Genomic DNA, 69,056 nt, shown 5'->3' with positions numbered 1-69,056 from the left:
TTAAGTGAGCTACTTTCTGGTCATGTGCTGGGTGGACCTCATCATCTCATCTTCTTCAGCCCTGCTGTGGATGCGTAACCCAGTAACCCAGTCATCCTGAGTGTGCAGAACCTTGTGGGCAATGTCTATGCCACTGTTGTTCCACTGGAACAAATCAGCTCTGATAAAAAGATAGTTGACATTCTCCAAAATATGCGAAGTGCTATAAAGCTTTAACAAGTTGGCGATGTAAAACATTTCTTAAAAATAGTCTTCTCCTGGGGGGAGGAGCCAAGATGGCCGAATAGGAACAGCTCCTGTCTACAGTTCCCAGCGTGAGCGACGCAGAAGACGGGTGATTTCTGCATTTCCATCTGAGGTACTGTGTTCATCTCACTAGGGAGGGCCAGACAGTGGGCGCAGGTCAGTGGGTGAGCACACAATGCGCCACCTGAAGCAGGGTGAGGCATTGCCTCACTCGGGAAGCGCAAGGGGTCAGGGAGTTCCCTTTCCAGGGGTGACAGAGGGCACCTGGAAAATCGGGCCACTCCCACCCGAATACTGTGCTTTTCCGACGGGCTTAGGAAACGGTGCCCCAGGAGAGTACAGCCCGCACCTGGCTCAGAGGGTCCTACGCCCACGGAGTCTCACTGATTGCTAGCACAGCAGTCTGAGACCAAACAGCAAGGCGGCAGCCAGGCTGGGGGAGGGGTGCCCGCCATTGCCCAGGCTCGCTTAGGTAAACAAAGCAGCCTGGAAGCTCGAACTCGGTGGAGCCCACCACAGCTCAAGGAGGCCTGCCTGCTGCTGTAGGCTCCACCTCTGGGGGCAGGGCACAGACAAACAAAAAGACAGCAGTAACCTCTGCAGACTTAAATGTCCCTGTCTGACAGCTTTGAGCAGAGCAGTGCTTCTCCCAGCACACAGCTGGAGATCTGAGAACGGGCAGACTGCCTCCTCAAGTGGGTCCCTGACCCCTGACCCCTGAGCAGCCTAACTGGGAGGCACCCCCCAGCAGGGGCAGACTGATACCTCACACAGCCGGCCGGGTACTCCAACAGACCTGCAGCTGAGGGTTCTGTCTGTTAGAAGGAAAACTAACAAACAGAAAGGACATCCACACCAAAAACCCATCTGTACATCACCATCATCAAAGACCAAAAGTAGATAAAACCACAAAGATGGGGAAAACACAGAGCAGAAAAACTGGAAACTCTAAAAAGCAGAGTGCCTCTCCTTCTCCAAAGGAACGCAGTTCCTCATCAGCAACAGAACAAAGCTGGATGGAGAATGACTTTGACGAGCTGAGAGAAGAAGGCTTCAGACGATCAAATTACTCTGAGCTATGGGAGGATATTCAAACCAAAGGCAAAGAAGTTGAAAACTTTGAAAAAAATGTAGAAGAATGTATAACTAGAATAACCAACACAGAGAAGTGCTTAAAGGAGCTGATGGAGCTGAAAACCAAGGCTCGAGAACTACGTGAAGAATGCAGAAGCCTCAGGAGCTGATGCAATCAAATGGAAGAAAGGGTATCAGCGTTGGAAGATGAAATGAATGAAATGAAGCGAGAAGGGAAGTTTAGAGAAAAAAGAATAAAAAGAAACGAGCAAAGCCTCCAAGAAATGTGGGACTGTGTGAAAAGACGAAATCTATGTCTGATTGGTGTACCTGAAAGTGATGGGGAGAATGGAACCAAGGTGGAAAACACTCTGCAGGATATTATCCAGGAGAACCTCCCCAATCTAGCAAGGCAGGCCAACATTCAGATTCAGGAAATACAGAGAACGCCACAAAGATTCTCCTCGAGAAGAGCAACTCCAAGACACATAATTGTCAGATTCACCAAAGTTGAAATGAAGGAAAAAATGTTAAGGACAGAGAGAAAGGTCGGGTTACCCTCAAAGACTAACAGCTGATCTCTCGACAGAAACCCTACAAGCCAGAAGAGAGTGGGGGCCAATATTCAACATTCTTAAAGAAAAGAATTTTCAACCCAGAATTTCATATCCAGCCAAACTAAGCTTCATAAGTGAAGGAGAAATAAAATCCTTTACAGACAAGCAAATGCTGAGAGATTCTGTCACCACCAGGCCTGCCCTAAAAGAGCTCCTGAAGGAAGCACTAAACATGGAAAGGCACAACCGGTACCAGCCGCTGCAAAATCATGCTAAAATGTAAAGACCATTGAGACTAGGAAGAGATTGCATCAACTAACGAGCAAAATAACCAGCTAATATCATAATGACAGGATCAAATTCACACATAACAATATTAACTTTAAATGTAAATGTACTAAATGCTCCAATTAAAAGACACAGACTGGCAAATTGGATAAAGACTCATGACCCATCAGTGTGCTCTATTAAGGAAACCCATCTCACGTGCAGAGACACACATAGGCTCAAAATAAAAGGATGGAGGAAGATCTACCAAGCAAACGGAAAACAAAAAAAGGCAGGGGTTGCAATCCTAGTCTCTGATAAAACAGACTTTAAACCAACAAAGATCAAAAGAGACAAAGAAGGCCATTACATAATGGTATAGGGATCAATTCAACAAGAAGGGCTAACTATCCTAAATATATATGCACCAATACAGGAGCACCCAGATTCATAAAGCAAGTCCTGAGTGACCTACAAAGAGACTTAGACTCCCACACATTAGTAATAGGAGACTTTAACACCCCACTGTCAACATTAGACAGATCAACGAGACAGAAAGTCAACAAGGATACCCAGGAATTGAACTCAGCTCTGCACCAAGCGGACCTAATAGACATCTACAGAACTCTCCACCCCAAATCAACAGAATATACATTTTTTTCAGCACCACACCACACCTATTCCAAAATTGACCACATACTTGGAAGTAAAGCTCTCCTCAGTAAATGTACAAGAACAGAAATTATAACAAACTATCTCTCAGATCACAGTGCAATCAAGCTAGAACTCAGGATTAAGAATCTCACTCAAAACCACTCAACTACATGGAAACTGAACAACCTGCTCCTGAATGACTACTGGGTACATAATGAAATGAAGGCAGAAATAAAGATGTTCTTTGAAACCAACGAGAACAAAGACCCAACATACCAGAATCTCTGCGATGCATTCAAAGCAGTGTATAGACGGAAATTTATAGCACTAAATGCCCACAAGAGAAAGCAGGAAAGATCCAAAATTGACACCCTAACATCGCAATTAAAAGAACTAGAAAAGCAAGAGCAAACACATTCAAAAGCTAGCAGAAGGCAAGAAATAACTAAAATCAGAGCAGAACTGAAGGAAATAGAGACACAAAAAACCCTTCAAAAAATTAATGAATCCAGGAGCTGGTTTTTTGAAAGGATCAACAAAATTGATAGATCGCTAGCAAGATTAATAAAGAAAAAAAGAGAGAAGAATCAAATAGATGCAATAAAAAATGATAAAGGGGATATCACCACTGATCCCACAGAAATACAAACTACCATCAGAGAATAATACAAACACCTCTATGCAAATAAACTAGAAAATCTAGAAGAAATGGATAAATTCCTCGACACATACACCCTCCCAAGACTAAACCAGGAAGAAGTTGAATCTCTGAATAGACCAATAACAGGAGCTGAAATTGCGGCAATAATCAATAGCTTACCAACCAAAAAGAGTCCAGGACCAGATAGATTCACAGCCAAATTCTACCAGAGGTACAAGGAGGAACTGGTACCATTCCTTCTGAAACTATTCCAATCAATAGAAAAAGAGGCAATCCTCCCTAACTCATTTTATGAGGCCAGCATCATCCTGATACCAAAGCCAGGCAGAGACACAACCAAAAAAGAGAATTTTAGACCAATATCCTTGATGAACATTGATGCAAAAATCCTCAATAAAATACTGGCAAACGGAATCCAGCAGCACATCAAAAAGCTTATCCACCATGATCAAGTGGGCTTCATCCCTGGGATGCAAGGCTGGTTCAATATACGCAAATCAATAAATGTAATCCAGCATATAAACAGAACCAAAGACAAAAACCACATGATTATCTCAATAGATGCAGAAAAGGCCTTTGACAAAATTCAACAACCCTTCATGCTAAAAATTCTCAAGAAATTAGGTATTGATGGGACGTGTCTCAAAATAATAAGAGCTATCTATGACAAACCCACAGCCAATATCATATTGAATGGGCAAAAACTGGAAGCATTCCCTTTGAAAACTGGCACAAGACAGGGATGCACTCTCTCACCACTTCTATTCCACATAGTGTTGGAAGTTCTGGCCAGGGCAATTAGGCAGGAGAAGGAAATAAAGGGTATTCAGTTAGGAAAAGAGGAAGTCAAATTGTCCCTGTTTGCAGATGACATGATTGTATATCTAGAAAACCCCATTGTCTCAGCCCAAATCTCCTTAAGCTGATAAGCAACTTCAGCAAAGTCTCAGGATACAAAATCAATGTACAAAAATCACAAGCATTCTTATATACCAATAACAGACAAACAGAGAGCCAAATCATGAGTGAACTCCCATTCACAATTGCTTCAAAGAGAATAAAATACCTAGGAATCCAACTTACAAGGGATGTGAAGGACCTCTTCAAGGAGAACTACAAACCACTGCTCAATGAAATAAAAGAGGATACAAACAAATGGAAGAACATTCCATGCTCATGGGTAGGAAGAATCAATATCATGAAAATGGCCATACTGCCCAAGGTAATTTACAGATTCAATGCCATCCCCATCAAGCTACCAATGACTTTCTTCACAGAATTGGAAAAAACTACTTTAAAGTTCATATGGAATCAAAAAAGAGCCCACATCGCCAAGTCAATCCTAAGCCAAAAGAACAAAGCTGGAGGCATCACACTACCTGACTTCAAACTATACTACAAGGCTACAGTAACCAAAACAGCATGGTACTGGTACCAAAATAGAGATATAGATCAATGGAACAGAACAGAGCCCTCAGAAATAACGCTGCATATCTACAACTATCTGATCTTTGACAAACCTGAGAAAAACAAACAATGGGGAAAGGATTCCCTATTTAATAAATGGTGCTGGGAAAACTGGCTAGCCATATGTAGAAAGCTGAAACTGGATCCCTTCCTTACACCTTATACAAAAATCAATTCAAGATGGATTAAAGACTTAAGCGTTAGACCTAAAACCATAAAAACCCTAGAAGAAAACCTAGGCATTACCATTCAGGACATAGGCATGGGCAAGGACTTCATGTCTAAAACACCAAAAGCAATGGCAACAAAAGCCAAAATTGACAAATGGGATCTAATTAAATAAAGAGCTTCTGCACAGCAAAAAAAAACTACCATCAGAGTGAACAGGCAACCTACAAAATGGGAGAAAATTTTCACAACCTACTCATCTGACAAAGGGCTAATATCCAGAATCTACAATGAACTCCAACAAATTTACAAGAAAAAAACAAACAACCCCATCAAAAAGTGGGCGAAGGACATGAACAGACACTTCTCAAAAGAAGACATTTATGCAGCCAAAAAACACATGAAAAAATGCTCACCATCACTGGCCATCAGAGAAATGCAAATCAAAACCACAATGAGATACCATCTCACACCAGTTAGAATGGCAATCACTAAAAAGTCAGGAAACAACAGGTGCTGGAGAGGATGTGGAGAAATAGGAACACTTTTACACTGTTGGTGGGACTGTAAACTAGTTCAACCCTTGTGGAAGTCAGTGTGGCGATTCCTCAGGGATCTAGAACTAGAAATTCCATTTGACCCAGCCATCCCATTACTGGGTATATACCCAAAGGACTATAAATCATGCTGCTATAAAGACACATGCACACATATGTTTATTGCGGCATTATTCACAATAGCAAAGACTTGGAACAAACCCAAATGTCCAACAACGATAGACTGGATTAAGAAAATGTGGCACATATACACCATGGAATACTATGCAGCCATAAAAAAAGGATGAGTTCATGTCCTTTGTAGGGACATGGATGAAATTGGAAATCATCATTCTCAGTAAACTATCGCAAGAACAAAAAACCAAATACCGCATATTCTCACTCATAGGTGGGAATTGAACAATGAGAACACATGGACACAGGAAGGGGAACATCACACTTCGGGGACTGTTGTGCGGTGGGGGGAGGGGGGAGGGATCGCACTGGGAGATATACCTAATGCTAGATGACGAGTTAGTGGGTGCAGCGCACCAGCATGGCACATGTATACATATGTAACTAACCTGCACATTGCGCACATGTACCATAAAACCTAAAGTATAATAATAAAAAAAAATAGTCTTCTCCTATAGTTAAATTGTTCAAGTAGCCCTGGAGTTCTTTTTATCTTATTTAATAAAATGCATGGAATCATAATTTTATTATATTTATATGCTTTCAAAACTGATGCATCCAAGGACCATGTAATTTCTTTAATTCCAACGTCTACCATGGGTTGACATTTCTGTATCAAGTTTCCTACATTTTTATTTTCATTTTGTCTTGGTAGCAGAAAATGTTTCTCTCAAAGTATACTCTTCATTTTTTTTTTGAGACAAGAGTTTCGCTCTGTAGCTGAGGCTGGAAGGCAGTGGTGTAATCTCAGCTCACTGCAACCTCCACCTCCTGAGTTCAAGCATTTCTCATGCCTCAGCTTCCTGAAGAGCTGGGATTACAGGCACGCACCACCACGCCCAGCTAATTTTTGTATTTTTAGTAGGGATGGGATTTCACCATGTTCGTCAGGCTGGTCTCGAACTCCTGACCTCGTGATCCGCCCACCTCAGCCTCCCAAAGTGCTGGGATTATAGACGTGAGCCACCGCACCCTGCCTTGAAGTATACTCTTAACAATCTTCTATTGGTAATCAAATTTCTCAATGTTTTTACTTTTGTAAATATTTTAATTTACTCTTATTTATGAAAGGTACTTCAGCTAAATATCCAATTTTAGCTTTTATACTCTACTTGTTCATTAGAACCTCCCTGACTGGAAATATGTCAATTTGGATTTTACATTTAACTTAGAATTTATTTTAAAGGGTTTTAAATGAAATTTACATGTAATTAGATACTATACGGTTACACAACATTTTCCCACATGTGCTATAATTGACAAATAAAAATTGTATATATTTAAGGTATACAATGTGATGTTTATGTATATGTAAATATATATAATAAAATTATTACCACAATCAAGCTAAATAACATATTCATCACTTCCCATAGTTACTGTTGGTGTGATAAGAATATTTGAGATCTTCTTTATTAATAAAATTTACCTATACATTAACTGTAGCCTGCATGCTGTGCATTAGGTCTCCAGTACTTATTCATCTTATAAAACACGTTTGTACCATTTGACCAATATCTCATTCCCCCAAGCCACAGCCCTTGGTCACTACCATTCTACTCTCTCTAAGTATAATTCAAGCCCTTTTTTAGATTCCACATATAATTGAGATAACGCAGTGTTCATCTTTCTGTGTCTGGCTTATTTCACTTAGCATAGCGCCCTCAAGATGATCCGTGTGGTTGCAAATGTCAAGATTTTTTTCAAGGCCCAAATTGTGTCTCACACACACACACACGCACATACATACAATACATATATGTAACATTTCCTTTTTCTTGTTGTTGTTAGATATAACAACAGGCTGGAGTGCAATGGCATGATTACAGCTCACTGTAACCTCTAAATTTTGGGTATAAATTATTCTCTCACCTCAGCTTCCAAAGTAGCAAGGACCACAACAATACACCACCATGCCTAGCTAATTTGTAGGGACATGGTCTTGCTATGTTACCCAGCCTATGGAGTTTCACTCTGTTGCCCAGGCTGGAGTGCAGTGGCATGTTTGAGGCTCACTGCAACCTCCACCTCTGAGGTTCAGGCAATTCTCCTGCCTCAGCCTCCCAAGTAGCTGGGACTATAGGTGCCCGCTATCACCCAGCTAATTTTCGTATTTTGAGTAGAGACGGGGTTTCACCATATTGGCCAGGCTGGTCTCAAACTCCTGACCTTGTGATCCACACACCTTGGCCTCCCAAAGTGCTAGGATTACAGGCGTGAACCACTGCCTGTAATCTATAGTTAATAATGCTTATCTATAGTTAATAATGCTTCAATAAACATAGGAGTGAAAATATCTCTTCAAGATAGTGAATTTATATTCTTTGGATATTTACTTGGACGTGAGATTGCTGAATTACATGATAGTTTTATTTTTAATTATTTGATGAATCTCCTTGCTGTCTTCCATAACGGCTTTACCAATTTACTTTCCCGGTGATAGTGTACAAGGGTCCCTTTTCTCTATATTCTTGGTAACACTTGCTTTCTTTTGAATTTTTGATAAATATCACCTTAATATGTGTTTGAATGCTAACTCATTGTGGTTTTGATTTGCATTTTTCTCAGAATTACTAATGGCTTCTTTTTTAAAAAAAAACTAGTTTTTTGGCCACTTTTTAAAAGAATGTGTTACTTTTCGTTGTTATTTTTATTTTGGGGGCTTAATTTTTATGAGTTTCTTGCAGATTTTGAACATTAATCCTTTATCTGATATTTGGCATACAGGTATTTTTCTCCAATTCTGTAGATAGCGTTTTAATGTCACTGACGGTCTTTTGCTATGCAGTGAAACTTTTTAGTTTGATGTAGTCCCACTTTTTTTTCCTGTGCTTTTGGTGTCAAATACAAAAAAAAAATTATTGCTAAGATCAATGCCAAAGAATTTTGCTCAGTGTTGTCTTCTAGAAGATTTATGGTTTTAAGTCCGATGTTTAAGTCTTTAATATATTTTAAATTAATTATGTATGCTGTAAAGGTTGGGTGCAATTTGTTTTGGCATATGGATATCCCATTTTCCCATCACCATTTATTGAAGAGTTTATTCTTTCACCATTATGTGTTTATATGCCTTTGTTGAAAATTTGTTGACTGTACACAGATGGATATATTTTATACATATCTGAGCTCTCTATTCTGTTCCACTGGCTTATGTGTTTGTGTTTACGCCAGTATTTTGCAGTTTTGATGACTACAGCTTTGCTATATAGCTTGAAATTAGGCAGCATACTGCTTCTAGCTTTGTCGCTCTTGCTCAAAATTGCTTTGAGGTCTTTTATAATTCCATACAAACTGTGGATTTTTTTAAATTTTTGTTGAAAACACTATTGAAATTCTGATAGAAATTGCTTTAAATATATACACCAATTTCAGTAGAATGAATGGGTTTTTTTTTTCGGTTTTGCTTTTTTGAGATGGAGTCTCACTCTGTCACCAGGCTGGAGTGCAATGGTGCAATCTCGGCTCACTGCAACCTCCGCCTCCTGGGCTCAAGCGATTCTCATGCCTCAGCCTCCCAAGTAGCTGGTATTACAGGCATGTGCCACCACACCCAGCTAATTCTTGTATTTTTAGCAGAGACAGGCTTTCGCCATTTTGGCCAGGATGGTCTCGATCTCCTGACCTCATGATCCACCTGCCTCAGCCTCCCAAAGTGCTGAGATTAGAGGCGTGAGCCACCATGCCTGGCCAGTATCAATGTTTTAATACTGATTTTTCTAATCCACGAACACTAAGTATTTTTAAATTTGTCTTTTCTATAATTGCCTCTACTAATATTTTACAGTTTTTGTTGTACAAATCTTTTACCTTCTTTATTATATTTATTTCTAAGTATTAGATTGGTGCAAATGTAATTGTGGTTTTTGCCATTACCAACCTAATACTTTATTATTTTAGATGTTACAGTATATGTAACTGTCTTCTTGATTTTTCCCAGATATTTGTTGTTGGGGTATAAAAATGCAATTGATTTTTTGTACATTGATATAGTATCCTGCAAACCTACTGACTTTGTTCACTAGTTCTAAAATTTTTTCATGTAATGATGAGCACACTGGCCGGTGTTTACACATTAATTGATCATTTTTATTAACATATCACAGTGCCTAAAAGTGTGCTCTGTTGTATTCTTGCTGTGCCAAATTCTATGGCATCTTTTAGTCCTAATCTTTTTTTAAATGCTTTTGTTTGGTATTTGATAATAATGTGTCTATGGTTACTTTTCAATTGTGCAACACATTTATCTCCATGCCAAGTCAAACTTTCTAATGAAGTTAATAGTTTTGTGTATATTTAGTTATTGTAAATCAAAACAGTAAATTTTTATGATAGTTTTAAAGTTACTAAGATTGAGAATATGTCAACTTTTCACCACTCATGAATCTGTAGGTTCCTTATTTTAAACAATTATATATAAGGTCTGTTTATGTGTGTGTGTTTGTGTGTGTGTGTGTGTGTGTGTGTAATGGCTTAGAATCTTGCCTAACATACTGTATGCACTAAGCAAGTAGTAGCAAAATTATTCATCAAATTATCATCTTCATACCATTCTTCAATTGGCATATTGTTTGTTCCAATTAAAAACTATGTTTCTGTCTTGTGTTAAGTAGCAACAAAAATTAGAAGGTCTACTTGGTCTGCCCTCTTGAGAAAATCCAAAGTTAAATGGTAGTTTTACTAATTTCCTTTAGATTCAGTACCTTATTTTCCTCACACAAAAATGTAAACATTAAGGATAACATCATATTTAAATGATCCATCCTACAATAGACAGACTTTTGATCATTCATTGACTGGGCTGAAGTCTCACTCTCTATTATTTCTGATATTTTCATGTTAACAGCCTAGAAAATCTATTACACATGGAATATTATGAATTAGAAATTAATATCTTAGATGTGCAAATTATAAAAGTAAACTGAAAAGTATAATATAAAATAAATATTTATATATTATGAATTGTTACTCAAGTAAAGTGAAAGCATTCATTTAAAATACTTTCACAGAGAAAATCCAGGGCAAAATAACCTATATAAAACATTCTACCAATATTCAATAAATAATTAATACTAATTCTTCAGCAGAAAATACTTCCAAAAAATGAAGAAGAGGGAACATTTTCCAATTCATTCTAGAGGCCAGTATTATACTAAGGCCAGACACAAGTATAAACAGAAGGTCTGTGGGCAAATATGCCATATTCATGTAGACACATACAGCCTCAGAAAACTTTAGCACTCTAAATCCAGGCACATAAAATATGAATATACACCAAGAACAAATGTGATTGTTTTGTAAATGTCGTTGTGACTTAGTATCTAAAATTCAATCAAGATAATGCCAAATATTAGTAAAGAACAAAAAGTGATCCTTTAAATAGGTACAGAGAAAGTTACAAATATCAAGCATCATTCCTGACAAAACCCCCAACAAACTACTAATAGAAAAAGATTTTGAGACCCACTAAGAGGTATCCATAAAAAACCTACGGCTAACATCCATTATACTTAATGGCGACAGACTTGTGCTTCTTTACCTGAAAGTTTGAGAAGACAAGAATTTCCACTTTAACCACTCTATTCAGCATTGTACCGGAGGTATTAGCCAGGGAAATTCTACAACAGAAAAAAAAAATTGTCCAGATTATAAAATAAAAGTAGAACTGTCATTATTGCAAATGAAATAATTTTCTGTAAAAAAAAAAAAAAGATTCACTAAAACATCATTAGAATTAATACACAATTTTATCAGGGGTTTTTAAGAACTGTGCAGGGTGGGACTCTACGTGCATAGGTTCAGTGCATAAACATACATCTATAGGAGGCCAAGGAGGGTGGATTACCTAAGGTGAGGAGTTCGAGACCAGCCTGGCCAACATGGTGAAACCTGGTCTCTACTAAAAAAAAATACAAAAAAAAAAAAAATTAGCTGGGCGAGGTGGTACACACCTGTAATCCCAGCTACTTGGGAGGCTGAGGAGGAGACTCACTTGAACCTGGGAGTCAGAGGTTGCAGTGAGCCAAGATGGTGTCCCTGCACCCAAGCCTGAGTGACAGAGTAAGACTCTGTCTTCAAAAAAAAATTGATCTAAAAGCAACTAGGGGTCACCTGTTCAAGTCTGTGCTGGTTGGGGATCTTACCTCCTTCTGATATCTGGTCGGGGTGGAGAAGCTCTGGTGCTGTTGGGCCATCTGGTTTCTTTATGCAGTTGTGCCTACAAATAAAGAAACTAAAGAAACACAGTAAGAAAAATAACTTTCACAGTTATTTCTTCAGGGTGGCCCTCATAATATTTTTATTAATTTTTCATTTATTTATTTATTTATTTTTTGAAATGGTGTCTTGCTCTGTCACCCAGGCTGGAGTTCAGTGGCTCGATCTCAACTCACTGCAACCTCCACTTCCCCCCATGTTCAGGCAATTCTCCTGCCTCAGCCTCACACCCGGCTAATATTTTGTATTTTTAGTAGAAACAAGGTTTTGCCATGTTGGCCAGGCTGCTCTTGATCTACTGACCTCAAGTGATCCTCCTACCTCGGCCTCCCAAAGTGCTGGGATTACAGTCACAAGCCACTGCGTCTGACCTAATTTTTCTTAAATGTATATAGTGCTCACATTTATTTCAGTGTTTAATACTGTAAGTGTTTTGGGCCTAAGTTTGTTGATGTTTTTGTGACTAGAAATATGCCATAGAAACTTAACTATTTCTATCAATTAGGCTATGGTAAAATTGGTTTAATTACAGGTCACAGTTTTCAAGAACATATTAAATCCTCACATTAAGTAAGAACTTACTGTATTCAGTAGGCAATGGAGAGTCAGAAAAGCTTAAGCAAAAATGTGTAATTGTTTTACCAGAACATAGTTGATAAGACATAATTATATGAAACATCAGGTTTATGACAAAGTTATTAAATTATGTAGATATTATTAGGGCTGTCTACATAGGCCAATTTATCTGCAAGTCAGCACATAAACAGAGAAGGATGATTAACAATATAAGCTTCTAGCTTATGCTAAATGTTGGTGGGAACAATCAATTATGGAGAACTTCAGAGGACAGTAAGCTTGGATGGGATGTTAGAAGTTTTACAGGTCAATGTCACTCCATCTATTGGCTGATTTTCACTAGATTAATAAATGAACAACGAAGCTAACATATATCAGAAGTTAAAATCATTTCATTGAGTATCTGCCACATCTGTGCCATTGTAGTGTACTAGGTGCCTCACAGGACTTATGAGTCCTCCACTTACAAAATGCTTTTCACAAAATGTGAAACTCCAGGCAAAGGTTCAGATATATTATGCTTGTTTTTAAAATCTTTTTTTTTTTTTTTTTTGAGACGGAGTCTCGCTCTGTCGCCCAGGCTAGCGTGCAGTGGCGCAATCTCGGCTCACTGCAAGCTCTGCCTCTCAGGCTCAAGCGATTCTCCTGCCTCAGCCTCCTGAGTAGCTGGAACTAAAGGTGCACACCACCACGCCCAGCTAATTTTTGTACTTAGAGACAGGGTTTCATCATATTAGCCAGGATGAGTCGCGATCTCCTGACCTCGTGATCCGCCCGCCTCGGCCTCCCAAGGTGTTGAAATTAGAAGCGTGAGCCACCGGACCCTGCCTGCTTTTAAAATCTTTATACAGCCTGGTATCCTTTTTCCTTTCCTTCCTTTTACCCTTTTATGAGATTTATCTTAGACTAACCTCTGTAATGTTGCTATATGCCAGTATTCAGTTGCTGTGTTTGATGAATCATAAAATGGTGTAAAACTTCAATTAATGTTCTTTTTAAATAAAATATTTATGAACGCATCCAGCAAAATGCTTATGATTTGGATATTCACAAAGTATTAGTTTTCAGTGGATCTCTCTAACAATAATGTGAAAACCCAAAATGAATATAAAATATTAGCTAATATATATTTCAAAGTATTCTATAAGTATAAAAACTACTATGACATTATTACTTTCATATATGTGAAACAATAATTTTTAGTCAACATAAACAAAACCTTTACATCTAAACTTGTATTAATTCAATTAAGAGTTAATATAGTATCCTAAAGTCATCAAATATTCAAAAATAGAATGTATTCTGACTTGGAATGTGCATAAAATTAATTATTTTCAGCTGAGTGCAGTGGCCCATGCTTGTAATTCCAGCACTTTGGGAGGCCGAGGCAGGTGGATTGCTTGAGGTCAGGAGATTGAGACCAGCCTGGCCAATATGGTGAAACCCTGTCTCTAATAAAAATACAAAAATTAGCCAGGCATGGTGGAGCATGCCTGTAATCCCAACTACTCTGGAAGCTGAGGCAGGAGAATCACTTGAACCCGAGAGGCGGAGGTTGCAGTGAGCCAAGATCGCACCACTGCACTCCAGCCTGGGTGACAGAGATTCCATATCAAAACAATAATAATAATAATAACCATTTCCTGTGACTGTCAAGATAAAACAGCATTACAGAATACCGAATAATCCTGAATTTGGTTTTCTTGGTTTTATTTTGCTTTTTATTTCGTTTTCTTTCCCTTGACCCGTGGGCTGGTGGTTCTTAGGTACACCTGAGTTTTCCTTGTTAGGTTCAACATTTTGAAACTTTAATGTGGTAATTTCTCTAATTTTGTTGAGAGTTTTTTCTCAGGTTGCAAGTTAAAATAAAATTTCCATTTCACTGAAGTCTTTGGTTTATTAATGATTTTATAGGGGGGTGGAGCCAAGATGGGTGAATAGGAACAGCTCCAGTCTACAGCTCCCAGTGTGAGCAACACAGAAGATGAATGATTTCTGCATTTCCAACTGAGCTCTGAAGAGAGTAGTGGTTCTCCCAGCATGCAGCTTGAGATCTGAGAACAGACAGACTGCCTCCTCAAGTGGGTCCCTGACCCCCGAGTAGCCTAACTGGGAGGCACCCCCCAGTAGGGGCAGACTGACACCTCACATGGCTGGGTACTCCTCTGAGACAAAACTTCCAGAGGAGTAATCAGGCAGCAACATTTGCTGTTCACCAATATCTGCTGTTCTGCAGCCTCCGCTGCTGATACCCAGGCAAACAGGGTCTGGAGTGGACCTCCGGCAAACTCCAACAGACATGCAGCTGAGGATCCTGACTGTTAGAAGGAAAACTAACAAACAGAAAGGACATCCACACCAAAACCCCATCTGTACGCCACCATCATCAAAGACCAAAGGTAGATAAAACCACAAAGATGGGGAAAAAACAGAGCAGAAAAACTGAAAATTCTAAAAATCAGAGTGCTTCTCCTCCTCCAAAGGAACGCAGCTCTTCACCAGCAATGGAACAAAGCTGGATGGACAATGACTTTGACGAGTTGAGAGAAGAAGGCTTCAGACGATCAAACTACTCTGAGCTAAAGGAGGAAATTTGAACCCATGGCAAAGAAGTTAAAAACCTTGAAAAAAGATTAGATGAATGACTAACTAGAATAACCTATACAGAGAAGTCCTTAAAGGACCTGATGGAGCTGAAAACCAAGGCAGGAGAACTACGTGGTGAATGCACAAGCCTCAGTAGCTGATTCGATCAACTGAAAGAAAGGGTATCAGTGATGGGAGATCAAACAAATGAAATGAAGTGAGAAGTTTAGAGAAAAAAGAATAAAAAGAAACGAAGAAAGCCTCTGAGAAATATGGGACTATGCGAAAAGACCAAATCTACATCTGATTGGTGTAACTGAAAGTGACGGGGAGAATGAAAGCAAGTTGGAAAACACTATGCAGGATATTATCCAGGAGAACTTCCCCAACTTAGCAAGACAGGCCAACATTCAAATTCAGGAAATACAGAGAACATCATAAAGATATACCTCAAGAAGAGCAACCCCAAGACACATAATCATCAAATTCACCAAGGTTGAAATAAAGGAAAAAATATTAAGGGCAGCCAAAGAGAAAGGTCGGGTTACCCACAAAGGGAAGCCCATCAGACTAACAGCGGATCTCTTGGCAGAAACCCTGCAAGCCAGATGAGAGTGGAGGCCAATATTCAACATTCTTATAGAAAATAATTTTCAACCCAGAATTTCATATCCAGCCAAATTAAGCTTCATAAGCAAAGGAGAAACAAAATCCTTTACAGACAAGCAAATGCTGAGAGATTTTGTCACCACCAGGCCTGCCTTACAAGAGCTCCTGAAGAAGCACTAAACATGGAAAGGAACAGTCGGTACCAACCACTGCAAAACACACCAAAAACATACCAAGTTCTAAAGAACATTGACAATATGAAGAAACTGCATCAACTAATGGGCAAAACAATCAACTAGCATTATAATGACAGGATCAAATTCACACACAACAATATTAATCTTAAATGTAAATGGGCTAAATGCCCTGATTAAAAGACACAGACTGGCAAATTGGGTAAAGATCCAAGACCCATCAGTGTGCTGTATTCAGGAGACCCATCTCACAAGCAAAGACACACATAGGCTCAAAATAAAAGGATGGAGGAATATTTACCAAACAAATGGATAGCAAAAAAAAAAAAAAAAGCAGGAGCTGCAATCCTAATCTCTGATAAAACAGACTTTAAACCAACAAGGATCAAAAGAGACAGAGAAGGGCATTACATAATGGTAAAGGAATCAATGCAGCAGGAAGAGTTAACTATCCTAAATATATATGCACCCAATACAGGAGCACCCTGATTCATAATGCAAGTTCTTAGAGATCTACAAAGGGACTTAGACTCTCCCACAATAATAGTGGGAGACTTTAACACCCCATTGTCAATATTAGACATATCAAAGAGACAGAAAATTAACAAGGATATGCAGGACTTGAACTCAGCTCTGGACCAAGCAGACCTAATAGACATCTACAGAACTCTCCACCCCAAATCAACAGAATACAGATTCTTTTCAGCACCTCAGCTCACTTATTCTAAAATTGACCACATAACTGGAAGTAAAACACTCCTCAGCAAATGCAAAGGAACAGAAATCATGACAAACAGTCTCTCAGACCACAGTGCAATCAAAATAAAACTCAGGATTAAGAAACTTACTCAAAACCACACAATTACATGGAAACTGAACAACCTGCTCCTGAATGACTACTGGGCAAATAACGAAAAGAAGGCAGAAGAAAAGATGTTCTTTGAAACCAATGAGAACGAAGACACAACGTACCAGAATCCCTGGGACACATTTAAAGCAGTGTGTAGAAGGAAATTTATAGCACTAAATGCCTATAAGAGAAAGCAGGAAGGATCTAAAATGGACAGCCTAATACCTAAATTAAAAGAACTAGTGAAGCAACAGCAAATAAATTCAAAAGCAAGCAGAAGACCAGAAATAACTGAGATCAGAGCAGAACTGAAGGAGATAGAGACACGAAAAAACCCTTCAAAAAATCAGTGAATCCAGGAGCTGGTTTTTTAAAAAGATCAACAAAATAGACCGCTAGACAGACTAATAAAGAAAAAAAGAGAGAAGAATCAAATAGACACAATAAAAATGATATAGAGGATATGACCACTGATCCCACAGAAATACAAACTACCATCAGAGAATACTATAAACACCTCTCCACAAAGAAACTAGAAAATCTAGAAGAAATGGATAAATTCCTAGACATATACACCCTCCAAAGACTAAACCAGAAAGAAGTAGAATCCCTGAATACACCAATAACTAGTTTTGAAATTGAGGCAATAATAAATAGCGTACCACCCAAAAAAAGTCCAGGACCAGACGGATTCACAGCTGAATTCTACCAGAGTTACAAAAAGAAGCCAGCACCATTTCTTCTGAAACTATTCCAAAAAATAGAAAAAGAGGGACTCCTCCCTAACTCATTTTATGAGGCCAGCATCATCCTGATACCAAAACCTGGAAGAGACACAACAAAAAAGGAAAATTTCAGGCCAATATCCCTGATGAACATCTGTGTGAAAATCCTCAATTAAATACTGGCAAACCAAATCCAGCAGCACATTAAAAAGCTTACCCACAAGATCAATTCGGCTTCATACCTGGGATGCAAGGCTGGTTCAACATACACAAATCAATAAATGCAATTCATCACATAAACAGAACCAGTGACAAAAACCACATGATTATCTCAATAGATGCAGAAAAGGCCTTCAAAAAAATTCAACAGGCCTTCATGCTAAAAACTCAATAAACTAGGTATTGATGAAGCATATCTCAAAATAATAACAGCCATTTATGACAAACCCACAGCCAATATCATACTGAATGGGAAAAAACTGGAAGCATGCCCTTCGAAAACGGGCACAAGACAGGGATGTCCTCTCTCACCACTCCCATTCAACATAGTATGGGAAGTTCTGGTTAGGGCAGTCAGGCAAAAGAAAGAAATAAAGGATATTCAAATAGGAAAAGGGGAAGTCAAATTGTTTCTGTTTGCAGATGACATGATTGTATATTTTAAAAACCCCATCATCTCAGCCCCAAATCTCCTTAAGCTGATAAGCAACTTGTGCAAAGTCTCAGGATACAAAATCAATGTGAAAAAATCACAAGCATTCCTATATACCAATAACAGACAAGCAGAGAGCCAAATCATGAGTGAACTTCCATTCACAATTGCTACAAGGAGAATAAAATACCTAGGAATACAACTTACAAGGGATGTGAAGGACCTCTTCAAGGAGAACTGCAAACCACTGCTCAAAGAAATAGAGGACACAAATAAATGGAAAAACATTCCATGCTCATGGATAGGACGAATTAATATCATGAAAATAGCCATACTGCCCAAAGTAATTTATAGATTCAATGCTATCCCCATCAAGCTACTACTGACTTTCTTCACAGAATTGGAAAAACTATTTTAAACTTCATATGGAATCAAAAAAGAGCCCGCATAAAAAGAGTCGCAAAGACAATCCTAAGCAAAAAGAACAAAGCTGGAGGCATCACAGTACCTGACTTCAAACTATACTACAATGCTACAGTAACCAAAACAGCATGGTACTGGTACCAAAACAGATATATAGACCAATGGAACAGAACAGAGGCCTCAGAAATTACACCACACATCTACAACCATCTGATTGTTGATGAACCTGACAAAAACAAGCAATGAGGAAAAGATTCCCTATTTAAATGGTGTTGGGAAAACTGGCTAGCCATATGCAGAAAACTGAAACCGGGCCCCTTCCTTACACCTTATACAAAAATCATCTCAACGTGGATTAAAGACTTCAATGTAAGACCTAAAACCATAAAAATCCAAGAAGAAAACCTGGGCAATACTATTTAGGACACAGGCACGGGCAAAGACTTTATGTCTGAAACACCAAAAGCAATGGCAACAAAAGCCAGAATTGACAAATGGGATTTAATTAAACTAAAGAGCTTCTGTGCAGCAAAAGAAACCATTACCAGAGTGAACAGGCAACACACAGAATGTGAGAAAATGTTTGCAATCTATCCATCTGACAAAGGGCTAACATCCAGAATCTACAAAGAACTTAAACAAATTTACAAGAAAAATACAAATAATCCCATCAAAAAGTGGACAAAGGATATGAACAGACACTTCTCAAAAGAAGACATTTATGGAACCAATAAACATATGAAAAAAAGCTCATCATCACTGGTCATTAGAGAAATGCAAATCAAAACCACAATGAGATACCATCTCACGCCAGTTAGAATTGCGATCATTAAAATGTAAGGAAATAACGGATGCTGGAGAGGATGTGGAGAAATATGAATGCTTTTACACTGTTGGTGGGAATGTAAGTTAGTTCAACCATTATGGAAGACAGTTTGGCAATTCCTCAAGGATCTAGAACTAGAAACACCATTTGACCCAGCAATCCCATTACTGGCTGTATACCCAAAGGATGATAACTTATTCTACTATAAAGACACATGCACGCGTATGTTTATTCAGGCACTATTCACAATAGCAAAGACTTGGAACCAACCAAAATATCCATCAATGATAGACTGGATAAAGAAAATGTGGCACATATACACCATGGCATACTCTGCAGCCGTAAAAAAAGGATAAGTTCATGTCCTTTGCAGGGACATGGATGAAGCTGGAAAACATCATTCTCAGCAAACTAACACAAGAACAGAAAACCAAACACTGCATGTTCTCACTCATAAGTGGGAGTTAAACAAGGAGAACACATGGACACAGGGAGGGGAACATCACACACCAGGGCCTTTCGGGGGATTGGGGGCTAGGGGAGGGACAGCATTAGGAGAAATACCTAATGTAGGTGATGGGTTAATGGGTGCAGCAAACCACCATGGCACATGTATACCTATGTAACAGACCTGCACATTCTGCACACGTACCCCAGAACTTAAAAGTGTAATAGAGAGAGAGAGAGAGAAGCATCTTCTATTTCCTGTCCCTTGGAAGACTTGCTTTTAGGATACTGCCATTATGCCATGGAGAACATAAGATGTTCTGTAGAGATTCTCATTTGGAGAGGAAGTGAGGCTCCTGAATGACGGTTATGGCTGAGTTACCAAGTCACCGCATCCATCAACCACATCTGTGAGCTGTCTTGAAAATTATACCTGTAGCCACAGTTGAATTTCCTCAGCTGACCTGACTGACATAGACAGAGATGAGACCTTTACACTGGGCCCTGCCCAAAGTTCAGTTTCAGGAACAAGATATACTATTTTGTTTTAAGCCATGAAAGTTTAATAGGGCAGTTTGTAATGAAGAAACAAATAATAACAAACGATCTATCAAGCTAGAGAAAGATCCCATGCTCATTTCATTTTTCCTTACTTCACTAGTATTGCAAAGGGAAAGTGAGAAAGAAAAAGAAAGACAGAGAGAGAGGGACAGAAAGAGAAAATCGAGAGAAAAAGAGAGACTCTCCAAACAAAATGATTATGTCTCAAAAGAAAATAAAATTTTTCATCTATTTGTCTAACACACACACACACACAGACAGACACACACACCTCTATTGCTTGGTATCACACCCTATTTTGTATCCCTGAGGATTTATTTGAGTCCTTGAGAAAGCCCCTTATGAACATTAGAGCTCCTCTTAGGGTTAGTGGGGAACAGGTATAACTGAGCTTTCCGTTATAGACTGGAGTAAATGTGCTAAGCCAGAATGTCTTCTTCCTCCTCCTCCTCCTCTTCCTCATCTTTCTCCTCTCCTCTTCTTCTAAATTTAAATAGTCTATATATGACTTTTATTTCTTATGTAATTGAGTTCCTAAATGTGTCCCAGGCTTAGTTTCTTCACACTCTTGAAAACTTATGCTTTTAGAAATTCTTAGGTTCTGGAGTCCCCTAGTCTTGGTTGGATATCTTCTTGTGCTATTTGCTATTTTTATGCCATTTGTCATTTACTAGCTGAATTAGTTCATTTCCTCACTGCTATGAAGAAAAATCGAAGACTGGTAATTTATAGGGAAAATAGATTTAATTGACTCATAATTCCATCAGCTGTTAAGGAAGCATGATGCTGACATCTGCTCAGCTTTTGGGGAGGCCTCAGGTAATTTACAATCATGGCAGAAGGCAAAGGGGGAACAGCCCTTCACCTGGCTGCAGGAAGAGCGAGAGAGAGAGATGGGAAAGGTGCCACAAACTTTTAAACAACCAAATGTCATGAAAACTCAATCACAAGACAGCACCAAGGGAATGGTGCTATTCCATTTATGAGAACTCCACCTCCATAATTTAATCACCTCCCACTAGGCCCCACTTCCAGCACTGGGGATTACAATTCAACATGAGATTTGATGGGGTCAAAGATCCAAACCATATCATTAATCTTTTCTATGAATCAGGTTTTTAAAAAAATGTCTGTTAATAATGGCACCTATAATTTGCTGTGAGGATTTGATAAATTAAAATTATTTGTCAATAACAAAAATGTCCATGAAAAACTTGATTGAAAGTTAAATAAGAAAATCCTTCTAAAGCTTCCAGTAAGCATCAGTTAATAAATGGTAGTTTCTGTTTCTCTTATTGTTTTTGTTAAAAACTGTATCTTCTACATGTGAGTAATGGTAAAATGGGACAACAATGTGATTTGTTTCAAATAATTTATTTTTATGCTGGTATTTCCTACTTTAGAATAAATGAAAATATAAATTATTGAATCTGACAATAAATCATATTATTTATAAATAAAAGCAGAATGGAAGACTAATTTGGATTCAGATATTAAGAAGACTGAATAACTGATATGAAATATTCCTACACACTAGTTTTAAAATGATGTCCTACAAGGCAACTTTGAGGGTTTTTTGAAATGACATGTTTGTGGCAGACAAATGTATCATATGCCCTTACGAATATTCAATATGTCAGCAAAAGATCCAACTCTAAATTTTCATGTTAAAGTCAGCTTCCTAAGACCACTCTATGCATAACTGTGTTACACAGGTTTCCTGGAACAGACCTTGAAGTGGTGGATTGCAGGCAGAATCTTTGTTGTGGAGTGCTCTTGAGATACACACCTGTAAAGAAGTGAGAAATGCAGGATTAGACAGAGGGGGAAGCTGCCAAACAATTAGGTGACAATGGAGGATTCTGCTGATTCTATAAACAGCTCTGGACTTAAAATGAGCCTTCACATTGTTCCAAATTGAGTTGTAACAGTTCAACTTTGATATCCCCACCATAGGACAACAATGGACCTCAGGATGCATTGCCACAATGGGCATACTCTTGACTATGCAGTTTCCTGTGGTTGAGGGCAATTCCTAATTGAGTGATGAAGCTGTAAATGGTTTTCCTCATAAACTAGGAAATGGTTTTCTTGGAGGCCCCGAAGAGGAAAACTGACAGAGTATCACAATAACAGCTACAATATCCTAGATCTAAAACAATTTTAAAGTATTTATTAGAATAGAATAGAATAGATCATTTATTTCTTTCAAAACATGTTTACAAAAACATGTTTTGAAAACATTAAATATCTTTGATATAGTTTAGTAGGAAAATACTCAACATCAAAATTGTAAAAACAATGTGTTTCTTATACAATTAAACTGCATTTGAAGTAGATGGCAATGTAATACAAATCTTGAAAAGTTTTTCTTTTCTAAAACAAGGTCCTAATGATGTTCTACACTGTAATTAACACTGAAATTCTGGGAACTACTTTATCATTTCCAGTCACTATAGTTGCAAAGCTGGGAAGTAAACACTGTACATCAGATGATTGTTTTCCCATGGAATACAACAGGCTGAAGTTCCCTTCATTATACAAATTAATAAAATTCAAACTATATAAAATATATATTAGTCACTGATGATTAATTCATCTATATCTGGGTACCAAAGGTCTGGACTACTTAAACCATGTTGATTCAAAATTCTAGATTGGGAAAAATTGTAAGGAAAACCTGAAGCTTTCATATAGTGTGAAAATTATTCAGCACATATGGATAATTTTTGACGTTTGAAATAAGCAGAAAGATCTCCAATGGAGATGACTTTACATTGTTTAGGAACAGCATTAAAATAAACATTTTAAAGTGCCGTTATATAAAAATAAAACAACAGTTATTTCTCTATGTTTTGAAAGCTAAAACTAAATAAATGATAGTAGGAGCAGAGGTGCTTTGTTACAAGTGCTTCTCAAGCACTTAAAATTAATACCTTTAATGGCGGAGGGAAAAAAACTGCTTCAACAATATAAAGATATAGCAGTTCAAAGTGGCAACCAAACAAGATATTACTTTGAAATGCCCCGCTTTAACAGTACACATGGGGACTTTGCATTCTCCTCTAAACTAGGTTTAATATAAAGCAAATCCCACCACAGCTGTCTTCAAGCTTTCTAGTAAAATGGCCCTCCAGAAAGATGATCTTTGGTGTTAACCCCTGTCAAAATTCGCCAAATGGAGAAGTCAAATCCCAGAAAAAAACAATAAAAAGTTTCGTAGAAGTTAGTGAAAAAAATAAAATTTTGAGTGTTAAATGATTCTCACATATTGAATACCATTTTACTTATTTTCTCCAACAAATCCCTTCACCAGTATCATTATAACTTATGACCTTTATTGTGGTACAATGCTATCCTTTCATAAATGTACTTCAGTGAAGTAGGATCACTCCTGTATATTATTACTATGGATACTACAGTCATGCTTTCTTTGTGCTCAAGTTGCCATGAGCTAAAGCCTCATTAAAAAAGGTAGTTCTATTTCTAGGTATGTCTACTCCTATATTTTATCAAATATATATGTATGTATCTATCTATCACAATATCTAAATATTAGCAAGCTTATGAGACAGTGATATTGATAACAATATCTTCAGTAGAATTAAGATTTATCTTCTTTGAGATCAGAAAATAAAACCATGTTAGATTTAGCTTAGAACATGCATACCTAAAAAAGATTGCTTAAATTAGCTTATAAGTGAGAACTGTGGTAAGTGTGTTAAGCAAACAACTTACTGGATGTTATTTCTTCCATTCTGTATACTCTTAACTACCACACATCATAAAGTCCTAAGAATCTCGTTTGGGAAAATATAATAGAAGACTGAAGCAATTATTTAGATCATTCAACTAAAAAAATCCCATCATTGTGCCAATTCTTTGGTATTTCAAGGATAATAAGATCAATGTTTTCCATGATTATTGTTAGTATTATTTTATCATTAATTTTCATTAATTTATCATTTATTTAATACTTTTTGACAACATCGCTATATCTTAAAATCCTGCTAAATTTCACACGTGTAAATTCTGAATATTACTAAGCTGACCTAAACTACATATCTCCAAAAAGAAAAACTAAGGTGACAATACAGTTAAAACCAAATTTTAGTTTCAGATTCTAAGGAAATAATGTATAAATTTGAAAAATAGCTATGTTCTTATATAATTATAAAATAAAAATGTTATTTCTATCTAAATTAAATATACAATGTATTAATCTAGATTAATGAACATGCTCTAAATACTTTGAACCAAATTACTATTTCCCATCTATTACAACATACGATTCCCATCTGTTACAACATACGATTTTTACTACTTTGTACATACATGTATTATTGAAATGTAACTATTATGTCTCCTTATATTTTCTTTGTAACATTTAAAACATTCTCATTATTTTTTAAAAAGTATATGCTAATACTTATGAAAAGGCGTTTTTTGTGCCTGAGATTTCTATGACTGTGAAAAGCATCAGGGAGAATTTCCTTTCCAAAAACATAGACATTAATGAAGTTGTTTTTTGTTTTCTTTCACAGATGAGGCCTGTTCTTTGTAACTGTTTTCTAGGTGATGGACTATTTATCAACTTGCTCCATAATCCGTTTAGAGTTAAAGAGGACCACAGAAACTGCACCTCCAGGTGTCGCAGGTTACAAAACTAATAATTAAAAAAAATTTAAAAACTTATCTCAGATTCCCTCCTAGAGTCTACCGCCTTGTTTATATAGTTGGAGGACAAAGTCAGCCAATGCCTGAATTCATATTCTGCACTACGTGATTCAGGAAACAGTGAGTCCAAGCATTTCTTACTCCTAAAATTGTGTTCAATGTTTGCAGTCACTTTCCTATCCCTAATATTATCAGGAAAGGGGCTGCAATTTCCTTTCTACTTCTCTGAGTCAACTGCAAAGTCTAAGATGTTTTCACAGTTGAGACAAGAGAACAAGCAGCACCAATGAAAACCACGGAGTTCTATGGAGGCATCATGGTGTAGTGAGTAGAAGCATGCTGCTCTAGCTGTATCTCCTGGGTTCAAATCCTGACTACACGGCATATGGTGCATTAACGGACAGGTGACCACAAGAATTTCTATGCTGGTAAAATAGGTTTATAATAATGCCAGTTAATCTAAAGATGATTTAAGTGAAGACTATTTGGTATTTTTCAAGGGCTCAATAATTAACTGTGATCATGATCTTCCCCTTACCTACTTTCAATAAGTAAATAATTTACATTTATTAAACAAAAGAAATTTAATCTTGCTTTTCTGAAACAACACAATTCTATTTCAATTTTCTTTACATAGGAGGAGCATCTCACTGCAGATAAAGATATATGTATATCTTTTCTCCACTCAAAATTATGCTGAAACTCAAAAACAGAAATATCTAATATGGTATCAATTTATGTATCAGTTATGTTTAGAGGGAGTTAGGCTAAACATACAGCATTCATTTAAAATGAAGGCCTCCCATCATACTTTGCTGATGGTATTTAAGTATTGAAAGCCAACTTTTTCTAAATGTTTACTATTATGTCATAGTAGCATGATTTCCCAAATGGCAGAAACTTTGTCTTTTTGTACATAGCTAGGCATTTGATGCTTATAACAGTGATTTCTCAATAATTATGCATTGCCAGGAAAGATAATTACTTTAAAAATTTATTTAGGAAATTATTTAGCAAATAGTAAATAAATAGTATTAGTTGATTGTTATTATTTCTGAATATCTGCAGTTTCCCTCAATTTTCTCATCTGAAAAATGGAGATATGTATTTCACAGCAGCATTGTGAGAGACAATAGTCAATATAGATAAAATTCTCCAAAGACCAAAACTTTATCTAGCTCATATGTTCTGCATGAGTATTCATTTTTTTAATTACTGTATCTTTTTAACTCATTACGACTAAAATTAAATATTTTTTTCTCTTTCAAGACCTTATGCTTCTCCTATGTTCTCAATAGGCTGGACATCAGGTGTGGGTAATAATAGTACCATGATTTTCCTTTGAAGACTCCAAATCCTCAGTCCAAATGACTTTATTCCACCTGTAACTCAACAGATGCCATGAAATCTAGACCTCAGTACAGACAGTGACTTCCATGAACTTAGCTAAAATTTTTGGACAAAGTTTACTCCCTCTGGATTCTAAATGGATAGGGTAATGTTGCTGTCTCAGTGAAGCACCTTCTGAGCCTTCTGAAGCAGGAGCCGATGCTGAGGCAGAACTGAAAGCTGCAGAGGCAGAGTCCGGGTAACACTGTCTAAACACCTGAAAACCCACTGAACACTGATGAATTTTACTGTTCTGTTTTAGACCAAGGTCAGTAAGCATCTTCTGTAAAGGGCTAGATTGCAAATATTTTAGGTTTTATGAAACATAAGGTTTGGGTGCAACTATTAAGCCCCAATGATGGATATGGCTGTGTTGCAATTAAACTTGATTTACAAAAACAGATGGCAAGATCAATTTGGCCGTGGATCATAGCTCATTGACTCCTGCCTTTTCCTGAAAAGTAGAGTTTCTTTACCTGGCAACCAAAGCAGTTAGTGTTAACTAATATCCCCTGTATCAGGCACTGGATTAACAAATTTTTAAGCCAAAAATTTGAAAAATAATCATTTATACCTTTTCTCTGTTCCCTTGCAGCATAAATACAACATCAGAAAGTATGTTTCTCTCAAATGTTTCCTTAGTCTATTTACTCTTTCCATTCCCACCTATAACCTGTTATTTCAAATCACAATCATTTGCTGCTTAACATTCTATAAAAACTTTTTACATATTCGTTTGAGCCCAGGATTCCTTTCAATTCTTCTTCACACGGAAGGTCTTATTGTGATATCCTACCTTGTTTTAACCTGAATTGACTCTCCCTTAGCTGAGAGAGCCAGACAAACTCCATTTCGGCTCCTTCACTTGCAGCCTCTTACCCACCCCCCTTCCTCAAGGACTTAACTTGTGCAAGCTGACTCCCAGCACATCAAAGAACACAATTAACTGATAAGATACTGTGGCAAGCTACATCCGCAGTTCCCAGGAATTCGCCCAGTTGATAGTACCCAAAGCCCCCACATTTGTGTCCGGTTGATAGCACCCAAAGGCCCCACGTAGTCTATCACCTTGTGATAGATTTAAAGCCCCTGCACCTGGAACTGTTTGTTTTCCCGTAACCATTTGTCCTTTTAACTTTTTTGCCTGTTTTACTTCTGTAAGATGGCTTCAGCTAAGCTCCCCCTCCCCTTTCTAAACCAAAGTATTAAAGAAAATCTAGCCCCCTTCTCCAGGGCCAAGAGAATTTTGAGCACTAGCAGTCTCTCGGTTGCCGGCTAATAAAGGACTCCTGAATTGGTCTCATAGTGTGGCGTTTCTCTACAACTCGCTCGGTTACGACATTATATTTCCACAATTCATATATTGGCATGCCATGGTCATATCCAGGGGATTGTTTATGAACCTTTGACATGGATAATTTCGCCTGTCATAAAGTGCATATTATCTGACTTGTTTATTAAATTGTATCTTTTGTTTCTAGAATATAAATTATGTGAGGATCAGAGCAATTTTTTTTTTGTTTATAGCTTTCTTCAATTGTCTATACATGTGGTTGATATAATGTGAATAACCCATATACATTTCTAAAAAGAAGGCCAAATGACTCAGCAGGGAAAGTAAATATAAAAATAATGCATTTTTTTCTGAATCAATACAGACTTAAACCATATAATAAACTTTTGCATTTAGAAAACCATTAAGGTCTATAGCACATATTTACTATTCTATGGTAATCTCTTAGATTTATCTTGCACCAACATACTAAAATTTTAACAGAATAAAAACAGAAAAGAGGTTTTCAAAAAATATTATTTTCATATACCTAATTTTCCAATTGTCTTTCTATTCCTGTTGGCGCTTAAAATTTACTTATTATTCAACGTCATTTGACTGGGGGCACAAAAACAAATGCTTAAATATTTCAGCATAATACAGCATTTACATCTGTGTGGTATAAATAATATTGAATAATATCATTGATTTGAAAGACCAAATTTGGCCAGGTGCAGTGGCTCACGCCTGTAATCCCAGCACTTTGGGAGCCCAAGGCAGGTGGATCATGAGGTCAGGAGTTCGAGACCATCCTGGCTAACACCATGAAACCTCATCTCTACTAAAAATACAAAAAATTAGCCAGGCGTGGTGGCGGGCACCTGTAGTCCCAGCTGCTTGGGAGGCTGAGGTAGGAGAATGGCGTGAACCCAGGGGGTGGAGCTTGCAGTGAGCCAAGATCGCACCACTGTACCTTACCCTGGGCGACACAGTGAGACTCCGTCTCAAAAAAAAAAAGAGAGAAAAAAAAAAAAGAAAGACCAAATTTAACAAAATCTGAACTATAGTACGTATATTTAGTCTTCCTCTTTCATTATTTAATTTTGCTATTCCATCATTATTGTCTGGTTTGAATTAACATGGTTATCATATGTTTAGATAAATATCATATTTTTATAAGTATAGGCAGGGATCCTTAAATTGGTAAAACATTTTACTGTTTTTAAATGTTTCTTTGTAATTCCCACTTCCACCCATCTAGTCTTCCATATAAGCTTTAGAAAGAAATTATTAGGTTTCAAAAAATATCCTAGATGGAACAGACTGATATTGCTGTGAATTAATAGTAAAGGCCAGGCATGGAGGCTCATGCCTATGATCCCAGCAATTTGGGAGGCTGAGGCAGGTGGATCACCACTTGAGGTCAGAAGTTTGAAACAGTCCTGGCCAAATGGTAGAACCCTGTCTCTACTAAAAATACAAAAATTAGCTGGGTGTGGTGGCACGTGCCTGTAGTCCCAGCTACTTGGGAGGATGAGGCAGGAGAATGGCTTGAACCCGGGAGGCAGAGGTTGCAGTGAGCTGAGATCACGCCACTGCATGCTAGCCTGGCGATAAGAGACCCCGTCTCAAAAAAAAAAAGAAAAGACAGAGAGACTGGAAAAAACTGAGGTCTTTAAATATTGACTTATGCCACGTATTAAAAGCATTTCTCTAATTTTTTTTCTTTTACATAGTTCAGTAAATTTTAATAGATTATATTCCAATGTATTTATTGCTCATTTCTTCCTAGGCAATTTGCATGTAAACATAAATTTCCTCTGTAAAATGAATTTCTTATATAACTTTCATTTTTCTTTTGATAATGTATAAGAAAGATGTTATTTGTTTTATGCTGACCTTACAATTAACCATGTTTTATACATTCTTATTAGTTTTTGTTTTTTTTGTTTTTTTTTTTTGAGACAGAGTCTGGCTCCATCACCCAGGCTGGAGTGCAGTGGCGCCATTTCGGCTCACTGCAACCTCTGCCTCCCGGGTCCAAGCAGTTCTCTGCCTCAGCCTCCTGAGTAGCTGGGATTACAAGCACCCAAAATCATGCCCGGCTAATTTTTGTATTTTTAGTAGAGACAATGTTTCACCATCTTGGCCAGACTGGTCTTGAACTCATGACCTCATGATCCACCAGCCTCAGCCTCCCAAAGTGCTGGGATTACAGGCTTGAGCCACCGCGCCCGGCCTAGTTCTTTTTATCTTAAGCATATCATTATGACTTCTGCAATACATAAGAATCTAGATTCCTTCTGCTTGATAGTCACTCTTTTATATATTTTCTAATTTTATTGCTCTTATTTTATTGAAAAATCATCTCAAATTTTGCATATAAAATTAATTATAACAGGCATCCTAGTTTCCCAAATAAAAGATACCTTTCTAATGTTTTGCTTTAAACATAATATACAATATATTTCTCATAGATGTGCTCTATCCAAACAAGAACTTTCAATCTTATGGTTTCTAAGAATTATTATTAAAATTTGGAGTAAATATTTATTTTTTAGTGTATTTTTCTAAAACTGTGGAGGTAACTGTATAATCTTCCTTCTTTAATCTTTTAATATGACATGTTTACAGAAGTTTTTTAAAGTTGTATTATCCTTGAGTTCCTGATATAAGTGTTTTTGTAATAGAGTAAAAGCCTTACTTAATTTAAAATTTTCATTTTGGCATAATTTCTGATTTACAGAAAAGTTGACTTAATAATACCAATAATTACTATGTATCAAAAGTCCCCAACTGTAACATTATCTTTTTCCTTAAAAGACGCAGACGTTGTGTTCCTTCAAGGCACTCTCTTAAAGTTGTACTTGAATCAAAGAAAAAATTCACAGGGAAGTTGGAAAACCTTTCATACTGAAAAATAATGATACTACTATATATCACAATTTGTGGGATGCAAACATAGTAGTATTTAAAAACATTTATAGTCTTGTGTATTGATCCTAAAAAAGATAATGCAAAATCAATTATCTAAACACCCACAATAAGCTACAAAAGCAGATTACATCAAAACTAAAGGAAGAAGAAGAATGGCAACAGCAAATATAAAAGTAGAAATTAAGGACGGAGAAAAATACAAAGAAAAATTTGTTCTGTGAAAGATTGATATATTGTTTGACATATGGTAAGTCTAATAACAGAACACACACACACACACACACACACACACACACACACATACACACCCCCAATATAAGGAATTTTTAAAACGACATTAGTTACAGAATGTACCGAGCTGTATGGTTTGTTTCCCAGATAGCTTGTGTTTTTCTAAGTATCTGATTTTCATTTATTTCTAACAGTATGCTTGTGATCAGAGAATGTACTTTCTATGATATAAAAAGTTCAAATATATTGAGACGATGTATAACTCATCATATATTCTATCTTGTTAAATGTTTGGTAACATTTACCGATTGGAAAATATATATATTTTGTCAATTGGTTATAAATGTCAAATATTTATTTGTTTTATTTTTTAACTCTTTTTTTCATACTGATATCTTATTCATTTGATCAAGTAGTGATGGAAAGGTGTTAAATTGTCTTTATTTTAATAGTTTTTAGGGGAAGAGGTGGTTTTTAGTTACATGGTAAGTTATTTAGTAATGGTTTCTGAGATTTTGATGCACCCATCACCCAAGCAGTGAACACTGTATACAATGTGTGGTCTCCTTCACCCTCCTACCACCCTTCCCTTCAAGTCCCCAAAGTCCATTACATCATTATTAGGATTTTGTGTCCCCATAGCTTAGCTCCCATTTATAAGTAAGAATATGCAATGTTTGATTTTCTACTCCGGAGTTACCTCACTTAGAATAATAATCTCCAACTCCATTCAGGTTGCTGCAAATGCCATTATTTCATATTTTTTTTTCTTTTCTTTTCTTTTCTTTTTTGGAGACAAAGTTTCACTCTTGTTGCCCAAGCTGGAGCACAATGGCACGATCTCGGCTCACTGCAACCTCCGCCTCCCAGGTTCAAGTGATTCTCCTGCCTCAGCCTCCCGAGTAGCTGGTCTCACACGTGACTGCCACCACGCCCAGCTAATTTTTGTATGTTTAGTAGAGACGGGGTTTCACCATGTTGACTGGGCTGGTCTTGAACTCCGGACCTCAGATGATCCACTTGCTTCGGTCTCCCAAAGTGCTGGGATTACAGGCATGAGCTACTGTGCCTGGCCTATTATTTTATTTCTTTCTATGGCTGGGTAGTACCATGCCACATTTTCTTTATCTATTCGTTGGTTGATGGATATTGAGATTGGTTCCGTATTTTTACAATTGCAAACTGTGCTGCTGTAAACATGCATGTGCATGTCTTCTTCATATAATGACATCTTTTCCTCTAGGTAGATACCCAGTAGTGGGATTGCTGGATCAAATGGAGGTTCTACTTTTAGTTCTCTAAGAAATCTCCACATTGTTCTCCACAGTGGTTATACTAGTTTACATTCCCACCATTAATGCAAAAGTGTTCCCTTTTCACCACATCCATGTCAATATCTATTATATTTTGATTTTTAAAGTATGGCCATTCTTGCAAGAATAAGGTGATATCTCATTGTGTTTTTAATTTGCATTTCCCTGTTAATTAGTGCTGCTGAGCGTTTTTTCACATATTTGTTGACCATTTGTATATCTTCTTTCAAGAATTTTCTATTCATGTCCTTACCCCACCTTTTGATGGAATTTTTTTTTGTCTTGCTGATTTGTTTGAGTTACTTGTAGATTCCGGATACGAGTTTTTGTCGGATGTATAGATTGCAAAGATTTTCTCCTACTCTACGTGTTGTCTGTTTGCTGATTATTTCTTTTGCTGGGCAGAAGCTTTTTAGTCTAATTATGTTCAATCTATTTATCTTTTTTTTTGTTGTGTTTGATTTTGGTTTCTTGGTCATGAAGAACCAAGCCGATGTTTTCAATGTTTTTTCCAATGTTATCTTGTAGAATTTTTATGGTTTATGATCTTAGATTTAAGTCTTTGATCCATCTTGAGTTGATTTTTGTATAACATGAGAGATGAGAATTCAGTTTCATTCTTCTTCGTATGGCTTTCCAAATATTCCATTACCATTTGTTGAATAGGGTGTGTTTTCCAAACTTTTTTTATTTGCTTTGTTGAAGATCAGTTCGCTGCTAAGTGTTTGATTTCATTTCTGGGTTCTCTATTCTGTTTCATTGGTCTATGTACCTATTTTCATATCAGTACCATGTTGTTTTGGTAAGGACAGCCTTGTAAAATTGTTTGAAGTTGGGTAATGTGATACATCCAGATATATTATTTTTGTTTGGTCTTGCTTTGGCTAGGCAGGCTCTTTTTTTGGTTCTATATGAATTTTAGGATTGTTTTTTCTAATTTTGTGAAGAATGATGATGGTATTTTGATGAGAATTGCATTGAATCTGTATATTGCTTTGGACAGTATGGTCATTTTCACAATACTGATTCTACCCATCCATTAGCATGAGATGTATTATCTATTTGTTTCTGTTGTGGTATCTTTCAGCAGTGTTTTGTAGTTTTCCTTGAAGAGATCTTTCACCTCCTTGGGTTTGTATGTTCCTAAGAGATACAGTTGCAGTTTGCAGTTGTTGTAAAAGGGATTAAGTTCTTGATTTGATTCTCAGCGTGGTTGTTGTTGGTGTATAGCAGTACTAATGATTTGTGTATATTGATTTTTTGTGTCCTGAAACTTAACTGAATTTATCAGATCTAGGAGCTCTTTAGATGAGTCTTTAGAATTATCTAGATATACAATTACATCATTGGAAATCGGTGACAGTTTGACCTCCTCTTTACTGACTTGGATGCCCTTTCTTTCTTTCTTTTGTCTGACTACTCTGGCTAGGACTTCCAGAACTATGGTTAATAGATGTGGTGAGTGGGCATCATATTCTCAGGGGGAATGCTTTTAAACTTTGCCCTGTTCAGTATGATGTTGGCTGTGTGTTTGTTATGGATGGTTTGTATCACCTTGAGGTATGCCCCTTCTACGCCAATTTTGCTGAGAATTTTAACCATAAAGGGATTCTGAATTTTGCCAAATGCTTTTTCTGTGTCTATTGAGATGATCATATAATTTTTGTTTTTAATTATGTTTATGTGGTGTATCACATTTATGACTTGTGTATGTTAAACCATCCCAGCATCCCTGGTATAAACCCCACTTGAAATCTGTAGATTATGAATTTGGCTGTTCTTTTTTAGCTATATAAAATTTTACTTTACATAATTTGAAGTTATATTATTAAGAGCATATGCATTTCATATTGTTTTGTCTTTTAAATGAATCAATTATTTTATCATTATAAAATGTTTCTCTTTCTCTTTTGTACTGTTTTTCCTGTGAAATCCACTTTGGCTGGTATTCACATTAGAATTCATGTGTTTTTATAACACTGGAACTTATTCCAGACACATGGCATAATAACGACTAGGTTTGTACTCTTGCCTTAAATAAACTAAGAAATTTTTGATAAAATATACATATCAATGGTCTTCAGACAGTGAACATCAGATAGTATAGGACAGTGACCTCGAAACAGGGAAAACGAAGGTATGAACTAAATCATCCATCCATCTTATTGCCTTTATTGAACACAGAATAATTTTTCTGAGATTGGATCAATAGAAGTATAATCACAAATACAAGCAAATGGATTAGCAAATTGAAGAGGTATTAAATTTTTTATGCACAAGAAACAATATCAAACTGAGTTAAATTTACATTTAAATCTTTAATTCATCTTGAGTCAATTTTTTGTATATGAGGTAAAGAAGGCATCAGTTTCAATTTTCTATGTGGCTATCCTCTTATCCCAGCATCGATTATTTAATAGGGAGACCTTTCCCCATTGCTTGGTTTCGTCTGGTTTGTCAAAGATCAGATGTTTGTAGATGTATGGTCTTAGTACCGAGTTCTCTATTCTGTTCCACTGGTTTATGTGTCTGTTCTTGTACAAATACCATGCTGTCTGGCTTACTGTAGTCCTGTAGTATAGTTTGAAGTTGGGTACTGTGATGCCTCCAGCTTTGTTCTTTTTGCTTAGGATTGCCTTGGCTATTTGGGTTCTTTCATGGTTCCATATGAATTTTAAAACAGATTTTTCTAGTTCTGAGAAGAATGTCAGTAGTAGTATAATGGGAATAGCATTGAGTGTATAAATTGTTTTAGGCTGTATGGCCATTTTAACAATATTGATTCTTCTTATCTGTGAATATGGAATGTTTTTCATATTTGTTTATGTCATCTCTGATTTCCTTGGGCAGTGGTTTGTGGACTGTAAAAATCTTGGAAGACCACCTCAGCTATACCATTCAGAACATAGGCATGGGCAAAGATTTCTAGATGAAAACACCAAAAGCAATTGCGACAAAAGCAAAAATTGACAAATGGGATCTAACTAAATTAAAGAGCTTCTGCACAGCAAAAGGAAAAAATAAACTATCATCAGAACAAACAGACACCTACAGAATGGGATAAAATTTTGGCAAAATATGCATTTGACAAAAGTCTAACATCCAGCATCTACAAGGGACTTAACCAAATTTACAAGAAAAAACAAGGCCATTAAAAAGTGGGCAAAGCACATGAACAGACACTTCTCAAAAGATGACATACATGTGTCAACAAGCATATTAAAAAAGTTCAACATCGCTGATCATTACAGAAATGCAAATCAAAACAATAAGACACCAACTCATGCCAGTAAGAATGGCTATTACTAAACAGTGAAAAAGCAGATGCTGGTGAGATTGTGGGGAAAAGGGAACACTTTACAAGGTTGGTGGGAGTGTAAATTAGTTCAGCCATTGTGGAAGACAGTGTGGTAATTCCTCAAAGACCTAAAGACAGAATTACCATTCAACACAGCAATCCCATTAATGGGTATATGCCTAAAGGATTATAAACTGTTCTATTGCAGGCTGGGCATGGTGGCTCACACCTGTAATCCTAGCACTTTGGGAGGCTGGGGTGGGCAGATCACAAGGTCAGGAGATTGAGACCACGGTGAAACCCCGTCTCTACTAAAAATACAAAAAATTAGCTGGGCGTGGTGGCAGGCACCTGTAGTCCCAGCTACTCGGGAGGCTGAGGCAGGAGAATGGTGTGAACCCAGGAAGCAGAGCTTGCAGTGAGCTGAGATCGCACCACTGCACTCCAGCCTGGGTGACAGAGTGAGACTCCATCGCAAAAAAATAAGTAAATAAATAAATAAATAAATAAATAAATTGTTCTATTGCAAAGACACATGCGTATGTTCCTCGCAGCACTATTCACAATAGCAAATACATGGAATTAATCCAAATGCCCATCAATGATAGACTGGATAAAGAAAATGTGGTACATATACATCATGGAATATCATGCAGCCACAAAAAAATGAGATAATGTCCTTTGCAGGGACATGGATGGAGTTGGAGGTCATTATTCTAAGCAAACTAAAGCAGGAACAGAAAACCAAATACTGCATGTTCTCACTTTTAAGTGGAAGCTAATTGATGAGAACACGGACACATAGAGAGGAACAACACACACTGGGGCCTATCAGAGAATGGAGGGTTGGGGGAGGGAGAGAAGCAGGAAACATAACTAACGGATACTAGGCTTAATACCTGGGTGATGAAATAATCTGTACAATCAACCCCCATAATGCATGTTTACTTATGTAACAAACCTGCATATCTTACACATGTACCCCAATCTAAAAATAGAAGTTTAAAAAAGAACAAAATGAGTTAAATTATTGGAAAATTATTTCAAATCAAATTACATATAGCAATGTGCTAAGATCTACTCACTGTAAAGAGCTCTTTTACTCATCTGACAAGCATTTAGTGTAAGTGTTCTATTCGCTAGGCAATAGGAACTAGAGGCTGGAAAAAGAATGGTGAAGAAAATGCCCATGCCATTAAACCAAACACCGCATATTCTCACTCATAGGTGGGAATTGAACAATGAGAACACATGGACACAGGAAGGGGAACATCACACTTCGGGGACTGTTGTGGGGTGGGGGAAGGGGGGAGGGATAGCATTGGGAGATATACCTAATGCTAGATGACGAGTTAGTGGGTGCAGCGCACCAGCATGGCACATGTATACATATGTAACTTACCTGCACATTGCGCACATGTACCATAAAACCTAAAGTATAATAATAATAATAAAACAAAATAAAATAAAATAAAGAAATTTGTGTGTGTATATATATATTTATTATAACAAATTAAGACATTATTGAACAATGGTGCAAATAGCAATTAACAATAACAAAAGGCTGAAATACAAAATTATTAAAATAATAATAACCCAACAATTTTTAAATTGTGAGGCAATATAAAAAGATATTTAAGAGATCCAAATGTCAAAATGTATGTGTGTGTTGCGGGGGATAGAGTTACGGGGTAAATGTTTATAGCTTTTTGTTTCTCTCTTTTTTGTTCTTTGCAATCAAAGTTAAGTTTTCTTCAGTTTAAAATCACTTGTTACAACGATATTCTTTAGACTCATGGTAACCAGGAAACAAAATTCGGTAATAGACACCCTACAAATAATAGACACCTAAAAAGCAAGGAATTAAATCACACTCCCAGAGAAAATTATCTCACTATAAATACAGACAGGAAGAAAAGGAAGGAGGGAGGAAAGGAAGAAAGAAGGAGAGAGAGAAGAGAAACAGGAAGAAATGAAGAGACAAATAACAAAAGAAAAAAGAGAGTAGCAAAACGACCAGAAAACAAGTAAAAGTGGCAGTAGTATGTTTTTACCTGTTAGTAATAACCTTGAATATAAATGAATTAAATTCTCCAATAAAGACAGAGTGGCTGAATGGATTTAAAGACAAGATCTAACTATATACTGCCTACAAGAAACTCAGTTCACCTATAAAGACATACATAGACTGAAAATGAAGGGATGGTAAAAGATATCCCACACAAATGGAAACAAAAGAGCAAGACTAGCTAGACTTATATTAGATAAAATAGAAAGATAATTATATAATGAGAAAGAAATCAATACAGCAGTATCACAATTATAAGTGCAAATGCAACCAACACTCAAGCACCTAAACACAGAAGCAAATATTAACAGACCTTAAAGGGCAGATGGACTGCAATACAATAATAGAGTACCTCACCACTCAACTATAATCAACACCCCACTATCATCAATGAACAGATCATCCAGACGACAAAAAATCATCAGTTAAACTGTAATCTCTACTGAATGGACCTAACATTTACACAGCTTTCCACTCTGCAACTGCACAATGCACATTCTACTGAGTAGTACATGGATTATTCTCCAGGACAGACTATGTGTTAGGCCAAATAACAAGTCACAGCACATTTTTAAAAACTGAATTCATATCAAGCATCTTTTCTGATCATAGTGGAATAGTACGAGAAATCAATAACAGGAGGAACTTTAAAAACTGTACAAACATATGGAAATTAAAATACATGTTCATGAACAATGAATAAAGAAATAAAAAATTAAAAATGTATTGAAATAAATAAAAATAGAAACACAACATAACAAAACCTGTGGGATGCAGCAAAAGCAGTTGTAAGAGGAAAAGTGCATAGCTATAAATGCCTACATCAGAGAAGTAAAAAGATCTCAAATAGCCAACCTGACAGTACACCTAAAGTAATGAGAAAAACAAAAAAACAAATGTTAAAATTAGTAGAAAGAATATCCAAAAGATTAGAACAGAAATTTTACAAATAGAAACAAAAAAATACAAAATACAAAAAAAATACAAACAGTCAATGGAACAAAGAGCTGGGGGATTTGAAAAAAAAATCAAAATTGACAAGCTTTAACTAGACTAAGGGAAAGAGAAAGAAAGTCGAAATAAAATCATAGATAAGGCTAGGCATGGTGGCTCACACCTGGGATCCTAGCACTTTGGGAGGCCGAGGCTGTTTGGATCACTTGAGGTCAGGAGATTGAAACGAGCCTGGCCAACATGGTGAACTCTCTCTACTAAAAACACAAAAAATTACCTGGGCGTAGTGGCAGATACCTGTAATCCAGCTACTGAGGAGGCTGAGGGAAGAGAATGGCTTGAACCTGGGAGGTGGAGGTTGCAGCGAGTCAAGATCATGCCACCGCACTCCAACATGGATGACAGAGGGAGACTCTCTATGACATGCTTGAACTTTCTGACTTGTCCTGTCTTTCCCTATTTCCTAAATAATTAGTCATTCTACTTTAGGACAAGAATTTGCCATACAAGATCCTCTCTCATGTAACATTTCTTCATAACATTTCTAACCATAAACACATCTTCACATGCACAATTTTCTTTGTATCTCTCCTCACTACTAATTTCTTATGCCCACCCAAATAGAAAAAGATCAGGTAATGCAAGGCAAAACAGTAGAGCCTTAGATTTCAGAGGGACCTGTCTGCTTACATTTCTTGGGATTCCACGAGGAAAAGAGAGGTTTCTCCTAAAAGGGGGTCTGCAGCACCTTCTGTTTTTCCCATGGAGTCTCAGGCTGTCAGAAATTATCTCAGGTCCTCTCATGTGGGCATCGAGAGTGGCAACAAGACAGACAAGAAAAGTAATTCAGACAACTAAGAAGAAAAAGAAAAACATAGTACTATCTTTATTGTAAAGATAGATAAACTGAGGCACCATGCAGTTTAAAATTTTATGTTCTCATGGTATTAGACTCCACAGCTCTCTCTTTTAACCATCCTGTAATTCTGCTGACTCTATGCCCAGTCACTGATGCACTTGTATGGTAGCTCATGGCCCCCTTAGAACTTGGAACCTGGGTTTCATTTCCTGCTCTACAGCTATATAATTTAACAATTTTCCTCTGGATTTTTTGGATTCTAACGCTATATATCCCAAATTTTATTAATATTACTCAATATTAATGGAGGCTGTGATAGCTTCAGTCTGTAGAAATATTAAACAACCTACAAAGAACTATATGAAGTTAAATAGTATTAATATTTCTATATCCTTTAAAACATTGAGGCAATGTATTGAGAAACACACCTAAGAAACTGCAACCAATCCACTCTGGACAAAAATTTAGACACTATCTCTTCAATATAAGCTATCTAGTGACATTTTTACATATCCTTACACATATCAACAGTATTTTACATGCTCATAACCTTAAAAATAAAAGGTGTCAAAATTATAGACCTTATGCATTTCTGTGGGCTTGAAAAATGATACAATATAGATTGTTTCTTTAAAGTAGTCAATAAAATGCATAAACTTCCAGAGTAATCACTAAAAAAAAGATTTCATACCAAAGGTAATAATACCAGAAATAAAAAAGCGCTCAACACTGCAGGTTCTTGAAGGCAAAAGCTAATAGAGACTTTGTTTTGGTTGTGAATCTTGGCCTTAAAACGTTATACACATGATCCTCCCTTCCTTTTCCCGTTGCAAAGATGTGATGGACCAGATTTGCTCATGCAGGTGACAATACTCTTGAAAATGGTGGCAGAGAAATAAAATGAAAGGAATACAGTTCACTTAATCTCATAAATTGGAACTAATTACCCCCCTGACTCTTGCATACCTCCAGACTATGTGAGAGAGATGAAATGGCTGTTTGCTAGCAATATTTTATTTGATGTTTCATTTTTGATTCCTTGAATAACTACTTACAACACATTAACAGGATCATGAAAGCATAGCTATTCAAGTAACCAAATAATTATGCAATCAATGTTTTTCCTCATCTCTAAAGCATAGTAATGGACTGATTATTTTAAAAATACAACTCGGCGACAGCCAGTTTATGTTTAACTCAGTTTTGGTTTGTTGGTTGTTAAGGCCATTGCTTAGGATAATGAAAACAAGAGAAGGAGAAACAAGAATATAAACAAGACATAGAAGCAGCAGCATAAGAAAATGAAGAGGAACAAGAAGATGATGATTAGAAGAAGAAAAAACAGACTGAAAGAAAGGAAGAACAGGTGTGGGAATTAGAAAGCCTATTATGATACCTTATTTCCCCTCCTGATTTATGAAATTTGAAAAAATTTCAAGACTTTTCACAACAAAATCAAGCTAAAAGATACACCAATAGTCACCCCCTGAATTTTGTTAAGAATAAGACAATGTTGCCACTCACACCTGGCCCAGGCACCAGCAGGAGGAGGGCACCTCCAGATTCTGCCGGAGAAGGAGGACTCCTCCTTGCCCTGGCTGGGCCTCCACTGCTGCCACCTAAGACTGCGGTACAGCACCCGCAGCTGCCTCCCCACTTCAGGCCAGGCTGGGCCCGGTAGACTCCACAGCATTCCCACTCCCACTTTCCAGATCCCAGTCTTGCTGCTGCTGCCCCACTAACGCCAACACCAACATGACCACGGCTGCTGTTGCCCTCAATGCACCAGCCCACCCTACAAGCCTCCTACCACCTGGCCCCTGCAGACACTCTTCCTACCTCTCCACCACTCCAGTCAAGCTGCAGTCTCTGTCTCTGCCATCAACTGCAGCGAGGCGAGCCACAGAACCATGCCATCTGCAGGCTCCAGCCTCCAGTGTGCAACAGATGAATCCTCCATCTCCTGGCTCAAAGCATCTGGGTGGTAAAAGCCAGATGTGCCTAGAACAGGATGCAGGGAGTGGTAGTGTTAGAGGCTCACCTTGTCATGCTGGCCACTGGGTGGCAGGGGCTGGTTTCAGCAAAGACACAACTGGGACCTGGGGTCGGTGTGACTGCCTTTGCTGAAACCAGCCCCTGGTTAGGTCCAGCTGGCCAGGAACTGCTGGGCCCACCCTGGCTGCACTCCTTGGTGAGCAGGAGAAGCAGAAACTCAGACCCAGCCAGCTCTCTCCAACCAAGTGCCAGTTCGTGTTTCTGATGCCTCCACCCACAGGGCCCTGTTCCCCCATGGTGCCCGCTACTCCACGCCCAGAGGTCCCACATTGTCTCTGCAACACAGTGAGAGGGTGCAGGCCCGGCAACCATGGCAGGTGTGGGGGCCTTACCTTGCTCAGGATTCCCAAAGAAACATTGTGCGTCTGCCATGCTCCAGGACGAGCAAACAGAGGTTGCCCTCTAGAATCTAGAGTCTGGGAAGAGGAGGACGGCCCCTTCCTTGGAGGCCACAGCTATCGCTGCCACCTCCGTAGCCCGTTGCCAGAAGCAGCAGGGCAGTGAAACCCCCAATTGTGCCCCCCCACTGGCATACCACAGGGCATGTAAACCTGATAGTGCCCCCAAACTGCCCCACTGCCCCCAGCAGTGCAGCCAGGGATAGTGCCCCCAACCAGCCCTTGCTGGGGGTAGTGACAGCCCAGATAGTGCCCCCAACCTGCCCCCCTGCCATGACAGTGCAGTAACTGATAGCACCCCAACCCTCCCCCCAGCTGGCGGTCAGCCCCCTGTAGCACACACAACCACCCCCACCACCAGGCAGTATAGCCCCCGCCAACTCCACCAACCCATGCCCCCGATACCCCCACTGGCAATGTGACCTTGATAGTGCTCCTATCCAGGGTAGTGCATCCCTGGATAGCTCACATACCCTGCCACCTTTCTACCATGCTGGCCAAGCTGCAACCTCCATCACCTCCACCAACCGCAGCGAGGCGAGCCTACGTGCCACAGGCTCAAGCCTCCAGCTCGGGGTATGTGGCTCCCACTTCTTGTTCTCTAAGCTGAGCTCCCAGCTTCGATTCTGATTGGATGAGAGCAAGTCTTAGGACAACCAATCACAGCATGAAAATAAAATCCAATCAGAATAGGCCTAGAGGTTTGTTTCATCCAATCAGAATATGTAGTCCAGGAACCTCATTTGCATAACCTCATATATAAAGCATGCAGAGGGGGCATCAGGCCATTCCAGGCTCTTGTGTGGCTGCTTGCGCAGCTGATCTGTGCCAGGCTTAGAGGACCAGGAGAAGGGGTAGTCACTTGCCACAACTGGAGGCTGGAGCGTGTGGCACCATGGCTCGCCTCGCTGTGGTGGGTGCTGGCGACAGAGACGGCAGCTCGGCTGGAGTGGTAGGAGGGGGTAAATAGTTTTTGGGTAGATGGAGGGATAAAGAGGGTGGTTAGCGGCAAAGGGAAAAGAGGATGATGGCGAGCAGGAGAAGGCATCGCAAAAAGACGGTGGGGAAAAGATGGTTGAAAAAAAGTTTTTGGGTAGCTGGGGGGTAAAAAAGGGTGGCATGTAGGAGGAGAAAAGAAGAAAGAGAGGGTGGTGAGGAGGGAAAATGGGGGCAAGTAGGAAGGAAAGAAGGTTTGCAAAAAGACGGTGGGGAGAAACACGGTGAGGAGAACAGAAAGACAGTGGGGAAAGAAAAGATGTGTAAAAAGATTTTGGGTAGATGGAAGTGGAAAAGGGTGGCACGTAGGAGGAAGAAAGACAGGGTGCAGAGAGGGAGGGGGAAGAGAGAGAAAGTGGTGAGCAGGAGGGAGAGAAGGTTTTGTGAAAAGTGGATGGGGACAAGCTGGTGGCGAAATATTTTTTTTCAGTAGATGGAGGAAAAAGATGGTGATCAGGAGAAGAAAAAAGGGTGGTGAGTAGGAGGAAGGAGAAGGTTTTGCAAACAGTCGGTGGGAAGAAAAGACAGTGGGGAGAAAAAACTGGGGGAGAAGTTTTTGCGTAGATGGAGGAGAGAAAGGGTGGCAAGCGGGAGAGGAAGGAGGATTGGGAAAACGACAATGGAAAAATAATTTTGGGGTAGATGGAGGGCGACAGAAAGGTGGCACGTAAGAGGAGGGGCAGGAATGGGGAAAAGAGGGTGGTGAGCAGAGAAGGCTTTGCGAAGAGATGGTGAGGGGGGAAAGACAGTGAGGAAGAAAGTTTTTGGGTAGATGGAGGGGGTAAAGAGGGTGGTGAGCAGGAGGGACAAAAGAGGGTGGCAAGCAGAGGGAGACAAGGTTTTGCCAAAAGACCGTGAGGAAAAGACAGTGGGGAGAGAAAAGTTTTTCGGTACATGGAGGTGGAAAAGAGGGTGGCAAGCGGGAGAGGGGAAAAGAGGGTGGCAAGCGGGAGAAGGAAAAAGAGGATGGCGAGTCGGAGGGAGACAAGGTTTTGTGAAAAGATGGTAGGCAGAAAAGACATATGGGGAAAGAAAAGACAGACGGTGGGTAAAATGTGGGTAGATGCAGGGGGAAAAGAGGGTGGCAAGTGGGAGGAGAAAAGAGGGTGGCGAGAGGGAGGAGGGAAAGAGAGTCGGGAAAAAGACGATGGGGAAAATAGTTTTGGGGTAGATGGAGGGCAAAAGGAGGATGGTAAGGATAGAGGAAAGAAGAGGGCAAGTGGGAAGGGGGAAGGCTTAGTGAAAAGACGGTGGGGAAATTTGAGGGGGTAGGTGGAGGAAGAAAGAGTGGTGAGCAGGAGTGGGGAGAAGGCTTTGTGAAAAGACAGTGGGGAGATGTTTTTGTGTAGATGGAAAAGGGAAAGGGTGGCAAGGAGGAGTGGGGGAAAAGACGATGAGGAAAACAGTTTTTGGGTAGATGGAGGTTGGAAAAGCAGGTGGTGAGCAGCAGGAATGGGGAGAAGGCTTTGGGAAAAGACGAGGGAAAAGTTTTGGGTAGATGGAGGAACAAAAGGGGAATGAGAGCAGAAGGGAGAAAAAGAGGGTGTCCAGTGAGGGGGGAAAAGTTTTTGGGTTAGATGGATGGCGAAAGGGTGGTGAGCAGGAGAGTAGAGAAGGCTTTGTGAAATGACAGTGGGGAAAAATAGTGGGAAAAAAGTTTTGGGGTAGATGGAGGAAGAAAAAGGGTGGCGAGAGGGAGGGTGCCAAAAGTGGTTGAGAAAAGAAGGTGGGGGACAAAGTTTTTGTTCTTTATATATTTTGTGTTGTATTATATATTTTGTGTTGTATTAACCCCTTGCCTGATGCATAGTTTGCAAATACTTTCTTCCCTTCTCTGGATTGCTTCTTCATTCTATTGACTGCTTTCTCTACTTTGCAGAAGCGTTTAAGTTTAATGCAATTGCATTTTGTCTATTTTTGATTTTTGTTGCTTGTGTTTTTGATGTGTATTTGAAAATCCCTTGTCCTAACCAATTTCACGAGGCATTTTCCTATGTTTTCTTCTCTAGTAGTTTCATAGTTTCATGTACTACATTTAAATCTTTATTTTCAGTAGACGGTAAGGTAACAGCCTGGATGTATTCTTGTACATGTGGGTGTTGGGTTTTCCTAGCACAGTTTATTGAAGAGATTGTCCTTCCCGAATGTGTGTTTTTGGTGCCTTTGTTAAAAGAGTTGACTGTAAAAGCTTGAATTTATTTTTGAGTTCTCTGTTCTGTTTCATTTGTCTATGTCTGTCTGTCATTCGTCTATGTATCTCTGTCTCTCTCTGTCTGTCCCCTACCTATTTTTTTTCTTTTGCCACTACCATGCTGTTTTGGTTACTAGATTTGTGGTATATTTTGAAATCAAGTAGTGTGATGCCTCCAGCTTTTTTCTTTTTATTCAAGATTATTTTGTCTATCTGAGGTATTTTGCATTTCCATGTGAATTTTAGGATTTTTTTTTTTTTTTTTTTTTTTTTTTTTGAGACGGAGTCTCGTTCTGTCGCCCAGGCTGGAGTGCACTGGCGCGATCTCGGCTCACCGAAAGCACTGCTTCCTGAGTTCAAGCGATTCTCCTGCCTCAGCCTCCTGAGTAGCTGGGATTACAGGCATGCGCCACCATGCCTGGCTAGTTTTTGTGTATGTAGTAGAGACGGGGTTGCACCATGTTGTTCAGGCTGGTCTCAAATTCCTGACCTCGTGATCCAGGCGCTTTGGCCTCCCAAAGTGCTGGGATTACAAGCGTGAGCCACCATACCTTGCCGTTTTTTTTCCCTGTGTCTATGAAGAATCTCTTTCCTAATTTAACATGGATTCCATTGATTCTGTAGATCACATAGGGTGATACAGATATTTTAACAATATTCTTCTAGTGCTTGGACATGGGATATCTTTACATTTACTTGTGTCTGCTTTAATATCTTTCGTCTGTGTTTTATAGTTTTAATTGTGGGATCTTTCGCCTTTTTGTTAAGCTTATCTCTAGGTATCTTTTTTGGGGGGCATTGGGTAACTACTGCAATGAAATAGGTTTCTTGATTTCTTAGGTGTTTCACTATTTGTACATGGGTGTGCTACTCATTTTTATATATTGATATTGTATCTTGCAACTTTATGAAATTTATTATTTCTAGTAGGTATTTTGTGGAATCTTTAGGGTTCTGCATATGTATATGATTGTGTCACCTACAAACAGAGACAATTTGACTTCCTTTTATTTCCAATTTGGATGCCTTTTATTGCATTCTCCTATCTAATTCCTCTAGCTAGGACTTCTAGTACTGTGATGAATAAAAGTGGTAAAAGTAGCCACACTTGTTCCAGATCTTAGAAGAAGAGCTTTTAACTTTTCCCCATTGATTATGATGTTAGCTGTGGATTTGTCATATATGGACTTTATTGTGCTGAGATTAGTTCTGCTGTTGAGGCCCTCTCATGCATTTTTCAGTTCATCAGTTGCATTTTTCAGCTTTGAGGTTTCTGTCACCTTTTTAAATTACTTCTATCTCTTTGTTAAATTTCTTCGATAAGTTTCTGAATTACTTCTCTATATTTGAATTTCATTGACTATCCTCAAAACAGCCATTTTTACTTCCCTGTCTGGAGAGTCTCACATTTTTTTATTTTTATTTATTTTTTGTGTGTGTGAGATGGAGTCTTATTCCATCACCCAGCCTGGAGTACAGTGGCACAATCTTGACTCACTGCAATCTCTGCCTCCCACGTTCAAGAAATCATCCTGTCTCAGCCTCCCAAATAGCTGGGACTACAGGCACCTGCCACCACACCCAGCTAATTTTTGTATTTTTAGTAAAGACGGGGTTTCACCTTGTTGGTCAGGCTGGTTTCGAATTCCTGACCTCAGGTAATCCACCCACCTCAGCCTCCCAAAGTTCTGGGATTACAGGTGTGAGCCGCCACACCCAGCCGAGTCTCTCACATCTTTAGCTCTGGTCACTGGTGACTTATTTATTGTTGGGTGAGGTCATATTTCCTTGAATATTCTTAATGCTTTTGAGCATATGTTCATGCCTGGGAGTTGAGTAAGTGTGTATTTATTGCAGTTATTACTGGAATATTCCAGTATTCTGTTCTTGTTTGTGCTTGTCCTTCTTCACTCTTCCAGAAATTCCAAGAAATTCAAGACTGTTGAGTTCCCCAAGCCTGTGGTCATTGCAGCTATTACAGCACCAGAGGGCACCTTAAGCTCAGGTTCACTGTGACTTTTGCAGACTGAGGTCCCTGGTGGCCGTGACACACTTGGAGAAGATAAGGGAGGGGTTCCCTGGGTTCCCAGGCAAAGTTCTTCATTCACGTCCCTCTTCTTCCCCTTGCAAGGAATCTGGGCACCAAGCTTTGTGGATCTGGGAGAAGTGTGATTTGGGCACTCTCATGGCCACTGCAGCTGGCGCAACACACCTGAAGCCCACAGCCTCCCAGACCAGAGCAGCACTGGGGCTTATCTGAGTCCTGTGGCCACTATATTGCCTGACTGCTGCTGACTTATTTAGGTTTCTAAGCCAGGTTAGTCTGCTGGTGATGAAGCTGGCCAGGGTTTGGGTCCATCCCCCCAGGGTGGCAGAATCTCTTCTCCCTGCAGGGGGGTCTGTAGGTGTCTGGGAGCTCCTGCCTGGGATCAGGGCCACAGTGTTCTGCCTGATGCTGTGTCCACTGTGGTGTAGGGCTGATACTGGGTTCTCCTCCTTCTTGCATAGGGAAGGAATTCTCTCTGCACTGCACTGCCTGGAGTTGGGATTGGGGTGACACAGGCAGCCCTGTGGCCACTGCAGCTGATGTCACATAGGAAGCCCGCAGCTTCCCAGACCAGCACATCGTTGGTTGTTGGAGCTCACCTAAGGACCAAAGTGACTCTGGCCTGCCTGCCACTGAAATTTATTTGGGGCCTGAGGCCACTTGAATCAGCTGGTGGTGAAGCAAGTCAGGATTCAGGTTTGCCCCACCAGGGTAGTGGATTCCCTTTTAGACCAGGTCATGTCTAAATGCTCTATCTATGGGCACTGGGCTGGAACCAAAGGCCATGGAGTTCTGCCCAGTGCTGTCCTTTACTATAGCAGAGCTGGCACTGGGCTCCAAGGCAAAGTCCCATGGACCCTTCCTTGTCCCTCCTGCAAGAGGTGGACACATTCTCTGCACTGCACCACCTGGGGTTGAAGGGAGGGGCTGTGCAGTCACTGCAAGACTATCTTTTCACCCTCTTTAATGTGTTTTCTCTTGTTTTTAAGCTAAAACCAGGTTCTGTGATCTGTCACCTGCTTTCTTTAGGTCTTGTGAAGGCATTGTCTTGCTTGGATTGTTGGACGGTGCTTCAATTTAATATTCCTGCAGAGACGTAGTCACTGAGATTCTATCCTCCATCTCGCTCCACCTCTTCTCATTTATTTAGTTTTTCTTCAATTTATTTCAACAATATTTTGGAGGTTTCAGAGTATTAGTTTTGAACTGCTCTTGTTAATTTCTAAATTTATTACTTGTTTTGTTGCTATTATAAATGGGATTGTTTATTTAATATCATTTTAAGGCAGTTCATTGACAGTATATAGAAATAAAATTAATTTTTAGTATTGCATTTATATCTGGAAACCATGCCACATTTATTATTTTGAATACTGTTTTACTGAATTTCTTAGAATTACGTATATATGAGATAATGCCATCTGTAAATATAAATAATTTTATTTTTTTTTCAATCAGGATGTTTTCAATTTTTTATTCTTTAGTAAATACACCTCGCTAGAATCCACAGTATAATGTTGAGTAGAATTTGCAAGAGTGGACATTCTTGTAACCAACCCTGCCAGGAAAGGAGTCACCCTTTCATTGCAGAGTGTAATGATAGCTGTGGGTTTCATAGATAACTACCACTAGTTTCAGGAAGTTATCTTACTGTCCGTAACGGGAGTGTTTTCATGATGAAAATGTGTAATATTTTCTCAAATGCTTTCTGTCTATTGAGATGCTCATATATTTTGGTCTTTTATTCTATTAATATGGTGTTTGCATTCACTGATTTTTCAAATATTAAATCAATGGTGCATTCCTGGGGTCAATCACATCTGCACACAGTGCATAATCTATTTTATATGTTGGTGGATTCAGCTTGGCAGTATTTTGTTGAAGATTTTTGATTTTATAAAACAAAGATACTGGTCTATATTGTTTTGTGATTCAGTTTTGGTGTCAGAGTAATCCTGTTTGTAAAATGAATTGGGAAGTGTTCTCTCCCCTTTTATTTTCTGCAAGGGTTGGTGAAGAATTGATATTAATTTCTCAGAGTGTTTGATTCACCTGGGAAGCCAGCTGAGATGAGATTTTTATTGTAAGGTTTTAAAATTACAATCCAATGTTTTAACCATCCATAGATCTACTTATATTTTTAATTTCTCCTTTAGACTATATTAGTTTCTGTCATTCTAGGACTTCATTCTATCTAGGCTATCTTACTTTTTCGGCATAAGATTTTTCATTGCATTCTCTTTTAATCATATTTATTTTGTAATACTGCCAATGATGTGTTCTCTTTTATTGCTGATTTTAGTAATTTGAGTCTCTTCTCTTTTTTTCTTGCTTAGCCTAAGTAAACATTTGCCAATTTTTTTTTTATCTTTCCAAACATTTAATTTTGGTTTATTGATTTTCTCTGTTTCATATTCCCTATCTTTCTGTTATCCTAACTCTATTTTCCCCCATCTTAATTTTTTTCTTTTCTTTTTTGAGACGGAGTCTGGCTCTGTCACCAGGCTGGAGTGTAGTGATGTGATCTTGGGTCACTGCAACTTCCAACTCCCTGGTTCAAGTGATTCTCCTGCCTCAGTCTCCCTAGTAGCTGAGATTACAGGCACACGCCACCAGGCCCAGATAATTTTGTATTTTTATTAGAGACGGGTTTCACCATGTTGGTGAGGATGGTCTCAAACTCCCAACCTCAAGCAATCCGCCCGCCTCGACCTCCCAAAGTGGTGGGATTACAGGCATGAGCCACCTTGCCTGGCCGGCTTAACTCTAAGGAAATGTTTGTCTTTAGGAACATTGTATTTGGTTAATTAAAATTTTAGATTCTGGAGCATCAACTGTTCTCTTACATGAAAATAAAAGCATGAATTGGGAAATAATGGGTTCCCCAATTTTTTTGTGGGGGGAACAAACAACTATCCATGTACATACAGTTTTTGGTTCCCCACATCATTGAGCCAACTTGGCCAAAATAAGTAACCCCTCATTCCTTATCTCAAGAAGGTGGTCTTGCCTTGCTTGGAGACGTTAAAATGAATTCACTGGATGTAGTTACTTTTAAACATATCGGTTTACTTCATGTCCCATTTTCAACCAGTTACTGTACCTGGAATAATAGAATCAAATTCTGTCATGCACAGGTAAATAAGTAAATTCTGTCATTTAATATCTAAATTATGTATATATATTTACATACCTATATTTTACTTGTAATTCGATGAAAATAGGCTTTTTATGTATGCTCTGTGTAAAATATACTGTCTATATTAATTCTCATGATAGTAAAGAATAGATTGAGTAATGGAATGTATTTGAATTTTACATATATCTTTCATTTAGTAGCAGAAAAAAAATCTTAGCACTTGATTTAGTAAATTCCTCCATTTAAAATAAGATGTTACTTTAGCAGAAACAAAATTTATCTTAATGGGATAATTCACTAGTTTACCTCTGATGAGCATCAGCTAGTATTTAATCCATTGTGAAATTACACAGCATCAAAATAAAATATAATACAGTTAGTTAAAATACAAAAATTATCTTATTGATTAATTTAGACATCAGAAGTTAGATTATAAAATCAAGGTATTTTTGATGTTTGTTTTGTTTTTAGGATATTAGCATATACTACCAAACGTGAACCATAGTAAAAGCTGTTAAGTAACACTTACCATTCCATTTTCAAATAACCCGAGTTTATGTGTCAGGTTGAAAAGCTTTTAGATGAGTGGTTTATGTTTCTGTATGTATCCAAATATTTGTATATCATGTAGACAGCCCAAGAAAATATGCATGTATGTCAGCTATTGCATAGAATGGTAAAGAATGCATTCTTAAAACAAAGAAGAGAGTAAGATACATTCACTTAATGTTCCAAATAAGTCTCTAGTATCTCAAATGTACTATTCACCCATTACTTCCAAACATTATATCAGGGCCAGGCACCTCGGCTCTTGCCTGTAATCTCAGCACTTTGGGAAATTGACGTGGGTGGATCACTTGAGGCCAGGAGTTCCAGGCCAGCCTGGCCAACATGGCAAAAACCTGTCTTGACTAAAAAAAAAAAAAAAAAAAAACAAACAAAAAACTAGGCATGGTGGCACGCCACTGTAATACCAGTTACTTGGGATGTTGAGGCACCAGAATCATTTGAACCTGGGAGGCAGGGGTTGCAGTGAGCTGAGATCATGCTACTGACTCCAACCTGGGCAACAGAGCAAGACTCTGTCTCAAAAAAACAAAACCAAAAACATTATATCATGGTCTGTGATTAATCTGAATTCAAAACATTTTAACATAAACTAAATGAAAATTATACAAAATTTTGCTTGTTATCTATTTGTTTTGAATTTACCAACAATTCAAGTCTTGCTGAGAATATTTGCACTGTAAATATTTTTGTGATTATTGGTTATATTCAAATTCGCTCTCATTTTCAAAACGTATAAAATTATTATTAAAATTGTACATAGCTTGAAATAATATGTTGAATGTAATTGTCATGGGATACATTTATGTATAATAATTAAAAGCACATTACAACGCTTGTACCTGATCTTAATATTACTTAACCTTAGAAATAGTGAATAAATGATACGAATAATATAGGAGACAAAAGACTGTGTGAAAAACCACATATTGTATATCTCTTTTGTTTTTATTCAACTTTTTTTCCCACTGCACTTACAAGTAAATTTGTCATGGACTGTGGTAATTTTTATTGTAATCTTACTGTAGGTACATTCTATTAGCAGATCAAATAAAATACATGATCAAAGTCAAAAATATATGCAAGGAAAATATAGAAAATTTAAGTTATAAAAAGCTACTGTTGGTCGCCGGTGGCCGGCAGGCTGGCAGCCCTAACACAGGCAGGGCTGCGAGTGCAGTCACCCAGGTCTGCAGCAGCAGCAGGCCGAGGCCAGCGGAGATGACCCCGATGAGCCCACTTCAGGTCAGGGCTGAGTGTGGGTGCATGGTCCCCGGCAGCACGTGACCCAGTCCTGGCCAGCTGCTGCCCTCTGCATGTGTAAGTGTCTGTGGGCCCCAGGGCCGGCCAAGAGGCCTTCTGCCTGGGGCAGTATCAAGGCTGCAGAGTTTTTCTCCAAAGCAACACCTCGACTGGAAGAGGCGAGTTCAAGGACTCTGTGAGTGGTAGCCATGGGCAGATGCAGAGCTGCCGCTGTCGCTTTGCAGTGCCTGTAGGACATAGAGGGCCTGGAGCCTCGGTTCCCTGAACAGCACCCAGATCACCCTGTATCGGGACACAGTTCATTCCCCACTTCCCTAACTCTGGAGTAAAATCTTGAGGCTGTCATCTGGGGAAGCCACCTTGTCTGTTCAGCCATGAAAACAGAAACAGTGCCATCGTTCCAGGAGACTGCAGCTGGATCCAGCTGTCACTTCAATAACCTGTTGAGTAGGCAGAAGGTGATGGCTGTGGGGGTCTTGCTTGCTGGCTCCTGGTCATACACCTTCTGGTCAGCGTGTGGCTGCTGTGCCTTCTGTCTGCATTTCTAGTGGTGCTGGGAGGATGGCTGGGCTCCAGTGTCTCTGGAGTGGCTTCAAGTCCACTGCTCCTGGAAGGCTTCATCCCATTGGCCACCTGTCCTCTATGCCCTGAGGCAGAAAGACAGCTGGAACAGGAGATCAGCTGCACCATCCAGATGTGATTATTTGAGATTTTGTATTATCCTGGTACCGTTCTGTGAGCCAGGAGCCAGACTTTGCGGAGGAAATGGAGGCAGCCATGAAAGAGTTGGTCCAGGAGCTTCAGAGGAGGATGAGCATGATGGACCATCATGCTCTTGCCTAGAGTGTTCTGACTCTCTGTCGCTTTTCACCTGCAGAGCTACATTCAGGCAAAGGAGACCACTACAAGGAAGAATGGTCCAGTTGAGCCTTCCCATCTCTGGGAGGCTTACTGCTGGGCTACTGCCCCACATCCTGCTGTGCACAGCCCCAATGCTGAAGTCACCTATACACGTGGTATTGTGAATTTGTTGCTTCAAGGGCTGGTGCCCAAGTCCCACTTGGATACTCATACTGGATGCCATGTAGTGGTTGAATTCATCATATGCAGTGTAGTCTTACCACTGATCAGCAGGCTGTCAGATCCTGACTGGATCCACCTTGTCCTCATGGGTATCTTTTCCAAGGCCAGAGATCCAGCACCCTGCCCAGCCAGTGCCCCTGAGCAGCCCTCAGTGCCCACATCTCTGCCACTGATTGCTGAGGTACAGCAGCTTCCAGAAGGGAGAGCTCCTTCTCCAGTAGCAGCCCGAGGGTTCCTAAGTAAACAGTGAGCCAGAGATTCCTGTAGGCTCCTCCTCAGAGGTTGAAGGTGGCCACGAAGCTGTAGAGGGAGATTTGGGTGGAATGTCTGAAAAAAGAAAAGTAGGAAACAACTCATCTCATTTCCTACAGCCAAATATTCGAGGCCCCCTGTTCTTATGTGGAGACTCAGTTGGAGTCTCCACTGTCTGAACTAGGCTGAGAAACCATCATGCTCATGACTCCAGGCCACTTTCTGTCTGACAGGATTCAGGATGCCCTGTGTGCCCTAGAGGGTTCCCAGGCTCTGGAACTCAAAGATAGTGAGGGATCTGAAGGAGCAGAGGCTGAAGAGGGTCCAGGGACAGAAACAGAGACAGGCCTGCCTGTCTCCACGCTGAACTTCTGCCCAGAGATCCAGATTGACACAGCAGACAAGGAACTAGAACAAGGAGATGTTACCACCTCTGTTACAGCTTTGCTGGAGGGGCCAGAAAAGACCTGCTCCTCACGGCCCTCATGCTTAGAGAAGGATCTCACCAATGATGTGAGCTACCTTGATCCTAGTCTGCCACCAGTTCTGCTTTCCTCCTCTCCACCTGGTCCTGTCAGCTCAGCCACCTTCAGCTTTGAGCCCCTAAGCAGTCCAGATGGCCCAGTTGTCATCCAGAACCTTCGTATCATGGGCACCATTACAGACCGAGAGCACAGTGGCACCAGATTGCACCCATACACACTCTATACTGTGAAGTATGAGACAGCCCTTGATGGTGAAAACAGCAGCAGCCTGCAGCAGCTGGCCTACACACTGTGAATCACCGCTATTGGGAGTTCTTGAATCTGCAGGCCATCAGGAGAAGAAACCAGATCTATGAAAGTTCATTAAAAATGTGAAGGTTCCTAAAAAGCTCTTTCCAGATCTTCCATTTGGAAACATGGACAGTGACAGAGTAGAAGCCCGTAAGAGCCTCTAGAATAATTCCTGAAGCAACTGTGTGCCATTCCGGAGATCGCTAACAGTGAGGAGGTGCAGGAGTTTCTTGCTGTGAACACAGATGCTCGCATTTCCTTTGTCAAGAAACCATTTATGGTCTCTAGAATAGAGAAGATGGTGGTGAGTGCCATTGTGGACACCTTGAAGACAGCGTTTCCTTGCTCTGAATCCCAGAGCCCCACAGAGGAGCTGAGTGAGGCTGAGACTGAAAGCAAGTCCCATACAGAAGGCAAGAAGGCTGGCAGGTCCAGACTGAGGTTCTCATCCAGTAAAATTTCTCCAGCACTAAGTGTGACTGAAGCACAAGACAAGATTCTTTATTGTCTCCAGGAAGGCAATGTGGAGTCGAAGACCCTATCCATGTCTGGGATGGAATCTTTTATTGAAAAACAGACAGTTACTGGAGATGCAGCCAACAGAAGCCCCAGTAAAAGATCCTGAACAGCTTCCCAAAGGACATGTGGACAGTTGCTTGTCAGATGCAGCTGTGCCAGCCCAAGATCCCAGCAACAGCGATTCAGGAACAGAGACAGAGTTAATTGACACAGCCCTGAATCTGCTTCTCTTGCTAACAGAACAGTGGAAATGGCTGCATACTGAAAACATGCAGAAGTTTCTTCATCTTATCTTTGGTACCCTAATTCAAAGGTGGCTAGAGGTGCAGGTAGCTAATTTAACAAGTCCACAGCGCTGGGTGCAGTACCTCTGGCTTCTTCAGGAGTACATCTGGCCTGGTGGAGTTTTACCTAAGTTTCCACAGTCTGTAAGGACCCAGGAGCAGAAACTGCCTGCTGAGAAACAGGCTTCGCAGAGCCTAATGGAGTCCTCCCAGATCTCCTAGTAGAATTTCTTGGGGTGAACAAATGCCAGCTGAGCGTCTAGTCTTGGAGTCACTACAACAACCACTCATCAACAGGCATTTGATTTACTGCCTTGGGGACATCATCCTGGAATTCTTTGATCTCAGTGCTTCTGTTGAGGAGTCCGCTGCTACCACCTCTGCTTCAGGTACCCCAGGCAGCCCTAAGAGGATGGGTGTCTCCTCTTAGCTGGATATTCCCGCATCCATCCCAGGTCAGGGAAGTAGAGTTACTCGGCCACCCAGAGACCAGTGAGGAAGCCCGTGCCCTCTGGAAGTAGCCTACAGCTCAGAAGGCCTAGGCTCTCAGTGGCTCAATTCGCTCCCACTTCTGCTCCATTTGTAGCAGGTGACATGGGGTATGCGTCCCAGTTGCATGCACATTTATTTCCATGTCCGTTTTGTGGTGTTGGGACTGTTGTTGGTGAGTAGATTCCGTTTCCTTTGGGAAAAGAAGATGTGAGGTAGAGGAAGAATCCCCTTTTGCTTCTCCTTTTGCCATCCTCCCTGAGATTGTCTGCCAGAACCCTGGCCCCTTGTGCACAGATGTACTTAATCCACCAGCACACAAGCTCTGGATAGAACAGGAGAAAAGTTATGGCCAGATTTCCTTGGAGGAAAAAACCTTCTGAGCTCTCTGTTCCTACCTGGAAACTAAAAATTCATTCCGGGCCATTCTCAAAAACCAGACTCCTGGGTCTTATCTAGTTTCCCAACAGTTCCAGAAGAAGGAGGAGGGAAGAAAATTTTTCAAGGGACTTCTTGCTCATGTGTTGCTATTTCCCAACACATCAGCAGGAAGATGTCATCAGGCTGCTTCCCTGGAAGGCTACACTTTTCCTTTCCAGAAGACTTCAGAGCTGATTGCAAAAGCTTCTGGTAAATCCACCCCACCCTTCACACCCTTTCCTGAAAGGCATTTGCACCACACATTTTTTTATTGGCTCTCGTCCCAACCCCCTGCCCTAGAGCAACTGGGTTTTTGAATTTGTGACTCTCTCATTATCTTCAGCAAATTTGCATGACAACTTGCATATTCAGCCTCAGCTCTTCCCAGGAGAAGGTAAAGCACTTGCCTCCTGTCTTAAGAATGCAAAAAGAGTAGGAATAGCAAGCTGGGGGGATGAAATCTCCCTTCATAAGTCTTTGATGGGGAACTTTTATTGCTCCGAACAGATAAGATTAGCAAATTTACAAGGAATAGCTTCTTATTTCCTGTTCTTTATGGTTATAATTAGCCTTTAAAGAACTCCAGCAAAGGTGTTCTGTCAGGCCACAACATCTATTAGAAAGGCAAAGAAATTAGGAATTGCTGGATGAGAAGGATAAATCAGGAGGAACCGCTGGTAGAAGAGGACGCAGACAGTCACAGGGAAGTGGTATGTATTAAATACATGTGAATAGCTGGCAAAAAGGTGTCAGGGATGCTACTCGGAGCCATTTGGCTTCACACTTGCCTGTTAGTGCCTTGCTTTCGCTGAATTACCAGAGCCTACCACTTGGAGGAAGGTCTTGGAGTTAGACTGATGAGAAAGAAGGCAATGGGGTGCCAAAAACAGGTGTCAAAGTTCTCTTAGATTCTGAAGTAGGTGGTGAGCACACCATTAAAGTGGTTTGTGGAAGAAAAAAATGCTACTCTTACTGAATCTCTTGATTATAGTTTATATCAAAATTATTGTAAAACTTTTCTCCATTTGTAAGTAATTACACATATAAAGTATCTCCCTCATTCCGTAGATTTCATATTTTTTTCAGAAATGTATATCAAGTATAAAACGTTTTGAATTCTAAATTGCATTTAAAATTATTCATTATTGGTTATATTAATTATAACCAAGTACACTAATGACTACATACTGTAAACTTTCTTTGCCATGTGGCACAAATAGTTAATTTACCTTTTCTTTCTCTGTTTATCTATCTTCTATGTCCTAGACTATTTCAGTTTTCTCACAAGTAGTGGTTTTCATTGAACTACCAAAAAGTTATAAGGGCAACCACACTCGAAAAACATGTTAGTAACATATAGTTTAAAGCTTTTTTTATTTATAAAATTATATTCCAAATTGTTAAATTAATTTTATTATGCAGACTTGATGTCTGAAAACTTCTTAAAATAGAGAAGTTCACAATATTAGATACTGTATCTTTCTTCATATAATGACAAAAGGCTTCAGTTCTGAAATTTTAGGAAAAGTTTTGCTTTAAGATTAATTAAAACATAAGTTTGCATAAGCAGAGAGCATGTAGGTACAGCTATTCTATGGAAAACTTATTTTGTTGTTAGAGCTGTTAGGAACATCTTTTGAGAATATTCAGGCTATATATGATGATGCATATTTATTTTCATAATTGCTATAATTGGCAGGGCAAGCAGATGATATGTTTGTAGCTACCTCGTGGTAAGCACATCTCCAGGAATAAAGAAGGGCCTTAAGAAGAGGGAGGCAGGTGGCACAGTAATCACATCATGAAGACAGATGCAGTGGCTCCTGAGAAAGAGTCATTATGACAGCTGCATTCTTTGTTTCTATCTCATATGTAATCTAATTTCAAGGAAGTATCAAAGTGTCGGGGTGGAGAGAGGATAAGAATCACTAGCATGAAATCTAAAGAAGTGCAGTCATCCAGTTGCCTGATGTCTTCTGAGGTGGTTCACCCAGATTAACAATACAGATAATTAAATTCAGAGCTGCAGAGATAGGGAAAATAAGATGTGGAAATAGGCTTCATCTGAATATTCTCCTTTTCTTCCAAATGCCGTCCCCATCAGTATACTCAAGGCATCTGATGGCATTGATGAGCAACTGAAAAATCATTTAATTAATCATCAGATTCTTTATCCTTAGTTAAAAATGTAGAGTCACAAAAGTCATGTATCAAAGTACGCTCTTTTTTAATAGAGTATGGTCTACTATCCACTGTGTGTTCTCTTAAGCTTTCCAGAGTAGCAAGGTGTCCTTACAGCATAAATTTAGCATAAAATTAGACATGTTCCATTATAAAATAAAATGAAGGCATAATAAGCCAATACTGAATTCTTTAGTGAATCTAGAAAATTCACTTCAAAATTTTTTCTACAAAATGGATTTATTTTAGTGCATTTATTTGCTTTTGCATTTGCCTCATGGTTCTGCATGGCTAACTTGTTAAAGTGACAAGATACTGTATATTGGGTGGATTTGCAAGCAATGTTTAGTGTTTTCTTCCCTAATGAACCAACATAACCATCATTCTGCTATGAGTCTATGTTATGAAATATGTCTATGTCCTGCTATTCTCAGGCTTCATTTTTGCCTCTAAATCCTCCAGGTACTGTTGTTTTTGACAATATAATGGATATTACTTCTTTCTGTGCCTTCAAAATTTCAGTAAGGAAACAAACTGGTTACCAAAAACACGTTTGTTAAAATTGGAATCAAACTTTTTAAAGAAGAGATGTACTTGGTTTTCTTTCCTAAATATTTAAAAATTAATAGGATTTATTAATAGTATAACATGGTTTTAAAAAGTAACAACTTTAGTTTTATTGAATACCTATTTGTATAGTATATTACATTTATTTGTTAATATTAAATTTAAAAAAATTTAAGTATAAATTGTTGTGCATTTTATATGATATTTATACCGTTATTTTACTTTGGGTTCTCTCATTTAAAGTTATAACCAAAGTTACACTGTTATTCATTTTTTGTGCTATGCATTTAATATTTTCATGGATTTCTTTTTTTCTATTTTCAGCTAGTATATATTGCATTATGTTTAAAACCACCACAACAGGTAGGAAATGGGAAGTTGTTACTCGATGGCTACAGAGTTACAGTGTTGTGAGATGGAAAATTTCTGCAGATCTGTTACACAGAAATGTGAATATAGTTAATACGATATCTACACTTAACATGATTAAGATAGTCAATTTTATGTGTATATTTTTGCTGTAATTAAAAAATACCATCACAAGTTTGAATGATAAATAGTAACTTATTTTGTATAATATTGAGTGTGTTCACATCAATAAGAAAAGCGTAATATACCAATAAGAAAGAGTTAATTGGACCAGGCATGGTGGCTCACACCTGTAATCCCAGCACTTTGGGAGGCTGGGGCAGGTGGATCAACTGAGGTCAATAGTTCAAGAACAGCCTGGGCAACATGATGAAATCCCATCTCTACTAAAAATACAAAAATTAGCTGGGCACGGTGGCATGTGCCTGTAATCCCAGCTACTCTGGAGGCTGAGGCAGCAGAATCGCTTGAGCCAGAGATGCTCTTTGCAGTGAGCAGAGATTGTGCCATTGCACTCCAGCCTGGGGAACAGAATGAGACTCCATCTCAAATACATACATACATACATACATTTGTCCATTACAATATTTTAGAGATGTGAAAAAATGTTGCATAACTAGTGACTTGAATATCTGTGTTTTTTGTAAGCTCTACTAGTACATTAAGAGTAGTTATTCGAGGAATAAAACAATGAAGAATTAATGCTACTTTTATGTTCACATAGAAAGTATTAGTAGCAGAAAGCGATTTCATCTCAGAGAAAAAGGAAATCTTACATAACATAATAAATAATGCAACCAGGATACAAGAAATTATAACATTATTTTTGTATTTGTCCAAACGTTATTTGAAAATCCTCAGTGCACATACTTTAAGAATTAGGTTTAAGGCCGGGCTTAGTGGCTCACGCCTGTAATCCCAGCACTTTGAGAGACTGAGGTGAGTGGATCACCTGAGGTCAGGATTTCGAGATCAGCCTGGCCAACGTGGCAAAACCCCATCTCTACTAAAAATACAAAAATTAGTTGGGCATGGTGAAATGCGCCTGTATTCCCAGCTACCTCAGAGGCTGAGACAGGAGAATCACTTGAACCTGAGAAGCAGAGGTTGCAGTGAGCCGAGATCATGCCATTGCCTTCCAGCCTGGGTGACAAGAGCAAAACTCGTCTCAAAAAAAAAAAAAAAGGAAAAAAGAATTAGCTTTAATAGAAACATTTTTCTTATATGATAAACCATACACCTGATAAAATTAGACCAGCATCACTGTTATTAGGAAGAATAAATTAGAGAATAAGTACTCACTAATGTTTTGGGTTATATATCCCCTTTTCAAATCTGTTGAAATTTTGCATTATTTCATGAAGAAATATACTGTATGAGTTTATTTGATGTCAGTTATACTTCAAAACTGTTAAAAGTAATTACTATGACTGAAATGATGTGCCTTACTTTTGATCTCTGTAAGAATTACATAGTTTTTGGTGCTGAATCTTTACCAAGCACAAATTCGTTGAAATGTAGCCAGTCAGTTCAAGTAAAATCATTAAACACATTTCTGAACTATACAAAATAATATTTGCCATGTTGTTATGCAAGTTTAACTTGATTTATAAATATTAAGGCACGTCAGGTGCAGTGGCTCACACCTGTAATACCAACATTTTGGGAGGCAGAGGTGGGCGGATAACTTGAGGTCAGGAGTTCGAGACCAGCGTGACCAACATAGTGAAACCCCATCTCTACTAAAAATGTAAAAATTAGCTGGGTGTGGTGATGATTGCCTGTAATCCCAGCTACTCGGGAGGCTGAGGAACAGGAATCACTTGAACCTGGAGGTGGAGGTTGTAGTGAGCCAAGATTTCGCCACTGCACCCCAGCCTGGGCGATAGAGCAAGACTCAGTCTCAAAAAAAGTAAAAACTAAAAATAAATAAATAAATATTAAGGTAAATTAGTTTCTTTTCTACTCTAATGAAATAATGTCTTAGCAACAAATCTTGAATATCTAAGTTCAAACTGATTATCACGGTCTTCCAAGCACATAAGCAAAGAAAAAAAAATAAGTACCTTCCTTTTGCCTCCACCATTGATGGATTTTGAAAAGACACACATTGAGAAAAATGGGTAGAAGATAACCTGTTACACACTTCTAGTAAATGTGAGAACACACAACATCTCTATTTTAAATAGACACAGCTAATTATTGTATATTAGTTTAAGTTTCTCTGTAAAGAGACTTTACTGTAGATCAGACACATAAAGATACAATACTGTGGTTCAGACAAAATAGAAATGTATATTCTCACATACTGCTCTGGAGATATGCAAAAGTCACACAGGCATCAAATTCCAATTTATGCAATCATTAAGTGAAATATATTTGTGGAGTCCTAATTAGGGAAAAGAAGTCAGGCTGCTGGGAGCAAGGGAAAGCGAAAAGAGAAAGCAGATAAGCCACAAGTCTGCCTTTCATCATGGTCCAGGAAACAGTCTTCCTGCACAAATAGCTCACAGTCTTCCTGTGCCCAACTATCACCAGACACCTGCAAGTTAGTTCACTGCAACCTTGGTATTATCAATACACAAAGCTCTCTTCAATACACAGAATGAACACCATCCTAGAAAATTTCTTGAGAGCCTTTGTTTTCTTACAGTGAGCTTCTGGTGACTTGCCCATTGTCTCCCTGGTAACATATTTTTCTAATTTCTCTAATAAATCTGCCTTTCTTTACCTACAACTCTCTTGACAAATTATTTTAACCCCACACCAGCAGCCATCATTCTCCCATGACAAGATTCCTTTCATTTTATTTATCTGCCATCATTTCCAAGAGTATTGTCGTTTGTATGAACAAACCTGGTTTGTCACCATGCCTTTGCAACAGGAAGGGGAAGGGGATAGAAGATCAAGTGCATGTTTTAAGGCCAAGATTTAGTAAAGTCGATCATTTCCACTTATATCCCATTGTTACAAACTTTGTCACATAACCATAGCTATTGGTAGTTAACACTGGCCAATGAGTCTTCTAAACGGCTGACTAAATTAGAATAACTTTTATTATTAGCTTTATTAGTAGTAGTTTATTCACTTTTTTTGTTTTTTATTTCAATAGGTTTTTGGGGAGCAGGTGGTGTTTCGTTACATAAATAAGTTATTTAGTAGTGATTTCTGAGATTTTGCTGCACCTATTACCCGAGCAGTGTACACTGTATCCAATGGTGTAGCCTTTTATTTCTCACTCCCCTCCCCACCTCCCCCAAGTCCCCAAAGTCCATAATATCATTCTTATGCTTTATGCCTTTGCGTTCTTACAGCTTAGCTCCTATTTATGAGTGAGAGCATACGATGTTTGAATTTCCATTCCTAAATTACTTCACTTAGAATAATGGTATTCAATTCCATGCAGGTTGCTGTGAATGCCATTATTTTTTTCCTTTTGACGGCTAAGTATTATCTCATGGTGTGTATGTGTGTGTGTGCATGCGTGTGTGTGTCTATGCACCACATTTTCTTTATCCACTCATTGATTGATGGGCATTTAGGCTGGTTCCATATTTTTGCAATTGCAAATTGTGCTGCTATAAACATGAATGTGCAAGTATCTTTTTCGTATAATGCCTTATTTTCCTCTGGGTGGATATCCAGTAGTGGGATTGCCGGATCAAATAGTAGATCTACTTTTAGTTACTTAAGAAAGCTCCACACTGTTTTCCATAGTGGTTGTAATAGTTTACATTCCCACCAGCAGTGTAAAAGTGTTCTCTTTTCACAACATGCATGCCAACATCTTTTTTTTTTTATTTTTTAATTATGGCCATTCTTGCAGGAGTAAGGTGGTATCATATTGTGGTTTTGATCTGCATTTCCCTGATCATTAGTAATGCTGAGCATTTTTCCATATGTTTTTTGGCCATTTGTACATTCTTTAAGAATTGCCTATTCATGTCCTTTGCCCACTTTTTGATGGGAGTGTTTGTTTTCTTCTGGCTGATTTGAGTTCTTTGTAAATTCTGGATATTAGTCCTTTGGTGGATGTATAAATGAATTCAGCAAAGTTTCAGGATACAAAATTAATGTACATAAATCAGTAGCTCTGTTGTACACCAGCAGTGACCAAGCTGAGAATCAAATCAAGAACTCAACCTTTTTTACAATAGCTGCCAAATAAAATAAAATACTTAGGAATATACCTAACCAGGAAGGTGAAAGATCCCTACAATAAAAACTACAAATCACTGCTGAAAAAAATCATAGATGACACAAACAAATGGAAACACTTCCCATGCTCATGGATGGGTAGAATCAATATGGCGAAAAGAACCATACTTCCAAAAACAATCTACAAACTCTGTGCAATTCTCATCAAAATACCACCATCATTCATCACAGAAGAGAACCATTGCTATCTTTCATCCCTGAGGCTAACCTGCTACCAAATCTATTCCTGTGGCTCAACGTCCCCAGCCAAGCTGTAAGCAGCTGTTAACATTCTTCTCCCAGGGGAGCAAACCAGAGGTAGTGCCTCACCACCTACTCCTCCCCCTACTTCTTGGGCTGGAGCTTAAGCAGTACCCTGCTGTCTGGGAAAACAGTACCTTGGCCATTCAAGCAGTCATGCTTTATCACTGACTAAATTGAAGTAGGACCCTGCATTCCGGAGAAATAGTTCTTAGGTGGACTGGAGCAGCCATGTGCCCAGCTCTGAACTGAAGTGGTACATTGCACTCTGGGAAATGAGTGTCCTGGCTGAGTTAAGCAAATGCGTATACTAGGGCTGAGCTGACATAGTACTCTGTGCCCCAGGGAAACAGAACAGTGGCTGAGCTGAGACACCCCATCCTACAGGCTAAACACTATTTTCCTGGAGCTAGACTCCCACCCTAAAGTCTGTGCTGCCGAGACATCCCTCTCCCTGGGGAGTAGAGTCATTGCTGTATTGTTTCCTACCACCCAACTGGGTCCCAAATGACAGCATCGTTCTGAGGTGCTTGCTGCCACTATTATACCTGGACTCACAGAGTCTGAGACACTGCTGAGCTCCACCATCCCAGGGCCTAGATTCACTACATGGTGCCTTATCTCCTGAAAACAAAGTTGCCACTGAGCCCTATTAGCTCAGGTTCCTGAATTGAAGCCATACCCTGTTCCCTGGGTCCAAACCTCCAGAGCACCCTTTCTTCTCTGGAGGTGGATCAGTCTATGTCCAGCCCCTGGGAATAAAATAACAGTGACAACCTGGACCCCTGGGTCTGAATTGCTAAAAAATGCTTCACAGTTGCAGATCCTGGCTCTATAGGAAACCTACAGCCATCCATCCACAGAAAGGAAACCTGCATGACCAGACCCATGTGCCACAAAGTTCACAAGACCTTGGGCCTAGGACTGTGTTCCCACATTCATGCTGACCTGATGTCTGCACTTGGAACCCAGCACCATCACTTCTTTTACAATAGCTGCCAAAAAAATACTTAGGAATATACTTAGGAAAATGAAGTATTCCTTAGTATTAGGAGTTTGAAGGCTGTGTCAGACCCGACGCCAAATGGGAAGTCTCAGCTAAGTCTTCCCATTATGGGAGGTAATGAGAATAGGAGGATCCTAAGAATTCTTGATGCATAGGACATTAACCTATTGGCCATCACCACTGCCGCAAACTTCAACAGTCTATGCCACTGAAGTGCTCACAGTTATTACTGACATTGAACATAGCTGAGTAAGCTGCATGGAGACCACCACTGCACCTACCCAGAAATAGTCACAACACCATTCCCAAATGGCAAACTAAAGCCCAAATGCTGGTTAAAGTCTTTCCTTATGAAAGTTCCTCCTGAAAGTTTGAAGTTATTGTTTCACCAAAGGAACATATATCAACACAGGAATACAAGAAACATTATTTTTTAAAAGCAAGAAAATATGACACCACCACAGGAAAATAACTCTTTAGTAACAGACACCAATGAAAAGGAAATCAACAAATCACTGTAAAATGAATTCAAAATAATCTTAAGGAAACTTAATGAATGACAAGAAAATACAAGTAGACAATACAATGAAATCAGGAAAATTGATTATATGAACATAATTTTCAACTAAGAGGTAGAAATAGTAAAGAAGAATCAAACAAAAATCCTGCAGTTGAATAGTTGAATGAATGAAATTAAGAATACAATAGAGAGCTTCCCCAGAAGACTTGATAAAGTAGAAAAAAGAATCTCTGGCCAGGTGCAGTGACTCATGCTTGTAATCCCAGCACTTTGGGAGGCCAAGGCGGGCAGATTGCCTGAGGTCAGGAGTTTTTCTCATAGGGTTTTTATAGACAAAAAAATGAAGAAATCCTATGAGACCAGTCTGGCCAACCTGGTGAAACCTCGTCTCCACTAAAAATACAAAAAAAAATTAGCTGGGCATCGTGGCATGCACCTGTAATTCCAACTACTCGGGAGGCTGAGGCAGGGGAACTGCTTGAACAAGGGAGGTGGAGGTTGCAGTGAGCCAAGATCATGCCACTGCACTCCAGCCTGGGTGACAGAGCGAGACTCCATCTCAAAAAAAAAAAGTAATCTCTGACTTGAAGATAGGTCATTTATAATACCCAGTTAGAAAAAAAAATAGAAATAAGAATGACAAAAAAATGAAGAAAGCCTACAAGACCATACATCTACAACCATCTGATCTTTGACAAACCTGACAAAAACAAGCAATGGGGAAAGGATTCTCTATTTAATAAATGGTGTTGGGAAAACTGTCTGGCCATATGCAGAAAACTGAAACTGGACCCCTTCCTTACACCCTATACAAAAATTAACCCAAGATGGATTAAGTGCAAAACACAAAACTATAAAAACCCTATAAGAAAATCTAGGCAATACCATTCAGAACAGGCAAAGATTTCATGATGAAAACATCAAAAGCAATTGCAACGAAAGCAAAAATTGACAAATGGGATCTAATTAAACTGAAGAGCTTCTGCACAGCAAAAGAAACTACCATCAGAATGAACAGGCAACCTACAGAATGGGAGAAGATTTTTGCAATCTGTTCATCTGACAAAAGTCTAATATCCAGAATCTATAAGGAACTTAAATTTTCAAAAAAAAAAAAAAAAACCATTATAAAGTGGGCAAAGGACAGGAACAGACACATCAAAAGAAAACATTTATGTGGCCAACAAACATATGAAAAAAGCTCAACATCACTGATAATTAGAGAAATGCAAATGAAAACCAGAATGAAATACCATCTCACGCCAGTCAGAATGGCAATTATTAAAAAGCCAAGGAACAACAGATGCTGGCAGGGCTGTGGAAAAATAGAAACGCTTTTACACCATTGGTTGGAATGTAGATGAGTTCAGCCATTGTGTAAGACAGTGTGGTGATTCCTCAAAGACCTAGAGCCAGAAATACCATTTAACCCAAAAATCCCATTACTGGGTATATATTCAAAGGAATAGAAATCGTTCTATTATAAAGATACATGCATGCATATGTTCATTGTGGCACTATTTTCTAGAAAATAGAAATCATAGTTCAAAGAGAACACGGGATAATGTCACCCTGTTTTAAGTCCCATCAACCCTGTTTCAACTATTCTTAACAGGAAACAGCAGATCAGTAGCTTGACTAGGATTTAAAAATACAATGTAAGTGTTTTTCTCTTCCTCTTCCTCCCTTGCCGCCGCCGCCTCCTCTCTTTCAAAACTGTCTGTGTGTATGTGTGTGTATGTAGTTCTAATAAAATGGGCTCACATGTTTAACATACATATTAAGAAAGAGCCCCCCCAAATCTGCCTTTATAATCTTGTTTTATTATTTATACACATGACTTAAAAAAGACAACCCGGTGTCCCTTGGCATGTGTTATGCTGCTTTTTAAATTGGTTACTCTGCCACTCCCTGGATATTGTAGGTACTTTATAACAGTGTTCGCAATCCCTCCCTCCTAACTCTTATAGCATCGTTGTCATTCATCTCATTTGTTCCTATGGTATAATCACCTAGTACGTTGCTGCTATTATTTTGAACAAATGTTTATTAGGTCAACTAAGAATAAGAAAAATGACATATTTTATCACCTTTCAATTTGAGGAAATTCCTATTTTTTAATGTTTGAAGAATAATTTTGTTTAACACAATTCAAGATGGGTGGTATTTTTCTTTCAACACTTCAAATGTTTCACCCCACTCTCTATTCTTGTTTGCATGGTTTCCGATGAGCAGATCAGTGTTAATCATTCTCGTTGTTCCTTTACAGAGAAGGTGCGTTTTCTCTGACTTTTTACAAAATTTCTCTTTGTTTTTGACTTTCTGCAGCTTATGGTGACTTCAATTCTTTAATGCATCTGAAAAAAGTCATTGATTTTCATTTTGTTTAGATATTTCCTTGTTAGGATGGGAGCAATGACTTTCAAGCAGTTTGTGAATTAGATAAAACTCTCTGCCTACATAATTTTTTAAAAAATTATTTGTTAGAAATTAGTGAATGTTAATATGGAGCAACAATGCTATAGTAAATAACATTACCATTACTTCATTAAGACTTTCCTATTAGCCTAGTAATTTGACATACCCTGAACACTTACATATTATTTTTTAATGTTTAGGTCTCTTCTATATCAAGAAGTGTAAGTAATTTTAAAATTACATTTTTGCTTTATGGAAATCTACTGTTATGAAACCTTACATTTACTCATGTTGTGGCTTTATTAAGGTAGGAAAGAGAATAATTTGACAAATGTGCTGATTCTCTGCCCTGACCTTACTTCTCAGTATCACTGAGCTGCTCGATGGCCCTGAACCAGGCTCCACAGTGCTGCTTGGGCTGGAGGTTATAATTATTTGCAGCCAACTAGGGCAACAGGACCTCCTTGGTTACTTTGAATTCCTGGGGCCAGAGAGAAGACAGGCTGGTGACAGGGCCTGAGCAGGGATGCTGGAGGGGCCCTGTGGGGGTGTTGGATGGGGTAGGGGGCAGTGTTCGAGTTTGTGCTCATAGGGGACCCTTCCTTCTCTCCACTCTCATCCAGGACCCATATGCTCTTAGAGCTGCTCCAACAGTCCCTCTTCCAGGAAGGCTTTCTTGATTACATGTCATTATACATTTGTCCAAACTGGTAGAAAATGTAACACCAACCATGAACCCTAATATGTACTATGGACTGTGGATAATGATGGGTCAATCCAGGGTCATTGATTGTAACAGTGTCCCACTCTGGTGGGGGATGTTGATAGTTGGGGAGGCTGTGTGGGTGGGGACAGGGGGCATGAGAGAACTGTCTCGACTCTCCACTCAATTCTCGATTCTCCTGTGAACCTAAAACAGCTCTAAAAAAAAAGTATATTTAAAAAATTCTATGACTATCACATGGCCAACTTTGCTCAAGAGCCCTATGGGTTTGGGCCCCTTCAGAGTTAAACTCCTGTTTGTCAGCAAAGACTCCTCGCTGTGAGTTTACGATCTGCAGTGCATCCTAGCTCAAGGTCAGCCTTATTATTTCATCTCTACATTTTCAAATCACACAGTGGTGATTTTTTAAATCTATTTCTAAGGCATTAATGATTAGCTCCATGCATAAGCCCAGGATTTTATCTCCATTCAGTATTATATGTAGAATTGCCTTGGTGATTTGCTGACGTAGATGTTTCAAAAACATTACAATTAAAAATAATCCAACTCCCAAATTTTGGTCTTCCTCTCCCCAGATTTACTGTCTTGTAATAAATTGTAAAAGTGGTTTTGTTGTCGCTATTGTTTTTAGAGACAGGGTCACACTCTGTTGAGGAGGCTGGAATGCAGGGGTGCAATCACAGCTCACCGCAGCTGCCAACTTGTGGACCCAAAGAATCCTACTGCCTTGGCCTCCCAAAGTCCTGGGATTGCAAGTATAAGTAACCACACTCCAGCTGTACCCGTGTATTTTAATTTGTGCATTAATCTAGGACTGGGAGAGTTTCCTCATTCTGTATCTCTCCGCA

At 38.9% G+C, this 69,056-nt stretch overlaps 1 long non-coding RNA gene and 1 pseudogene across 1 annotated transcript; one reads left to right on the top strand and one right to left on the bottom strand.

The window, feature by feature from the left end:
• Positions 1 to 11,312: 11,312 nt before the first annotated feature.
• On the bottom strand, positions 11,313 to 42,521 carry LOC129022363 (uncharacterized). The gene is made up of 5 exons (XR_008496382.1): positions 42,413 to 42,521; positions 41,326 to 41,487; positions 22,219 to 22,276; positions 11,966 to 12,054; positions 11,313 to 11,440 (listed from the first exon to the last, which is right to left on the bottom strand). It is a non-coding gene; the product is annotated as an uncharacterized LOC129022363 (long non-coding RNA).
• Positions 42,522 to 52,516: 9,995 nt separating this feature from the next.
• On the top strand, positions 52,517 to 55,486 carry LOC129022349 (sorting nexin-19-like; annotated as a pseudogene).
• Positions 55,487 to 69,056: the final 13,570 nt, after the last annotated feature.

Source organism: Pongo pygmaeus, chromosome 22 (genome assembly GCF_028885625.2).
Source record: "Pongo pygmaeus isolate AG05252 chromosome 22, NHGRI_mPonPyg2-v2.0_pri, whole genome shotgun sequence".
Lineage (NCBI taxonomy): Eukaryota > Metazoa > Chordata > Mammalia > Primates > Hominidae > Pongo > Pongo pygmaeus.
Note: the sequence above shows the minus strand (reverse complement) of the source record. Positions and strands in the feature narration are given on the sequence as shown.